General features: G+C 41.2%; 3 protein-coding genes across 5 annotated transcripts in view; all 3 read left to right on the forward strand.

Moving 5' to 3' along the window:
- The window catches only part of cep350 (centrosomal protein 350), a 34,513-nt gene extending 22,767 nt beyond the window's left edge, over positions 1-11,746 (forward strand). For all 3 annotated transcript variants that reach the window (XM_056378365.1, XM_056378367.1, XM_056378366.1), the window contains 11 exons: positions 924-1,174; positions 1,350-1,549; positions 1,874-2,024; positions 2,579-2,739; positions 2,898-3,031; positions 3,130-3,191; positions 3,310-5,180; positions 5,630-6,172; positions 7,043-7,189; positions 7,426-7,548; positions 8,061-11,746. In XM_056378365.1, coding sequence (XP_056234340.1) covers positions 924-1,174; positions 1,350-1,549; positions 1,874-2,024; positions 2,579-2,739; positions 2,898-3,031; positions 3,130-3,191; positions 3,310-5,180; positions 5,630-6,172; positions 7,043-7,189; positions 7,426-7,548; positions 8,061-8,228 — 3,811 coding nt within the window. In that variant the 3' untranslated portion in view covers positions 8,229-11,746. The remainder of the gene's footprint in view (positions 1-923; positions 1,175-1,349; positions 1,550-1,873; positions 2,025-2,578; positions 2,740-2,897; positions 3,032-3,129; positions 3,192-3,309; positions 5,181-5,629; positions 6,173-7,042; positions 7,190-7,425; positions 7,549-8,060) is intronic.
- A 977-nt stretch (positions 11,747-12,723) lies between these two features.
- qsox1 (quiescin Q6 sulfhydryl oxidase 1) lies at positions 12,724-38,734 on the forward strand. The gene is made up of 13 exons (XM_056378757.1): positions 12,724-13,308; positions 14,334-14,434; positions 15,593-15,641; positions 15,974-16,076; positions 16,735-16,825; positions 17,248-17,393; positions 20,589-20,723; positions 20,812-20,941; positions 27,755-27,877; positions 29,365-29,503; positions 31,055-31,231; positions 35,974-36,135; positions 36,735-38,734. Exons 1-13 carry the CDS (start codon positions 13,029-13,031, stop codon positions 37,547-37,549), a joined length of 2,451 nt encoding a protein of 816 aa, XP_056234732.1. The 5' UTR covers positions 12,724-13,028; the 3' UTR covers positions 37,550-38,734.
- A 9,074-nt stretch (positions 38,735-47,808) lies between these two features.
- Positions 47,809-60,498, forward strand: lhx4 (LIM homeobox 4). Its single transcript, XM_056377649.1, has 6 exons — positions 47,809-48,590; positions 52,500-52,671; positions 54,514-54,716; positions 55,377-55,531; positions 56,273-56,444; positions 57,316-60,498. Exons 1-6 carry the CDS (start codon positions 48,512-48,514, stop codon positions 57,702-57,704), a joined length of 1,170 nt encoding a protein of 389 aa, XP_056233624.1. The 5' UTR covers positions 47,809-48,511; the 3' UTR covers positions 57,705-60,498.
- Positions 60,499-60,948: the final 450 nt, after the last annotated feature.

The following is a 60,948-nucleotide window of genomic DNA, read 5'->3' on the forward strand; positions in this document are numbered from 1 at the left end:
CTTTAATACAGTTTGGGAATGCACTAAAAGAACCCCCCACTCTGACTCTTCAGTATCTGGCCTGTCATCAGTATACATTAGGTCAAGAGAAAGGCCTCTAAATTAGATTAAGGCTAAATAATACTGCACTGTAATGGCACCCATAGCTGTGGGAGACCCCATTACAACAGATATACCTGACTGCACTTTGTTTTGATAGGCATCTGCAGAGATATGTACAGTATGTATATACAAGTGACCCAGTGTAAGTTGAATTTTTTTGCCTTTGCAAAACAACAGAACCCTTGTGTTTTAGTCTCATTGTCTCAAAGAGACACTCATACAGATGTAACTGTCCATGGGTTTTTTCGATCTCCTGTAACTGCTTAATATGTTTGAGGTGTGTGTGTGCGTGTGTGTGTGGCTGCAACCAATCAATGTTGAACTGCTGGGTTCCAGTCTGCTGCATGAATCTGACATTTTCACTATAATTTTCCAACTCTTCTTTTCTCCTGGTTGACCTGTCTTTGTTTTTTGTTGTTGTTTTTTTTTTTTTGTCTTAAATTTAATGGGTGCTTGTACACTTCAATATTTGGATGATTATTCTAGGCATGGATTGGGTGTGTATGTGTGTGTTTGCTTCTCTGAGTGTTGGACAGATGTTTGAGGTGAGTTTGCTGTGAAAACTACATGTCAAGGTGATTTGGGTCTGCTTGCTTCTGCGAGGCCATGTTAACCACCCCTTATGCTAAATGTCTACTTCTCTTCTCTCCCTCATCACTGTCACCTTATCTTTTCCCTCCCCACCCATCTTCTTCCTGCCTCTCTTCATCTTCTTTTCTCCTCACCATTATCTACAATCTCTCTTTTTAATCTTTCCTCTACTCCTTTTCTCATTTCTCCTTTCTTTTTTTCCCCTTCATCTTTACCGTTACGTTCCCCAGGTTCCTGACCAAGCGGGAGCAGCAGCTGATGCAAAGGCGTCGCCATGCTGAGGAGCTGCTGCAGTGGAAACAGCGGCTGGACCAAGAGGAGGCAGAGGTCCGTAGGATGGAGAAAGAGGCCCTGGCTGTCTGGGACCGGCAGACGCCTCGGGACAAGGATGATGACGTGTCAGAGAGTCAGAAAAACGAGATCTCTGACATTAGCCCAAGTCATCATCAAAACTCAGAACCCAGAACTGACAGTGAGAAAGGTGAAGTGACCGGTTTCTTTCATTTTTTTAGGTGATTGGCAAGCTGTTGCAAGGTTTAAAATAAAATAAAATAAAATATATATATATATAACAAGGAATTGAGTTTTGAAATGCAATGTAGGATACATCCTGTGGTTTGGGGAGACAATTAATATTTATGTGTTTTAACTTTTAGAGTATGTCAGTGAGGGTGACTGCTCCTCAGCAACACCTGAGTCCAGTATACACACAGAGGGATTGGGGTCCCAGCAACCAGGAAGCCTCTCCTCAGCACAACCTGTGTCAGTCCCTGAAACACCTTTGGCCTCCGTCCAGAGCAGCCCTGCAAATTACACCCAAGACTTCGCTTCAGCTTCACCATCACCGAGCAGACAAGTATGTATAAATGTGATGATCTTTCCTTTTTGTATTTCAGTTTTTAATCCCATCTGTTTGATGGTAGATGAGTTCATTTTGAGTGTAAATATAGCTCCAAACTACAAAACTTGTAGTTTGGAGCTATATTTGTAGTCTTTCACTGATCTATTGAAAACAAACAAAGCTTTACATTGTGTGAGAGACATACAGTAGGGTAACTGCCCATTTGTTAGTTTACTGGGCTTCTAAAATATTAATCCAGACACACCTCTATCCATCCATTTGACTGTTGTCATATCCTGAAGTAATATTCCCTTCTCTTCCCCTCCTCCCCCTGTTTAGTCTGCACAGTCTTCTATATTCAAAGGCAGCCACAGCCCTGCTGCCTCTCCTTCAGATGGCAGCAGCAAAACCAAGATGCAGCTTCGCTCCTCCTCCCGGACCACTAACCAGGCCCGCACTCAGCCAACTGAACCTATGGCCACGCAGACTGGTGAGTAAGCCGATGGCTCAACACACACACTCTTAACATATCATGTTTTTGGAAGTATAATAGTTCCTGATAGTTTTCAGAGAAGATAGAGGGAGTAAAGAAGAGAGAGTTGACATAATGCAGCTATATTGCTGGCACCATGTAGTCAGACATAATGTGATGCTGCCAGGAATACATTATGCAAGCACTTCCCTGATACCGGACCTGCTTAGCTGTGTGATAGAAGGAGAGAACACTTTGCATTGCACTTAGTTATCACACAAGTAAAGGCAGTTTTGCTGGCCTAGAATTGTAGCTGAATGTTTCATTCATTTTAGGCTACTGTTTAAACCTTTAATCTTTGTAATACTATTTGTTCATTGTCTGCTAACCAAAGCTACATGCACAAAAATGAACTTCACACATTCTTGGTAAAGAATATGTACACTAATCCCCAAAGAACTGTGTTGGAACTGAGTTTGAGTGGGTACAAAGTTGGATTACCCATTGCTAATCAGAGGTCTGGCACTGGTTTCACATTCTAACTGTGATTTATCATCAAAATTTTCCTTCAGAACCCATTTCAGACCAGAGTGACATAGAGTCTCGTATCAAGGCCCTGAAGGAAGAACTCAGAAAACGAAAGTTTATGGCCTACCAGCTGAAGAAAGAACAGAGGAAGAGGCATAAGGAGCGCCTGAAGGCAAAGGAGGCCAGCCTGTTGAAGCAGCTGGAGGTAAATGTGTGTGTTTTGGCTTAGAGGTGGTTGTTTTTTTTTTTTTTTTAGATGTTTAAACTTCATTGTCTGATTGCATGTTTGTGTATTTGTGCATGTGATTATTCATCCATGTATAATAACATTTATGATTGATATTCTCCCCTTTTTATTTTCAGACCTATAACAACTTCATTGAGAAAACTAAGGCAGAACTGAACAAGGAACCAGACTCAACACTTGATACACAGTCCGAGATCAAGGATTCCACATCAGTCGCAGATCAGTCCAGTATTAAGCCACCTACTCACAGGTACCAAAATCAGCTGCTGTCCATATTCTGGTGCTCACCCATCTTTTACTGTAATATGAATTAAATAAGATCAGTTTATAAAGATCCCTCTTTCTTAGGTCTGAAACCAGTCAAGTCTATGACTCTGAAAGGACACCAATTGACGCTTCTTTGGACCTTAGTGAGTGATTCATATAAATATATCATACTATCATACTAATATATAATTATACACAAATAACTAATACATCATAACAGCATTGTTACAATAATAATGTGACTCTCTCCTATTATGTTAGATGCCCTTCCTCAAGTTGATCATAGTAGATCCACCTCGGTGCCTGAAGAATTATCTGATGAAGACCCACCAACTGTCACTCCGACCCCAGTGTATGGCAGCCCAGAGTGTCCAACCTCAGGATTGAGGAGCCAGCAGTCCACAGTGGATCTCTTAAGACCCTCCTCCAAGGAAACCAAGACACTGATTATTGAGTCTGTGGATGAGAACATTGTGTCCGATCAAAGATCTGAAATTCAGGAAGAGCTGGAGGTGGAAGTGAGCTCCAGGTTGGATCAATACACTGAACGTCTCCTCAAACTAGAAACGGAAGACAGACCAGACTCCTTGGAGAAGCTGTTTACATCTAAACATGTTTCCTCTTCTGTGAGTGAAGAACATCGATATTCTCCTTCTCAAGCAGAGGATGTGGGAAAACCTGCAACCCAGTCACATTCAGCTCCACCACATCCAAGCTACAGCTCATCAACAAGTGATCCCTCTGGCTTCCCTGACTCAGTCACCTTCCCTTCAAAGAAGGAGGCACCCACAAAGGATGCTGAAGCCCCTTCTCCCTTGGCAGATGGTTATCATGATGACTTTGAGTCATCACTTGATTCGTCACCCAGGGAGCAGCATCATAGTTCCAAGCCTGACTCTCAAATCTCAGGTTCCCCGATTGAAATCAAAGGTTCAGAAATGGACTCCCCTAGCAGAGCCTCATCATATGACAGCCAAGATGAGGAGGTAGACGAGGAAATAGCTGAGGAGCTGAGTCACCATTCTGGCACAAGTGAACCTAGCCAACAATCTGGAAGACTGCTAGATCTCCATAAGCAGACAGAAGAAGACTCCAAACATGACGATAAAAGCATTAATTTCAGCCACTCACCGCCCATCTCTCCTTTGCAGACAACTCTCTCTCCTGTTATCGATGAAATGCAAAGTTTTAACATTGGAGATCGGGTTCTTGTCGGAAGTGTTCAGCCTGGCACTCTGAGATTCAAAGGTCCAACCAGCTTTGCCAATGGCTTCTGGGCTGGTGTGGAGTTAGATAAGTCTGAAGGGAGCAACAATGGTACTTATGATGGAGTGGTATACTTTGAATGTGATGAGTGCCACGGTATCTTTGCTCCTCCAGACAAAATCACACACCTCCCAGATAAGTTTGAGATCTACACAGACACCACAGAGGATGAGGACTCATTCTTTGATGATCTGTCAGATAAAGGTGGGAATAAACATAAAACAGATGAGGACAAAAACAATCAAAAACAAGGAAATATTGAGAGTAAAAGTGAACAAACATCTCAGAAGGACATTGGGTCCGAAGATAAAAAGGTTACAGATGATACTCTTCACAAGAACCAGACCTCACTGAAGGCCAGATCCCACCTCAATTCACAGCATCACAAAGAATCTAAGCATCCCATTTCTAATGGCAACAGTCGGGACATAATATTGGAATTTGAAGATGCACCAACCACTCTCCTCATCTCTGACATGGACAACATTGGCCTGGGGAAACAGAGTGAGAAGGAGATTACAACCTTTGTTGAGAGAGAAGATATGGACTCACAACACCAGTTTCCTCCTGCAGATCTTAGCACAGATATCAGGGATGTTAATGAGGAAAAGAAGGACACAGATTTACTGGACACATTTGCAGACAAGCTCTTCAAAAACTTTGTGAAAGACACTGTGAAGCAGTTTGCTGAAATTAAAAAGGCTAAAGAGCAGAAGATAGAAGCTGCCAACCAAATGAATGGAGACTTGTTTGGTGAAAATGTTGAAGAGGAGTGGCTCTCTTCAGTGGAACAAAAAGATGGTCTACCTTTCTTCCTACCCGTAGAGAAAGAGGAGCTGTCTTCTCCAGAGCTGTGTAACCGACCGGTGAGTGTGTATTTCTGATTGTTCAGTAACGTGCCAATAAAAGAAGGTTTTACAGGAAAATAGCATTTTATCTCCATATGTTTGGTAATTTAAATTTGAATAGAAATGTCAGTAAGAAAAAATGTGACAATGTTTGACTGTTACGTGATTGAGCTGTGTTGATAATCAAGTTAGTGACAAACAGCACTCGATGATTTGACCTAGAGGACCCTTTTTTTTTTTGGGCTGTGTTCATCCAAAGTCCAACTTTATGTTGACAGACGTTATTGGATTTGGTGCTCTTTGCTGTCTGAAACATTAATAGAAAGAATATTCTTTAAGTCTAGATCAAATGTGTAAAATCATGATTTATAATGGGTCGTGGTGCAGTTAGATTAGAATTTTTTTTTTATGTTTTAATCTAAGCTTTAAAGAGAGTATGAAAATTCCCTGTATTTCGTTCGTACCAGGAGAGTCCAGTTCTGGGGGCCAGCGGTCAAGAGGAGCTCGCCAAGCGACTAGCAGAGCTGGAACTGAGCCGTGAACTGCTGGATGAGCTGGGTGACGATCAGGACTGGTTTGATGAGGACTTTGGTCTCAGCTCCCGTAGGGAACAGCAGAGGCTTAAACAGAAACAAAGAGAGGAAGAGGAAGAGGTGAGGCTGGGAGGAGGGCTGAGGAGGTCTTGCTCATTAGCTGGAGCTCCTATGGGGGGGCTGGTCTCATCACCAGGTGGAGAACAACAGGTAAAGACTCCACCTAGACCTGAGCTACCTCTTCCCCTGCCTCCTAAACTACCTGAGCAGCCCGCCATGGTTGTGCCCCACTCGGCCACAGAGGTGGAGAAGATGGTCCACGCTGCTACTCAGGAGATCTGGGAGAGTTATGGTCTGGGGAAAGAGGGAGCAGTGACGCTTGCACATTTGCCAAACCCCAAACCTTCACAAGAGTACCTGGGTAAAGAAGCCAACAGCCAGGACCAGGAGGCCCTCTCCATTTGCAGCTACAGAAAGGTGAAGAAAGAACTTGCAAAACATCCAAAAAGAAGTCTATGTAGCAAAAACAACCACACAGTTACCTAGATACATGTTTATTTTTTATTTTAAAACTGCAATCTACATACCAGAACAGGAAGACACACACTTGGCTTACTTCTCATTCCCCTACCAATCATGCTTGTAAAAATCAGCACACAACTGTCCTGCTTCAGTAGCATTAAGCCAAACGCAGCTGGACTCGCAGTATAATCTTGAAGACAGCACTTAATCTAAATGGGTCCACTGAGGTTAAATGCCAGGCGAGTTCCCATTATTCAGCAGATTCCTCTCGGATGAGCATCTTAATGTTCTTAACACTATACAGATGCTTCAGTTGCCTTTGGCTTACAACTGTGACATATCCCTGTGCTTGCACTTCAGATTCGGACATTGTCTCAGTTGGTCAGATGCTTTGCTTTGAATGCAAATAATGCAAATGCTCTTGAGCAGTAATTATTGCTGACATTTTGACATGTTATCTCATGGATTTACAGTATGTTCACCTAACATGGCATTATGAAACCTGAGAAACCTGTCCAGTTTTATTTGATATTACATGTTTTAGCAGTCAGCACAATCAGAGGGTCAGTGGTTCGATCCCCGGCTCCTCCAGTCCACACTATATTGGGCAAGATACTGAACCCCAATTTTCCCCCCGATGTACCATCTGTATATGAGCGAGTGTGATAGAGATGCACTGTGTATATAGGAAGCGCTGTATGAATGTGTATGCGAAAAGGTGAATATGACTAGTTGTGTAAAGCGCTTTGAATGGTCGTTAAGACTAGAAAAGTGCTTTGTAAATGCAGTCCATTTACCGTTTATTTGCTCTCTGTTGTTCTATAGGGTGTGTATGACCTGACATGGGAGATTATTCAGGAGATCTATGCTGAAGATCCCAACATTGATCAGCCTCAGTGGGTCAAAGCACGGCGAGTCAAGGCCTCCATCTTCCACAGAGTAAAGACACCAGGAGACATCACCAAAATCCAGGTACAGTACTCCAGGACAATCACCACCAACAAACTGTAACAGACACTCACAACAGCCAGATACCCAACTTCTTACTTAATCGTCCTATATTTTACGATATTACTGTTTTATTGTTATTGGTTGTTTTCTTTACCTGAATGACTAGCCCTGGTTAGCAGAGAGTTTTATGGAGTGCAGTTTTACAGGCGGCTATGGTCATGTGATGACTTACGTTATTTTCTTACATTGTTGACCAGGAATTCATCGCTGCAGAAGTCCTGAAATTGTACGGTCTGACAAACAATCATAGCCAGAAGACTGACTGGCAGAAGATGCTCAAGTTTGGCAGAAAGAAACGGGACAGAGTCGATCACATACTGGTAGGTCCCAAAGTTAAATGTGTGGGTTATTTTGTACATGATTTTAAAGCGCAGCAGTTTTATATGGGGGAATAAAATTTTACATCACCAGGACAGAACACTTAATAAATGGTAGGCGCTTGTAATGCACTTGTTCAAGATCACTATCATGGGTCAAGTTTAATACAGATACATTACATTTGTACTTCTCTCTTTAAATGTGAAAGTAATGTGTGACAACACATGAATACATTTCAATTGAGGATTATTTAGTTTTTCATGCTCAAATCAGTTTATATGCAGTAGAACTTTATCCAGCTTAAACACCTGTCACCAGTAGTTCACTCCAACTAGTAAGTGAGTAACAATATAAGTTACTCAGCCTCAAGACTAATTGCCTGGGGGATTTTTGAATAAAACTGAAAGTTGACATTGAAACTTTCAGTTGTGACTTGTTTCCACTTTACTCACTGCAGTGTGAACAACCGATGTTAGTAGCTGTGCTATAGAGGTGAACCCTGTTTGTCTCTCAGGTTCAGGAACTCCATGAGGAGGAGGCCCAGTGGGTCAACTACGACGAGGATGAGCTGTTTGTCAAGATGCAGCTGGCAGACAGCATCTTCGATGCGTTGCTGAAGGACACCACAAATGTGCTGACGCTAATCTATGACAAGAGGGCCAAAAGAGACACCCTCTCCTGACACTGTTCCTGCTTGGATTTTAAACTACAACCTCTAGCTCAATCCCAGTCTGTCCTCACCCCAGTGAGCTTCAGCCAACCTACCGCTGCTCGGTCTTCCACCAGCTGATGTGCCAACAGCAACCCTCAGATGCCTTCAATCCCAGCATTACCTCTCAACTCTCAACTCCTCCTAATTTCTGTGACATTATTTTGCTGAATTTGCTTCAGCTAACTGTAGTGGTTATACAATTTATTTTACACACAAAACGCCTCTTGAGCAATCCTTAAACCTTAACACCATCTAGTCTCAGTTCTCACCTCCTGGACTGGTCCTTTTGTAAATGCCAGTTGGAGAATGAGCAGATGTTTTGATAGGATGGACTGTGCCATTTGTTAGCATTTTAAGTCCATTAATGCTGCTAAGATGATTGTTTCACTAAAATATAAAATCCACCTGGAACAAAGGTAGGTTCTCATATTTTGTTTTGGATCTTAAATATATATTTGGATTCAAAAATTGTAATATAATAGCAGAAAAGAATACACAGTGTAGTCTGTGATTTGACAGTGACGCATTGTTGATTTGACTGTAATGCAGCACATTGAAATTAAATAGGGACTATGAGTTTAAATGGACAACTTTTAGCTTTAATTTGTGATTTTTTTTACATCCATATTGGGTGAAAAGTGTAGGAATTGTCGCCTTTTATACATAGACCTCCATTTTAAAGGACTGTGAGCTTGCCTTAAAATCAAAAATGTTTACAGGGACTTTTTTTGTCAGTCTGGTCTTCAGCGAGTATAACATGCTCAGTTGGACTGAGGTCAATTGGCTGTGACGGTCAAGTACATTCGACTGTGTGGCCCTAAAAACTGCTTGTATGTTTTGACTATCCTTAGCATAATTGTCCGGCCGCATTGCCTTTAATTTGGGGGAAAATGTGTATTAAAAAAATCCAACACTGTTCACACAATAAGGGATGAATACCCTCCTCTGAACTCCCTTAGAGCTGAGAGTCAGCACTTCATAATCATAGTTGAATTTAAGATCCAGTGTGCTGGAGGACATCTAAAACATTGAAATTGTGTCACTCGTAAAATACTTTCAGACCGCACTGTGTTGGAACATCACTGAGTTCAGATATTGTATGAAACATTTTGCCTCCTTAATTATATTATTTATTGTGTGAAAATGTTTAATTAGAGGAGAAAGGAACATTGAGAATTGTAAATGATCTTGTCAACATATAGATAAAAGATAATTTTTACGTTGTGTAAAGAAAATTTAATGGAATATTGTAAAAGCACAAACAGAAATGTGAATGTGAATATGGCAATACATTATGTAGGAGGAGGTTTAAAGAATGCTATTGAAACCAGAAAAAGAACCTGGGGAAATCTTTTTTAGTATTTAAAAGCTGTAGCGTTATGGATGAATTGAAACTGTATGATTTTGTTGTGGCCACAACTGTCTGTTTGGTCAACACAATCTTGTGTCCCACTTCTGCACTATACGTTAAAATTTTGAAGCACTATGTACCATTGTTTACGGATTTAAAAAAAAATCTCATACAGCTACTAAGGGAAATACAATGTTTTTTGTTTTCTCTGCCAGCAGCCCTGGGTTTGTTTTTTTTTTTTTGTTTTGTTTTGTTTTGTTAGCCACATTGTGGAACATATCCATCAGTGTCACTCTCAAAAAATCAAGATAGTTTAATGTGCACACTGGCATTTTTAAGGTTTCATTTGTTTGTGTGAACACACTACATATTCAAAACACACTTTGATATATAGTATGCAAGTGGGACACAAAAGACTGGCAGTTGGCTTGACTTGATATTTTTAGTATCACATTATAGGACAGTACTGAAATGCTGGATTTGAGCCTTACTTATTCAACAGTCCATTTACTTTCAATGACCTGAGGACACACCTTTGGCTGTCTTGTTTGGCCATCAGTTATCCTGGAGCACGTTTCTGTAGCTGAACATTGTGGAGCAACCCAAACAAAACATTTAGCCGTGTAGCAGCATGACTCGCTGCTCCAGTTGTTGCTGTGAAACATTTGGCTTTACAGTAGTCAACAAGTTCAAAGCAGCCATCAGAATGTAGCCAGACAGCAGAGGTAGTCTCCCTTAATGTTCAGTTTAAGTGCCTCTTTATGTTAGTTGTAACAAACTTTGTTGATTTCTCAGCATCCTTTGGACCTATTTTCTTTGAATGTCTCTTTTCAACTGCTGTATACTACCATTTTGTAAACGATCCTTGAATGACTGCTCTTCCTTCTAACCGGTTTACCAATACTTCAGTTTCTGCCTTATAGATCTTTCTCTATCAGCATGGTGTAGTAGACAAAGTTTTTTACACTTTGTCATTTTCCTGTGCCTCAGCCTGAGGAAATGTTTGTAATGCTAACAGAAACGCTGATTCACTCAAAAGGTTACCTGCTCCTTTACCATGTCAGCCCCATCTCTGTGCATATAGACACAGTTGAGTCATTTTATTGATAAACTGTATCAGGAACTAGTTTGTGGACACTCCACACAGACGTAACGGCTCCAGCCCACAGGCTGCACAGAGTGAGTCATTGAGCTGATGACACTCAGCACGTAGGACTGTATCCAAGGGCTTATTTTGGTCCTCTCTGTCAGCGCTGCTTTGATCCAACAAACTGTACAAACTCATTGTAGCATGTGTGACATTGTTCATCCTCACTGACTGACTGTTTGGAGCTAAAGTGACCTTAAACTGAGTACTTAATGTTTTTTTTTTTTTCTACCGTCAATGTTTTAATAGTTACTAAGGTGTAAGTTCAAGCTGCAAATTATATAATGTAGAAAAAGACCAAAAACATTTGATACCGATCTCTCCATGCTGTATGACTTGTATGTCCAGTCTGTAGGCATATGTAACTGTAATGGTGACTTGATTAGCCCCTTAGAAAGATGTTCTGCAAGGCGTTATTGTAAACCCTCTAGGATTGTCCTCTTGACTTGATTGTATGTGGGAGGAAGTTAAGTTCTCCTCTGTAACTATGCAGTACTTGGTCTTATGCATTGTTTTATATGTATGGACCAAACAGCTTAGACTTCTGCTGTTAGACTATAGAATAAATAAATCTTCAAGAAGCTTGAAGCTGTTTGGCGTAGGGTGGAGTTGCTTTCCTTCACTTGGAGACAGAGCAACTTTATCTTTTAATAACGTGTGTAATCCTATTAACCGAATTAAAACGTAGGCACAAAAGATTTGATCATCAAATTAACCCAGTCAGGCTATATTTCCCGCTTCATCTTTTGAAATGTTTATGAATATTTATAATAATGTTCTGTGAGTGTACGCTAAGTGCACTTGAAGATGTGTACAATTCTTTTATGGGTGTAAATATACTGTCTTTCCAATCTTGACCCGCTGTTACTGTAACCTGAACGATTGTTGTAAAATAAACACTGTTTACTTTGCAAATATGTACATAGTATATATTTGTTAACTAAATGAACTTTGAAATTGTAAATAAAGCTTTCATTGTTTCTAAAGGAACATGCTGTCCAGTAATGTGTTCTGGTTTTAATAGTATGCAAAAGTAATTACCATATAGTGTATTTACAGTACTGATAGCAGGTCAGAGTGTCTCCTCCTGTTGTAATTGTTAGGTATGTGACTTAAACCATGTTGAGGTGTGTCAGCTAGTTTTCTCATAATTGTAACAGCAGGGTAAAATGTTTAAATGTGGGTGGAGGACAGAGTCACACTGTGTTGGCTCACATTAAAGGCACAACACTCACTGTTCCCAAATGTTTGAAAATAGAAAACATTAGGATACATCAGGGTCATCAGATCCTTTTAATTCAAGAATAAGGGCTAAAAACACTTACGGTTCATGGTGCTGGCAACAGTTTGTTTGCATCAAAAATGTGTTGTTAGCCTTATATCTTTTAGTAGTAAGATCAACTAAGAAACAAAATGACTTATTTTTCATGTACCAGGTAAAATCTTTAATTGTATGAGGTTAACTGTAATTTACATGGCCAAAAAAGATTTGGTCATTATTTTTTTCAATGCAATGAAATGAGCTTTCATTTTGAAATAAAATCATATAAGGACCACTTAATCTTATACCTGCTGTTTCAGTGACCAAAGAAACATAACGAAAAAGGGTGATTGGGCTTTTAGAAACTTTCTACGTAATGGAAGCAGAGACTAATAGCTTTTATTTTGACGTGTGGGTGGGTGCATGCGTGCGTGCGTGCGTGCGTGCGTGTGTGTGTGTCAAAATAAAAGCTATTAGTTTCTGCTTTTATTACATAGAAAGTTTCTTTTTCAATTAAATGTATTTATCTATTTGTTTGTTTGTTGTCAATGTAGTTTCCGAGGTGAAGAATAGACTTTCACATTTAAGTCAAGGGAATATTAATATAGTCAATAATAGTGATTTCCTGTATGACAGTCGTGTAGTAAGAAAAAAAAAGAAAAAAAAAACGACCTGCCTATTCCTGGCACGTCACTTCATTTCATCATTCATATACACATCAGAGAAGTTCAAAGGGAGAAATGCATGTCGGTGAAGAAGAGGGTGTCTTACTTTGTTATGATTGGTGTTTTTTTAGGGAATTAGGTGCTCGACAGGGGGAGGACCCATGAAGCCTGCAACACACAGAGGGAGAAAAAGTTGTGTCAAGTTTTGTGACACTGAGGTGGAAACTTGCTGCGTTCAGACCAGCGGCTAACACCAGCAACACCTCCACCACCAGCAGCAGCAGCAGCAGCAGCAGCAGCGGCGGCGGCGGCAGCAGCAGCAGCAGCAGCAGCTCGGACGGGGAAGATGGCGCGCCGCTGCGGCCGTGCCACGTCTCGGTTTACTTTATATAGCAGAGAAATAGCAACACTTGCGGTTTGGTTATGTTTGTGTCTACTTTTACCCTCCGCCGTGGAGGCCGGACTGTACACCGCCTCTGACCAAATTGTCCAGCTAACCCCGGGAAATGTAGAGTCGGTTTTGTTGAACTCCACAGCAGCGACAGTTGTGGAGTTTTACGCTTCGTGGTGCGGACACTGCATCGCCTTTTCTCCGGTTTACAAAAGTCTGGCCAGAGACCTTAAAGGTTGGTACACGGGCCTTGAGCAGGGCACGTAGCTGCAGCTAGCTGGAGGTTAATTTAGAGTTTTAGTCCAGTATAATCACTCATAAACGGTAATCATATTTTATGTTGCATTGTTTGTAAACAATTTTAAGTTTTGCACCTCTGATAAGCCATTCAAAAGTCTCACAGGTCAACATTTTAGGACTAATAATAGACTATAGCTCATCGGTGTATAACTGTAATGTTACCAAAGTTACATAGCCCTGCAGTTTTTATGATACCCATGCAAACAGTGAGAGCACCAAGCTGCTGTCTGTATCTGTTAATTAGAGCATGTGATCTAATGAAAGTGTTTTTATAATGCTCAGCACTGTACCTCTCCATCACATCCGAGGTTTGTTTCTGCAACTCATCTGCCAAATGAAATATCACAGAACCATGAGAATCATTATAATTAGGATGACAGTCAAAGGCAAAGTTTCTGATGATGGCCCTCTGCCATCATCAGAGACACAGCCATGGGGTGTTTCAGTCTCACACACACAGGCAACAATGGCAACTGACAGCTTGGCATGCAAATCTAATGCCTGGCCCTGGAGCTGGGAGAGTGAGGAGAGCTGAAATTTTATGGGACTGTAAGTGAAAGAAGGTACATATGCAGATGATAACAGTGGCTATGTGTGAACCATAAGCTTGTGTATGAGAATCAGCAACAATTAACTTTTGATGGGGCGTAAAGGCTCTTCAGAAACATCTGATCAGTTGGTTACCTTCATTCACAAATAAATAGCAAAGCAAACATGGGGAAGTGACGAAGCACCTCCTGAATAATTATATAAATTAAAAAACAGTTCAATAATACACATTCAGGATTTTTCTTAACAATACTGGTGTACAGACCTCTTATGTATTGAAATACTCAAGTGTGTGTTGGCACCAGGACAACACACGACCCCATCCAGTGTTAAACTGCACAGGGTGCAGCAGACAGTACACTAAATATTTACTGTGGCTCTCTCTCCCTTTATTTGATGTCTGTTCTTCAGAGTGGAAGCCAGCTGTCGACCTGGCAGCCGTGGACTGCGCTGCAGAGGAGAACAGGAAGGTCTGCATCAGCTACAGCATCAGAGGGTATCCTACCCTAAAGGTATCGTACAGTGCAGCTATATGAACTCTATACTTTATACACATACTGTGTCAAATCATATCAAAAATCTTTATTGGCATGAATGCTGATGTTGCATTATTGCCAAAGCTCAGTTACATATTGTTCAATCTTAGACATTAACAAGAAAGCAACATGAAGTAGATAAAACCCATCCATCTTATTGTCTCATTTAGTTCCATATTTTTTAAAAACATGGATATATATATTTTGATCTGCATGTTATGCAGAGTGTTCATGTACAAGAATGTGTGGGAACAATAAGTATTTGCATGTAGGTTATAATGGTCAAGTCAGAAATTAAACTGTTCAGTCCTGGTTGGCCAGTACAAACTTAATTACACTACTTCATGTATGTGTGTTTTGCTAACTAGATGATAGGTTCTTGAATTAATTTTGCTTATCACTGAGCTTTCTAGGGCTGGTTAATTGATCAATTGATTAATTGCAAAAAAGTGTTGCATTTGAAACTTTGTTATCAGTTGAACAGAATTTTTTTGGATGTAGTTTATGTAAATTGTGCCAAAATATTCTTTTCCAGGCTTTTGTCATTCAATAAATTAAAAATCAGTAAGATCCACTTTGCAAACTAGTTATTATTAGGGCTTACTCTCTTTGTATTTGTTGTAATTTTGTGTTATTGTTATTTGTTATTGTGTTTTGTGAGTTTACGTGTCATTTTTGAATTTCCGGATTAGAATGTGACAGATACTGTCGATGCAACGGCGTGTTGTCAGTAGAGTTCACTTTTGCATGATCAGCAGTCACACTGGAAAAACGCCCACTAGTTTGCAACATGTGTATGTGTAGCTAGTCTGACTGATCAGCAGTAGTATGTGTTAAGGTCTCTGCTTTCTCTGTCATCCAGTGAAAGCCAGTGAAACAAAGAGCCCCTTCTGTTTGAACTCACAATGGAGCTTTAACATCTGCGACTCATTTTAACCAGGAAGGATTTAGAGGTCAAGGCAGGCAGAGGGGAAGGCGGTGCCCCCACCAAACATTACACAACATCACTTTGCTTCTCTCATGGTCGTGTGAGGCCCGTCTGAGCCGTTCTCACTTCCCTCTCTCTCTCTCACTCTCTCTCTCTCTCTCTGCTTCCTTCCTAACCCAAAACCTCTCTCTTCTTTCACTTCACAGTTCTTCCATGCCTACTCCAAGGCTGGCTCTACAGGAAAGCCTTTCAGAGGTACACGGAAGCAATTCAAGGAGCCGCCAGTTATTTGACTCCACCTTAAATTATGTTTCACAGAGAACGTGCACTTCCAACACGCGTCATGTCAGAGCAGGAAAGTACATACTGATCATTTTCTTATCAGACACATAGTTGAACTGCTGTTTATTATTAGGCCTGGTTCGACTCCAGCATGTAACTGTGCACCATTAATTTCACATTTATGTAACATTGCCCTAACCCTGGGAGTAGTTTGTATACATGCTCAGGCAGTCATGGATATGTTTCATTGAATGAGAATCCAAAATGAGAACAAACAGCAAAATATAATGACCTTTGACCTCCAGATTTTCCCCGTGATGTTCGAGGTTTACGTCACAAGATCATAGACCAACTAGAAACCCACTCGGAGACCTGGCCCCCTGCCTGCCCTCCACTGGAGCCCACCAGGTAAAGACACAGGCACAACTTCAGTAAGATGATAGATGATTTTTATTATTTTTATTATCATTATTATTATTATTATTATTATTATTATTATTGTTATTTTACTCAATAAATACAAGTCTGTTAGTCTGAACGTGTCTGTCTATTTTAAGTTCAAAGGAAGCCAAGTTAATTTCTCTTTTTTTAGCTTTAAAGGGAAAGTATCATTGCTTCTTTCACAATCATGAAGTTTTCTTGTTTTTTTCCTCTGTATATAATGGAAAAAGGTTGACCGCTTATTGATCCCTTGTTTCACAACAGAGATTCCTAACTGCAACTTCTCCTCTCTTTTCTCAACCAAAATAACAATTGTGAAGTAGAAAAAAAACATAGGTGAAAGCAGATTTCAGGCTGGAGAACATCTTGTTTTCAGTGTTTTTAAGTGTAAAGATAGAGGACAGAGCCAGAGTGACTTAAAAAATCTAAATGAAATAATCCCATCCCAATTTTTAAGAAGTATGTCCATAAAATTCTGCACTAACTTAATTCTTCCTTTGGATCTCTACTGGACCAACAGGTGATCCACTTAAGCTCTAGTGGTGATGTTTGGATGTTTGTGTGTGGGATTCAAGTTAGAGTATGTGTTACTCATTTAATGTGTTTTGTCTGCTCCTCTCTCCAGTGAAGCAGAGCTTGACAGCTTCTTTGAGACAAACAATGTTCAACACCTGGCCCTGATCTTTGAAGAAGCTAAATCCTACGTTGGCCGAGAGGTAACAGCTTGAGTTTCCATGAGCCTGAGCTGTGTGTGTCAGACGTCTCTAGAATATTATGTCTTTTTGGGCAGCACAAGATATGTGATTTTTTTTTTTTTAACAGAAAAAAGTTGCCAGTCATCTGTGTATCACTATGTAACTATTACAAAACGCTGTTGTGACTGACCTTGCAACATAATCCGGAGGGAGGTGGTGAAATCTGCTGGGACAGTGTTTGATTGGAAAGAAAACCTTTTTGATTGCAAATAATTGGACATTACTAACACAAATAATATACAACATCAGAATATTGAAATATATAAATATAAAAAATATAAATATCAAATGTGTGTGTGTGTGTGTGTGTGTGTGTGTGTGTGTGTGTGTGTGTGTGTGTGTGTGTGTGTGTGTGTGTGTGTGTGTGTGTGTGTGTTCCTCAGCTAACCCTGGACCTGTTACAGTTTGAGAACATTGCAGTACGGAGGGTACTGAAAACTGAGGAGGGTCTGGTGACCAAACTGGGAGTGACAGAGTTCCCATCCTGTTACCTTTATTATCCTGGAGGCAACTTCACCAGACTCAAAGTGTGAGTATGGTGATACATTTTCATTGCAGGTATCAGTTGTTACAGCAGTTAATACAAGTAACAGTTGTTCATATGGACAAACTACAAAAATTAGATAGGATAGTTCTCACTAACTCTTCACTACAGAATATAAAGTCACACAGGTGTAGAGGGCTCTCTACATTAAGGAGGAGTGTATAAAATAACTGCTAAACTGTGGGAAGTACTCACCATGGATATGTCTTGCTTGTTCAGCCTTATTATTATTATTAATATGACACACTTTTTCTTGCAAATGTATAACGTCCCCCAAAAAATCATATAAAAATTGTGGTAATTTGTCTTTATTTATCAAAATTAGTTTGCAACAAAGTGATGGTTCCTTTTATTTTGAAGGACCTATATACTAATGGTGCACCCGCACAGGTGTTGTCAATTTGACTTATTAGACGTCCTCTGAATTGTCTGGGTGTGTACAGACTGCGCTTGATTGACATCTTGTTTTACCTGTTATCGCTGTACCTGGCGCTAGCAGTTTGGGGATGTCACCTGATTTCAAAGTAGCGCTCTACAACATCGACCTGGAAGGGGGCCTAATCAGCCAGAAGGGGAAAACACCTGCGAGGGCGTGCAGGGCTTTTAGTGCTACAGTGTTCTGTGTTTTTAAACACAACCATGAAAAGGAAGTTTAAGGCCGTTGTTGCAGAGAATTATGCTATGTGCTCCTCCAAAATAACATTCGTGAATGGCAAGACAGAATTTGAAAAGTTTTTCCCTTGTTCTTTGGCATTGCACTACCAATGAGGGCTATGTCAGCACCAGGTGCAGACTCATTGTCCAAAGGCTTTGTTGTGTACTTCCTTTCCTCACCAACTGGTGTGGAACAGCCCTTAAAACGGCCAACCTACTTTATAAACACACAAATGAGAGGAGGCCAGATAGGAGCCAAACTGTGATAATGATATTAATATTAGTGCATCATAATTAATCTTTACTTAAGAATCTCAAGTATTGGCTATTGTTATCTGTGGTGTACATGACAGTGCACTGGTACAAGTGTCAAGAAAAACAGTGTGGTTACTGTTCTGCTCTTCGCTGCAAACACCAGTTGACACACAATTGTTCATTGTCTGCAATGCTGCATTTGCAAATTCCACACAAAGCTTTAACTACTGACCTAAAGATAAGACAACACCTGATATTGAACTGAACTAATTCACCTGAACAAATATTTCCCGAGTCTTATTGGAAACATTTACAATAGACAGTCGTGCAGGTTAAATCAGGAAGCTAAAGAGAGTTTCAATTTAGATTGAGGAACTAACATTTTTAAAAGCAAGTGGGTGGGTGAGATTAGGACGTGTGAGGGGAACATGAGCTGAGCTGCTTTTATATATATATATATTTTTTTTTTTTTTAATGTTCTGTACCAGGTATCTCAAACTTTTTACAGTAAATTCAGCTTAGCTTGATGTGAGACACACAAACACCAAGTTTACTCCCCTTCGGTTCCTATTGTTCCACACACAACAACTTTGCTTCTTCCTGAAAAGCTTCGTCGTGTGCTCATTATCTGAACCCTATTCATGAGAATACTTTTAAACATCTGGCCTCTTAATGGGATCAGAGCATCAAAATTGCTCCCATTATTCACTATCATAAAGCGGCGCTGATCATTCCTCACCCTGCAAATTCATCTGCTGTTTCTGCCTCTTTGTTTGGCTGTTTCAATAACTTGGCATGCAAAGAAGACTCTTTTTAGTTGACAAATGCAAAAAGGAAATGATTTATTGCCGATTTATTTATTCACCCTCCATCTCTCCCCTTCCAACCCCCCTCATCTCCATCACTGTACAGAGGGGAGGTTTTTTAATTTCTTGCATGAAAACAATGCCATTGCTTTTCTGGCTTCACCTGCCAAACAAGCCCCAGCCGCACACGGCGACAGATGGCCTCCCATCATCACTGAATGTCTGATTGATCCTGGGAGAGCAGAGTGTGCAGTGCGTACGTGTGCGTGTGTGTGTGTGTGTGTGTGCGCGCGTGTACGTGTGTGTGTGAGAGAGAGAGAGAGAGAGAGCATGCAGGGGCGTCTCACATCCGTCATGCATGTAATGTGTGCTGGTCCCAGGTGAATGCATTCCCTCCCAGCCCACCCTGATGCCTGCCTGCCTGCCCGCCGGCCCTGGGGATTGCTGGATGAATGGCTCTCCCTTCACATCTGTACACTCCCACCAGACACGCAGGTGTAATTGAGTCCCGGGCTGGTGTGAGTGAGCGTGGGCGCGGAGTATCCATCGTCCTTATTACCATCCTGTTGCAGTTTTACAATGCTCTCTCTCTCTCTCTGTCTGTGACGAGGGGAGAAAGCAAATGAGAGGAGGATGTGAGGGGTGGAGAGAGAGAGAGAGAGAGAGAGAGAAAGCACATTAATGGCTGTGGTTCTAGTTGCAGGGGTTATCACATGGCTAAATGATCAGCGATCTCTCTCTCTCTCTCTCTCTCTCTCTCAATTCCATGCTGCCCTGGCACCATCTGCTCAGTATTTAAAATGCATTCCCGTAAGTGTGTAAAATATATGGCCACAAAAAATACAGGTCATAAAACACTTTTTATGGAAGTGGACTGCTGAAACAAAAGGTTGAAAATAAATAAAAAACTGTGCATTTTGTTTGAGGTTCCCTGCAGGATTTGAACCTTCCACACTTAATATTGCCACAAGTGTATGGACACCTGAACATTACACCCACGTGTGATCGCTGAATATCTCATTCCAAAACCATGAGCATTGCTATGCTGCTGTAACAGTCTCCACTCCTCTGGGAAGGTTTTCTGCAAGATTTTGGAATCTGGCTGCAGGAGTTTTCTCCCATTCAGCCACAAGTGCATTACTGATGTCGGTCACTGATGTCGGGCTTCATCCTTAAGGTGTTGGATGGGCTTAAGGTCAGGGCTCTGTGCAAGGTCTTCCACTTCAAACTCGACAAACCGATTTTCAATGGACCTTGTTTTGTTCATGAATTGTCACGTTGAAACAGGAAAGGGTTTCCCAAACAGTTGCACACTAGTGTCTGAATATAAGTTTAATGCTTTAACATTCAGACTTTCCTCAGCTGAAACCAAGGAGTCTGGCCTCAATGAGGAATACAAAAAAAGTATATCCACGTACTTTTGGCCATATATTACATGGGTCTCACCTGTACCTCTCTCCCACAGGAAGGTTGAAGCTCGTATGTTCTACTCTTACGCCCTCCAGAGGCTGCAGGGGGTGGTGCGGTCAGGAAAGCCTCCACCAGTCACCACAGATGGCCTCACCAACAGCACAGAGGACCCCTGGAGACCCTTCAACAGGTATGAACAAGACACGCCACGCTGAACCATCTCTGTTTGCTCATTGTTATGTTTATATATATGTAATTGTGTGTGATTGTGTCTCCAGATCCAGGGTGTATATGGCAGACCTGGAGTCAACACTGCACTACTCCCTACGTATGGAGGTGGCCGCTCACACCATCATCAAAGGAGAAGCCCTGATTGCTCTGACGAAGTACATCGCTGTCCTGGCTGAGGTGACGTTAGCAGCGAGAGCACTGCACACACACGTACAGTACACACAAAATGTGTAAACCAAATGATTATAAAGCTCATTGTTTTGGTTATGAGTATAAAAACAGGTGGAAAACAAATTCATTAATACAGCATGGGTGAGAAATCGCATCTGCAGAGAAAACGTCAAACATTAACAATAATTTTTAGTCTCATATGGAGGCACTCCGGTGCATAACAAGCAGCTCGTTTACATTTCTTCCCCATTTCTCTCTTCACTGTCTGTCATTAGAAACACTGCCCTCGTCACCAAAGGATAGTGTTTACTGTGGTGGTCAAGAAAGACAACAGCTTTTGGATGCATAGGAAACTAAAGAGAAAATAAATTTAAACCAATCTGCACACAAAACAACAGGGTTAAGCCTTGAAGTTGATGCAACTGTGTTCATATTGAAATGTTCACATACAACAGAAGTGTAGTTACAGCAGGTTGCCACTAGGTGGAGAGTGAGCTAGCAGGATATTTGTTCATACTGTAGGTAGTTGATATTCAGCCAAGGCTCCCTCTTCATAACATGTTGTTTTATTCCTTTAGTATCCATTAGATTGTTCTGCAAATTTAAACAAATTCATTGTTTTGTCAAGTGCACTGTTGTTTTAAACCACACACACTCACATTTAGACACATTACTGAAAGCAGAAGTGGATGCCATTGACTGGGGCAGCGGCACAAAGACTCTCCTGGGTATTGTTGACCCTCTTGATGTGGGCTCCCAGTGGGATTGAAGCGTGGCTGCCACCCACTCGCCGCCCACAAAGATGAATTCAGTTTACTTAGCAAACCTCGCTGGGATACCCCAACCACTACTCCACCTCCTCCTTCTTCCCTCTCCTCATGCTGTATCCCCGCTTTTGATTGCACACAAGCATTTCTGTAAATACTTGTGGCCGTGCCAATCCTCAGTGGTTCACCGAAACACCCTCCCTCCCCCTGGTTTCTTGCCTCCTCCATCTCTTCTGCCTTTTTCCCATTCTCATTTCAATATCGTCCTCCCTTACTTTATTTGCCAATTTGTTTCTCCCTGCTTTCTCCACCCCCTAGTTTCCACTTACAAAGATGCAATTGATTTTCACATTTTTCTAGGATTCAATATTTGTTTGATTATTCACCCTTTATCAACATCTAATAATGTCTTTCTCTCTTATTTCTCACTTTCCTCCATCTTTTTTTGTTACTGAAAACATTGTCTCCCTCTTTTCCTCCTTTCTCACTGAAGTGTGCCACCCAGGCAAACATGTTGTGATGATGAGGCCTGACCTGCTAGCCCTGTCCCTATTGGCTACGCACCAGGCTGTCTCACTGCCCTGGTCTGCCACCAATCTCTCTGATTATATCTCACTCTCTAGGGAGGCGTTGTATCAAGCTAGTGTGTATCCAAGCATGTGTGTGTATGAGGGGCGCGTGTGTGCGACACAGCACTGTGGCCTCCCATTAGCTTCAGTTTGTTTAGTCAATAGCGGCAGGTCCCAGTGGTATTTTTAGCCTGTCCCCCTACCAGAATGGACCAGCCTGGCTCAGCAGGGCTTTGTGTAGCTGAGGAGGCCGTCATTTTGTTGCAGCTGACTGCGACTTGTGACAGTCCTTATTGATGTTTGACTGAGCACACAAAGAGCAACAAAGCGGCTCAATCCTTTCTGTCAGTCAGCTTGTTAGGAGCAGTTAATGTAAGATGAGCAAGTGGTTTGTGAAACAGGGTGGAAAAAATTTGGCTGATACTTGTTAGGAAATGCTTATGAGTCCAGTTTCATATACAATTTGGTGTAATATAAATTATTCTTTATGACACATTTTTACATTTAGCTTTTACATGATGCAATTTATGGGCTAGATATCAGAAAATGAAATGTATTTTTAGGTGAATGCTCAACTTCTTTGGCTCTTTTTTTTTCATTTATTTTTAAATGAGTGTTGATTGGTTGTGGAAATTACCTCACTGCTAAACTTTCCTGTCTTGTTAATTACTAACACAATATGTTAAAATGTGACACCTGAACTCCCTGCATGAGTCATGTGATTAGATTAGAGTGAAAGTGACTCACGATGTTTTGACCACAGTGTGGGTGTCACCGCTCACACATTCACTCAACCATGACATACTTTTTAATATTAACCAAACAGAACAATTAGTGGAAAGTGCATTTGCATGCATTAGGGTGTGTCTTTGCTATGGTGATGCATGCTTACAGGGCTGCAGCTAATGAGTATTCTCACTAGAGATTAATCTGACAATTATTTTCTTGATTAATTGTTTTGTCTATAAAAAAAAAAAATTCTGAAAGAACCCATCACAATTTCTTGGAATCCAATATGACGTATTCAAATTTTTGTCTATCAGTCTGAAAACCAAAGATATTCAGTTTACTGTGATGGAAGCCAGGAAAAAGCCAAATACCCAAATTTGACAAGCTAAATCCTTTTTAATGTTTGACATTTTTTCTTTAAAATGACTTTAATATCAAAATAGCTGCCTGTCAATTTCTGATCAATTGTTAAATTATTTAAGCTCTACATATATGTTTAGTGCATCTTGAGGACATGCAAATTCTCTGTAAATTAATATTTATTTGTCCCCATTGTGTATTCATCTTCGTACCCTGGCCTAAAAAATTAATCCCTGTTCTGTCCAAGAATTTTAATTCCAAGATTTGCTTGTGTCTTTGCCTTCCATAATCATCCCACCGTTGCATCTCCTTATGTGTCTCAATCCAAACACGTAAACATGAGGGTTGTTTTTTTTTTTATCCCCACCCTGTCACAATATTACTAGATTTACTGTCTTGTCAGGCTGAAGCCGGATTTATGAATTCTCGACATGTATATGAGGATTAAAAAAGTGGATCTTGGGAAGCATGAGAGCATTACAGAGAGGTTTTTAAGGATTACACCTCTATCCTGCTTTTCTTAAAAGAAGCCCTTCAGCCCAGAGGGGACAGAGGGGCAGGGGAATAAGACAAAGAATTAAAGGATGGGGGGGTTGGTCTAAAGGGACAATCTCATGCCAAGGCTCAGGACTTGATTTACAAAAAGGCCTTTTATAACAAAGATGAAACTAGATCAAATCAGCTGTCTGTTTAATTATGGATCATAAAACTGCTTTAATAAGCAATTCTCAAAGAATGAGTTGAGTCATTTGGCTGTTCAGTTGCACTTTCCCCTCAGAGACAGTTGAAAACAAGTAAATATGTGCTGGTAAATATGAGGTTTTCCTGGTTTCCACTCTGTGGCACGTGTTTGCAGCATCCCCCTCACGCCTCCCTGGGTGGATTGAAGTTGGATTATTATCAAGGGGCTTCACCCCTGTCTTCGTCCCCAAGCCTGGCCTGGTCTGCCCTGTTGCGGCCAACAGATGCGTCCCTCTCGGGACCCTCACCACAAGGAGCTTGTGGTTTCTCAAGTGCTGCTGATACTAATCGGATCATGGATGACATATTGCCGGGGTGAAGGGGATTGTCATGGTCCAACTGGGATTGGGGGCAGGAGGGGTACAGGGTTAGTGTGTGTGTGTGTGTGTGTGTGTGTGTGTGTGTGTGTGTGTGTGTGTGTGTGTGTGTGTGTGTGTGTGTGTGTGTGTGTGTGTGTGTGTGTGTGTGTGTGTGTGTGTGTGTGTGTGTGTGTGTGTGTGTGTGTGTGTGTGTGTGTGTGTGTGTGTGTGTGTGTGTGTGTGTGTGTGTTGTGTGTGTGTGTGTGTGTGTGTGTGTGTGTGTGTGTGTGTGTGTGTGTGTGTGTGTGTGTGTGTGTGTGTGTGTGTGTGTGTGTGTGTGTGTGTGTGTGTGTGTGTGGTGTGTGTGTGTGTGTGTGTGTGTGAGAAGTGGATATATAGTAGAAGAGGTAAAATGTATTTTTTCTCAAATAAATTCTAGTCGATCATTAGTGATCAGTGGAGTTTCGTTTTTAATTTTTAGCCAATAATGAGTGTCATTTTGTTGACTGTGTCAGCTGACATGCGTTTGAATACCACAAAGTTTTATGTTTCAATAGGTTTGCACTTGGTCTTATACCGTAACTGTGATGGCTGATGCAGATGGAGAGGTCTAACAAAAACACTGCATCATTAGTGCCTTCCTTGATTATTACTAAACCCTATTGATTCTGTGCCAGTTTTTAGAGACAAGAACAAATTACTTCATCTTAGATATAGATAACATGCAATAATTATTTCACATTAAATTTTCATGCATTATTTCCTCGGAAAATCTGTTAAATTACATTCTGATTGTAATACTGTTGCTTGAAAGGATTCAGTGCTGTCATGGTTTTTGGCACATAAGGCAACATTCTGTCATTTTTCTAACATCTAATACCTGATGTAGATATGGTGACTAATGTATTGTGTACCACGGATAGTCACGACCGGGGAAGTGGAGAGGGAGGTTAAAAAAACAGGAACAGGAATCAGTGTAAAAGAAAACAGATGGTGTGCCAATGATAATACATTTTAAAAGTTGAACCTGTTTGAGTTTTTAGGTGATCACCAGACCCAGAGAGCTCATGAATAGTGTTGCTTTGGTGATGCTGGGCTAAGTCCATTAGCGGGAAACACCTGTGTTTTCTCTTCTGGTTAAATTCATATGACTCCTTAATGAGCTTTTCTGACTGGTTGGTGCTCAGACCCCAGATCCAAACCTAAACCTATTATATCACTCTCCCAGCAGTGAGCAGCAGACATCACAAGCCTTTGCACAAGCTTTTGTCTGCTCTTTACATCCCACCTTTAAGTATTGTGTGTGTGTGTGTGTGTGTGTGTGTGTGTGTGTGTGTGTGTGTGCGCGTGTGTGTGTGTGTGTGTGTGTGTGTGTGTGTGTGTGTGTGTGGTGGAAAAGTAGTTTTCATCTCTTTTCGTATTCATTTGTAATGACCAGTACGCTTGTGATTGATTGTGATTCTTAGTTAAGTAAGGCAGCTGCTTATTGTCACTTTAAAAACCATGCATCTCAAAACCGTCAACTTCTCATGAGATAAGGAATCGTTTTTTTAATTATTTATGTAGGTTGGAAAGTATATCAATTTTCTAAATCCAGAAAAAAAAAAACGACAAAATCTTTGTGTTTTTCTGAAGAATACAAAATCTCCAAATTTGGAGGTGTATAGTATTCACTGGACAGCAATGATATGTAACCTCTGAACACACAAAACATATTTAAGTTTTCTACAGAGAAAAACACACAAGACAGTTTTCTGCAGGTTGAGTAGATAAAAGGTAAAAGCTGCTGCAAGGAGTCAAGAGCGGACACAGGACAGAGCAGTACTATCTTGGCCTTGGACAAGAAGGTTTAAGCAAATCACTGGGGGTCTAGCTAAGTGGTCAGGGTGTAACACGCAGATCCTGTTAGGGGGCGATGAATAGACGGCTGAGCTGTGGACTAAGAGGCATATGTGTCAGTGTCTGCAGGTGTTTTTAGTTGAACAGATGGAGGAGGCCAAATGTTAGATGACACTCGCTCTCTGTGTCTTCTGCTTTTTCTGTTTTCCTCAGAAAGTTATCATTTTCCTCATTCTGTCCTGAAAGGGAGTTAAAGATTAGGAGCAAGAAAACTAAAGTTACCATGGAAGTGGGCCTGTTGTTTAAGTTTTGGAAAACGCTTGATCCTTTTATTGTGTCTATTTCTTGGAAACAGGACCATTATCATAAACTGTTCCACACAGAGGCTTAGTGTAAAGATAGGTAGCACATTTAGCTGAAATTTATCAAAGTGCTCCTCTCTCTTAATGTCAGTGCACTCAAGACATCATCTGTGTCTTTTGTCAGTGTTGTATGTGTAAAGACACGTTTGTCTTTGTCTGTCTTCACTCTGTCATCACTGGTCTCAAACACACATCAGCTGGATTTCCTCTGCAAGTTACAGTATCAAGTTTCCTCCCAGCTGTGGTTGTTACCATGGTAATGCTGGTTTGAAAAGAAGCAAATACACAACAGGACAAAGCTCGAGTAGAGGGTGGCTAAGTGGTTGTTAGTGGTTTAGGAAATGGATCTTAATGAAGGAAAAAGCTTAAGGCAAACTTTTGTCACATTTAGTGAGATTCTCTAAATGTGCTGAGAAGGAAAAACACTCCCAAGCACAACTTTTGTGCAGCACATAGACTCTGTGCACAACATTTTTGAAGGTTGAACTGGTATTTTATGTGTATTAAGATCTTGGTATGCAATTGCCCCTTAAATGGCAAAGTGAGCAATTTAAAGGGCTTTAGCCTTGATATTAGCACATGGAACACAACACGGTCATTTGTAAAAGCTATTAGACAAACTTTTTGTTAGATTTTATAAACTATACATACCAGGAAATGTTCAACAAAGCTCTTGGCAACCATAAAATGGTAATGTAAAGTGTGTAAGGATGAAAACTATATTTATATTTCAGTCAATAGCACTTCATCAGTGACAGTGCACAGGACTTCTGGTTCCTCCTTATTAAACTACACATACACCTACAGCTAAATGATTAGTAGATTAATCAATTCCTCAATCAGCAGACTTGAACCTTCAACAATTTTGGTAATTCATTAATCATTTGTGTATTTTATTTTCTTCTGTTATGTGACTATATGCTGTTTTTTCTAGTCTTCTACAATAGTATGTTAAGCTCATTTGGGTTTTGGATTGTTGGTTGGACAGGTGGATATTTTATAGACCAAAGGACTAATCTGATACTCATGAGACTAACTGTAAAATGAATTGATAATGAAAACAATTGTTAGTTGCAGCTCTTCATACACATTTTTTGCACCATAATCAAGTTAACATTTGTTTCCGTTGTGCTCTGCTGTTCCACATCTGCAGTACTTTCCGGGCCGTCCTGTGGTGATGAACTTGTTGAAGTCTGTAAACTCTTGGCTTCAGAACCACATTGGCGGTGAGATTTCCTATGATGCGTTTAAAGAGATACTGGATAACTCAGCACAGGTAAGTGAAGACAGAGCTGTATAGACAACTATCAGATATTTTGACAATATACATCCTTGTTGCAATGAACTTGGGGCTTCTTGTTTGTTCTTGTCAAAATTATTCATAGTACCCTTTTTTTGTCTGTGCCCTGTTTGGTATTCATTGGTTTCAGAAGAGGTCTGTCCATTATGTACTGCATTGAGGAAGTAAGTGCATTCAAATCGAGAAAGAGAACAGACTTTTGTAAGCCTGAGCAGGCAGTCATCTAAGGAAGAGAGACAAGAGAGTTCTAGACAGATAAGCAGCTGCAGGGAGAACAGAGGACAGGTGATCACAAAATGCGCCCAGACTGACGTGAGGACGTCTGTCTGAGAGTAACCTCGTCGAGCTACAAGGTCACTTGTCAGTCTGGTCACTATATCAGTTCAAAACCACCTCAGAGGCGTCAAAGAAATGTCAAAAACACACAATACGAGTACATAAGGACATATTTTTCAGAAGATAAATATCTAGGTATTTCAATATGTACTTTGTCCTTGTGGCAGTGCCAGCACATACAGCTGAAAATCTATGTGCTGTTGTCTTTGGAATGAAGCCTGCATGCCTCCAGTACGCAGCCCCTTGCAAATTGAAAGAGTCACTTACTTACATCATTAGCTTTTAGCAGGCAAATCAATGGATCAATGAATCAATGGGAAGGTATGAATAGACTTCACCTCAGAGGAAATGGACTCTGTATGCACACACGCACACACACACACCAAATCTTTACTATTGACATGTGAGTAACCCTGTCAATCACACCAGCAATGGCAACACAGTGCGGTGAGAGAAACGACTTTATGTCAGAGAAAATATGTCGTTGGATTCAACTGAGGCTCATGGTTAGAGATCTGGATAGCTTCTGTTCATTAGTGAGGGCTGAGCCATTAACCTGAGATTGACTTCTCATTGATCAAGAAAACTACACTGAACAGCTTTCATTAAGTTGAACAGGTTAAGAGATGCAGGGGAGGCTCTACTTTTTAGAGGATCTCCGGAATTGTGTCTCATTCAAAACATCAAGCTTTTCTTACTGTGAACAAATCCCATGAAAAGACCAAAACCAACGATGCATTGGCCTGTCTCTCAGTACTTTCCAACGTATTTAAAATTTACTGGACAATGTATATATATGACAAACAGCTGAAATAGTTAGATGAATATAATGGATTAATAGTAAAAGTAACATTAAATAGCTAAAGGTAATGGACAAAGCAACCAAACCAACATAAACACTGACAGTAATAATGTCCGCTTTTATATAGTTAGTAGAGTTAAATGACATTCTGTTTAAAGACTATTCAAATGAACAGATCTGGAACATTGTTCTTTTTGTGGGATTTGTTGACAGTAAGAAAAATATAAAATATCACCAGCTTTATGCTTTTAAGCTTTTTCCGCCGTTTGTTTCTTCCCACTCATCCATAGTTTGTGTTTGTCTGTTTGTTTGAACTCTCTCTCAGTCTCCAGACACCGCTTTGCCTGAAGGAGTGAGGTGGGTGGGCTGTCAGGGTTCACAACCCCACTTCAGACGTTACCCTTGTGGGGTGTGGACTCTCTTCCATGTTCTCACTGTCCAGGCCACGAATGCTGAAGACTCAGGTACGTGCACGCACGCGCACACACACACACACACACACACACACACACACACACACACACACACACACACACACACACACACACTGAGTTTGTAATGGTGCTGTGAATGAAAAGGCCATTGAGAGTTCACAAAGACTGGGGTCAACTGAGGATGAGGGGCTTTGTCAGGTTTTGTAAACAAATTAGCCCAAGAATGTTTGGTGGGCTTCACACTGACCTGATTTAACATCACACAGAGAAAAGACTGATTCACACACACGCACAGAAACACAGACATGTATCTTGATCATGTTTTGACCAGAATTTACTGAGTTTTTTCTCTGTGTTTTGTCATTTGGTCGGAGCTAAAATTGAGCCTAATTGTGACTGTGTGAAAAGAGATTATGTTAGATTAGTGGAATGTGAGTGGTTAATAAAACAGGCAGATGACCGGAGGCTCCACTCCTGGCAGGGTTGTTAATCTCCCTTCAATGGACACACACACACACACCCACACATACACAGATTAATCCCATGGTTTACGTACGGTCATGTGACCTGCAGATGGACTGGCCAAAAGGGGTGTCCATCTGGCCCCCCACAGACCACCATCTTAGTGGGTGGGTACACACACATACAGGACAGTACTGACCATAACATAGAACTCAATTCATCCATGTACAAACGCTGCCTAGATTATTAAAGGAGTAAACACATTAGTAAAGGTTTGAACACGCCCAACACAAGATCATCCTTATATTCATAAGCAACACACACATAGACATACACACACACACACATACACACACACTCACTTCCAGACACACTCCCAGACACACTTCCACTGTTCATCTGAAGGTCCTACTAAGCCAAGAACAAAAGCAAACGGCTCTTGGAAAATATGTTTGTGGACTGTTGAGGTCCTGAGACAACAGTCTGCCCACCATTCACACAGAGGGTTAACTGTATTTAATCTCCAGATTGGGTTATCCCATTGGAATAGATTATTCATCTCAATATGGGGTTAACCCAGCTCTCTGTGACTCCTGGCCCATATAACCGTGGGAATCCAGGAGGCTGTGGACCCACACTGCCATTAGTGAGCTTTCAGACTGTAGTACAGGTTTACAGTACGTTTTAATGTCTGACAACAAGCTTTACAAGGGCAGGTGATTGTGCTTTACATACATGACTGATTGTTGCAATGAGGTAATCTGTGAGTTCGTATATTTGGATTTACTTGTTTGTTTCTGGACAAGAATCATCAGCTTGCAACAGCTTTTTGTTTGGAATAAACAATAACTGTCTGTAGCAATAACCTCAGTATTTTTATTGCACATTACCCAAGACACTGCCTCCTAAAAGAGGGATTTTGTGTATATTTGAGTCTATGTTTATTTATTTATTCAATTGTTTATATTAGTAACAAAACTAGGACAAGGAACAAAGTTTGTCCTTGAAGTAGTTTTAGGAAGGCACTTGTGATATTGTTTAATTGCAACACACACTGCATATTTCTCATTTTAATGAGACATCCAGTAGCTGTTATTATGTCTTGTTATTCCCCTCCAGATCCTCAGGAGGTGCTGTATGCAATGAGAAAGTACGTCCAGAGCTTCTTCGGCTGCAGGCTGTGTGCCGAGCACTTTGAGAACATGGCGAGGGAAAGTATGACGGATGTGGACACGCTGTCGGCAGCTGTCTTTTGGCTGTGGTCCTCACACAATCGCGTCAACAACAGACTAGCAGGTAAGGGTCAGCAAGGTCATGTCACATGCAGTAGTATGCAAAATTCTTCTTTACATTATTTAAATTACAGCCGTGCTACATGTTTTTTGAAGAAGTTTTCTTAAAATGAAATGAAAGTTGCATCACATCCTTCCCATTTTCCACATTCCTCTCGTGTGTCTACCCCTCCACACCATGGGACCATAAACATTACCTTACTCAATTGTAGGGAAGATTTTAACTTCCAGTTTCTCCTCATGGTCAGTTAGTCCTCCTAATACGACTAAGAGGGTGAGGGGAGGAGGAAGGATGGATCCTCAGATCAGACACCAGCTGTCACCCCGTCTTAGCCCTTCAAGTATCATCTGTTCCTACTTCACCCATTTTCTCCTTCCCCACCCCCCAGCCCCCACACCCCCTCTGCCATCTTCCATCCTTCTATCACCCTTACTTTGATTTTCTCCCACACTCTGCTGCACCTCCACTATCGCCTTGGAGCTTCCCTGCAGTCCTGTAGCCCTAACTCCACCCCTCTGCTCCGCGGCAGGATTCGCATCTTCAAGAAATCTGAGGCTTTCTCTCCAGGTCATGTGATTCAAACTCAGCGTAATCAACCAATTTAGTAACTTTTGATAGGCCATGAGAGAGACTGAGATTACTGTCCCTGCATTTCTGATTCTTTCTCTCATCCTCATTCCAGACATCTGTCTTTTCTCACTCTGTGTAGAAGTTTGCAAAGTTTTCTTTCGTCTCGTCTTTGACCATGCTGTATCAGCATTTCACACTTCTTCACATCAGTCTTGAGAGTGCTAAACGGCCCCTGAGCGTCCCTCCTCCCTTGTTTGTATTCATATGATTTTATTAGGCGCAGGGCTGTCATTAACAGCCCACTTTGTTAAATCACTGTCTTTTGTTTGTGTTGACTGCCCCCTCTTCTCTCTCAGGGACAGCTTGTGTCCTGAACAGCAGGGACCAGGAGGGCACCCGTCCCTGCGTGTGTCTGCTCCCCAGACACTTAAACACTATTCAGCTTTCCCCCCTTCATCCATCCGTCTTCTCTCCCTTCCTCTATCCCTGTGTCCGTCTTTCTCTCTTTCCACTCACTATCCCCTGGGACTCATATCCTCCGCTTGACAAGTAATAGCACAGCATCCTCACAGGATGGGTCCCCCAGGAGCCACCCCTCTTTGCCCACACACACACAAACACTCACGCACAATTCCCAAGGTATTGTGTGACAGCAGGTGGCAAACACCATGACACAAGGCACACACGCTCCCCTCCTCTTTTCCTGCCCCTCCCCAAACACACGCAGCCTTTCCAAGCCTGGGTCAAGTTGTGGCGTGTGGCAGGGGGAGTTAGTGATGGTGGAGGGCGAGCTGGGGTCCACAGGGGATAAGTCGGGTGAATCAGAGGGAGAGGGAGGAGCTGAGGGTTTGGCTGTGTTTGTAGCAATGAGTGGCAGCATCTCCCTGAGGAGAGCACACTCCATCCTTCCATCCACTCAACCCCTCCTCTCCCTTTTGCCTAAAGTGGAGCTCTTTAGCAGGCCTCCCCGCCCCTCCTTTCAGGAGCAGCCATGCATGAAAGAGCAGCTATTTGTAAAGCGGCTGAACAATTAATTTAGTTGGCAACAAAGAGGCCTCAGGGCCCTCGGCCTCCTTGCAGCGGCAGAATTAAGACTGGTGGCAGCTCAGTCCTGTTGCTGCTTGTCAACAGGCTGAGACTGATTCACATTTCTACAGACAGAACAGCACTGGCTGCCTCTAGACCCTGTGTTCATGTGCAGCACTGCCTACAGATTTTGAGATTTTTTTTTTATGGAGAATAGACACACCATATTGGTATTAATTAGGGCTGAATATTTCCTATACTAGTGCTTGTAGAGTATCTAAGTCAAAGTACCAATACCATAAGTGTATTTTTTTTAATCAACCTTACTTCTTTTCTGTTAGAAACTGTTAGAAGTTCTACAAACACAAATATCTGTTCCTTTATGTTCTGTTGTGCTACGGCTATGAAATAGATCATCCTTAAAAGGAGAGAAAAAGGTTGGTTAGGCAAATGTTGCATCCTTAAAAAGAATATTTTGGTAGCTTGCAAATTTCAGTATGTGGACAGCCTCTCCTTTTTTTCTTTGTGTCTTTGTTTTTGTCCTGCCCCTGTACAGCTGGGGTTGGACGTTGTTTGCTTTAGATAAGTTACCATCGCACATTAAAATAATAGGTAACCGCCACATTTTTAAAAAGAAGGTGAAATTTTGGCATATTTATTTTTGTGTTTTTGACTTTGAGTTTGATTGTATAGGTATTTATTGTTATAGTCTGTTGGTAGTATGATGTCACCTAGTGATCTTGACTCCATCATCTTTGCCATATTTACATCAAGGAGCATAATGGAATTGAGTGCTGGACTTAACTGTGTCATCCATGAAATTTTAAAAAGACTAACTAAAAGTAAACACAATCAGTAGTCTGACCAGGATTTTAATACCAGTTTCCATCACTTGGCAGTTTTAGATTATATGGAATGGTTTTGTATTGGTTATTCAAATGAGCGTAAAATGTCTGACATCAGCTGCAGTCCCCAGCAGACATGATGGCTCTATGTGCTGCACAGTGTAGGTGATCCTCTCTTACAGAATTAGTGCTGAGGAAGCTAGTTTGATGTGCTGAACAATACATATTTATACTTGATGAATATGTATGTGCGGCGGTGATGACATCTCTGTGACAGGCCATTGTGGCAATCTCAATATGGCTGGTATGGCTAAAGTCACCCTGGCCGCAAACGTGGCAAGCTGATTAGAATAAGGAAAGGGATGTGAGGCATCTGGGGTGGGTGTATGTGTGTGGGTGGGTGGATGTGTGCGCTCACCTGCTGAAATGTATAAAAGCCCACGCACACACCCACAGGCAGCAGCCCATCCAGGACACAGTAAAATTGATGTATCCTTTATGTAAAGTACTGTATGCAGAGTACATACACACATGCATATGACTGAGATTAATCTTGAGCGACGGAGAGAAGGAGAAGGAGAAGGAGGAGGAGGGAGCCGGGATGGAGGTGGTGGAGGATGTAAATTGACAGTGCTGTAAAGTGACAGACCTGCTGCTGCTCTCCTTTTTTCTCTCTCTCTCTCTCTCTCTCTTTACACACATACAAACACACACATACACACAATGGCCTGTTGGTGACAACAAGCAATTTATTACCAGATGCTGCTGCTGTGTGTGTGTGTGGGGGGGTGGGGGGTGGGGGGGGGTTTGTACAGTGTGGGTCTATCTAAGCTTGCATATGAGCCTGTAAATATTTTTTGTCGCGTGTGTGTGTGTGTGTGTGTGTGTGTGCGCGCGCGTGTGTGTGTGTGATGAGGGGAGTTGGTGGGCAGCAGCTACATAAAAGAAAACATGTTAAAGGAGAAAGTTTCTAATTCATTAGAAGGGCAGATGCCCTCTGAGGTTTCTGTTGCTCTCATGTTCAATTTGGAGATTGGACTTTGCTTTCAAAGGGGTGTGAAGGGACAAGACAGGTGGTCCAGACCACTGGAGTCTGCTGCCTGAAAATAGTGTGTGTGCATGTGTGTGTGTGTAGGGAAGCTGTCCACTTTGGCCACATCTATTATCTCAGCACCCCTCCCACTGGGACATCCCAGAAGCCCATTGATCATTATTAGACCCTGTCATACATTCACACACACACACACACACACACACACACACACACACAAATATCAATCCCTAGATTACATGCACACAAACACAGACAGATGATTTACATATACACACTTAAACACATACGTACACATATGCATATGGGCACTTAGTTTTTACGAGCTCTGTGACAAGATCAAATGGGTTCAACACAGATTGCATCCAGTCTTCAAAGCACTTAAATATCCTCAAGTCAGCGCAGCAGCAAGGAGAATAAAAGAAACAACAACAATAGATGAAGCAGCTGACTGGACGCTTGGAGCTGTGAGGTCACTGCATCTGGACTGAATCCTGATCTATCCAACATTTTCTGACCTTGTGTATCATCTAATACAAGTTAGTGAAGTGCTCGTTAGTTTGTTACTGTGAGAAAGACTCTGACAAAGCTGTAGTAGTGAAACAATAGGCCTGTTTTGATCCTCTACCATGTAAAAAAAAGTTCAAGTCTAACTTCTGCGTTCAAAAACGATCTCTATAAGACTAGTATCAATTGCTTACAGGTATAATTCAAATGTTGTATTGAGTCCATATGGTGTTGCAACTCGATCTATTTAATATCAGGAGTGTTATATACAGTAAACAGTATATTCAGGAAGTTTCATGTAAAGCAATGCATCATATTGTCTGAATTTATCGTATGTTTAACATTCGGTAACAGAATGAAAATATATATAGAAATATTTTCCTCGGTGTAGTAGAATAGAGGTATATTGTGTCACAAAATGGAATAGTAATTAATACTGCCTGTATAATTCATTTGTACTTAGTTGTTTGTTCATCTCTGCAGATCTGTGCAACACCTTTTTAAGGAAGAGGATTAAAAAGGCATGAGCCAGTAATACATGCCAGTAGGTTTAATTCTGTGGCTCTCACAATACTGGATTTTTAAATTTCAATGACCCAGCAACCCTTCCATGGTCACAATTGATCCTTTTTTTTCCCACCTATATTGCCATCTTCTGCCAGCACAGAAGCGGTCACAACTCTGCAGTACAGTACAGTACAGTACAGTACAGTACAGTAGCCCTGTTTCTGTGTTTATCTCTCCAGGTGCTTTGAGTGAAGACCCCAACTTCCCGAAGATCCAGTGGCCTTCACCAGAAATGTGTCCGGCCTGCCACATGGTGAAGGACAACGGGGATCACCAGTGGAACAAGGACCAGGCTCTCTCCTTCCTCCTGTCCTACTTCTCCTCCAGCAGCATCCTCAAAGGTATTGGGCTCATGCCACAGCTTTCTGAAAAGCTCATATCTCATAAATTCAAGGATTTTAACTACAAACTTTCCTTCTGCCTCCCTGTTAACAGTCTAGAGCTCACTAGCAAACGGGATTGATCATGAACTCCACCTGTGTCATTCCTCTTCAGACATTTTTTATCAAGTAGCTTGCTTCATATACAGATGACAATGATTCAGTTGTTGCTTAGTTAACAATTATAATGCCAAAGGAAATATGTGTTTTTAAAAAAGAGCATAAAGTAAAATATTGTAAGATATTGTGTGGGTGTAAAAATAATCTAATTTCATGCTCTAATGTACTGTAATGATGTAATATAACGAGTTCTATAAAATTTATTATCTAAATCGTATTGAATCTTCTCTAAATGTGAGTTATTAATATATTGGCTTGCCACTGTTTAATGGTGGGGACAGTAGTTTTTCTTCTACATTCTTTGCTGTGATGAGTGAATACCAAAGATTCACTGTTGATTCAGATGACCTCAGGGTGATTATTAAAGTATCCGATTCTAGATGAGCTGTGATGGCTTTAGAAATAATATGTCTGTATTGTTCTTTATTCTCACTGTCAAGACTATCTCGAAGATGAAGTCCAGATCCTGGCAAAGCAGAGGGAAAAACACACCAGCCAGCAGCTAGCATTAGAAGCTCAGAAACATATAGAAAGGAAAGCCAGGGAGGCCTTGGACTTAATGACTCATCCTCTAACATCACAACCCACTGTGGAAGAAGAGGAGGAAGAAGAAGAGGAGGAGGGTGAGGAGCCACAGGATGAAGCAATGGCAGATGAAGAAGAGGAAGGTGGGGAGGGAGCAGCAGCAGCAGATGAGATTGGCGGTAAGACATCTGAGCCGAGTCCCTGGGTCAAACCTGAGATGGAGGTCGGCCGAAGTCGGCGGCAGGCCCACAGAAAGCCGAGCATCGTGGGAATGAGGATGCGAGACGTGCAGGAGGACATCGTGGACTTGGACTCATTTGTCAACCAGCACTACAAGGCCAAGGCACTGCAGGTGGCTGCCTCCAGCCGGGTCAGACCACGCACCCTGCAGAGGAAGGTGGAGCAGGAGTCCGGGCCTGTGTTCGGGCTCGGCATGGAGCTGGACGGGGGGCTTGGGATGGTGGGCCTGCAGCCTATGGAGGCAGACTTAGAGCTGGACGTGGCGCAGCAGACGAAGCGGCTGCAAAAGCGAGAACTGACAAGCCAGAACTTCGGTGAGGAGTTGAGCCGCAGGGGACGCTGGATGTCTATGCTGAACATCGGATTCTCCAAAGTGGACATCAGCCTGTGTGTCATTCTTTATTTCATGTCCACTATGTGTCTTCTCGCCATGTACGTGTTCTTTAAAAACCGTCTCAAGCTGCGGCGGGTTAAAATATCCTTGCCCTGAACCAAAGAGTATTCAAATTTGACCTGAGTCAGAGCAACGATTAACATTCATTAAGTTCATGTAGGCTGAGGTTGGGGTTAGAGTAAGGGGATGTGCCAAGATTATCACCATCTTAAGTGGTCCACTTAACTTTTGCCTACAGCTGAAGGAGGCGAGAACATGTTTTATTCCGAACATTGTGGATGGTGTGATGTCTAACTGGAAAGAATGAGAAGAGGAAATTTGCAGATAAACTTCAAAATCTTACAATCAGGGCAGTTGTGTAACTTTGCACTTAATCCGGCCTCCAGAGCTGCTCAGGCAGCACCTCCACTGTGGAAAATACAAGTGGGTTTCTGTTTGGGGTTTGTGCTTGAGTTAAGTATAAACAATTGTGCTTTTGATTCTGTTTGACCACTTATGAAGGATAGAATTAAACCCAATATGAGATTAATTAGGTTTTTTTTTTTCTATTATTTGTATGACATTAATGCAACTAATTTTTTTGTTGCTTTACTGAAGTTATGAAAACCTCCTACTACTTCCCTGTGTACTACGACCAAAAAATTAAGTTTCAGTATCAATTTGTATATATTAACATGTACATAATATTTGAATCAATTCAACTAAATAACTGAATAGGTGATTCTTCAGTGATTTCAAAAATAATGAGTTCGGTTGTATCTTAAATTAATTAATAACTGTCTTTTCCCTCCAATCTGTCACTGGGATTTTTGTGTTATTTGTTCATTTCTTTTAATTTTTTTTAAATGATAAGATGGCAAAAAGGAAACAGCCCAATTCCTTAAATTTTTTGTGGGATCTTTAAGAACTGTTGCGGGACTGCAGCTCATCTCTGAATACTGTGACTGGACCAGCAGCTCCACAGTAACTTTCTCCAGAGAAGAGCTGATTCGCCTGTTGTTCTGCAGATCCTTTGAGTTGGTCTACATTACACTGAGCGTTATATCACATCTCTGAATATTACATCACACTGCTGAGCCCACATAACAGCTACTCTGGTTGCTTATGAAGTGCTGTGGAGCGAGACATATGTTCACACTGGACAAGGTTTTAGAATAAGCAGGATTTGTTTTTGGCCGCTGTCCGCGATGTAAAGCTTCTGCTGGTCATCTCAAAAACACTGTGTTTTTCTGTTTGCTTCTTCGCTTCTGTCTGAATCAATAAAATTATTTTTGATAAGGACTCGCTTTTTCAATTCTCTGATCAGTCATTGAAAACTTGAATTTGGTGATGTATGCCATCACTTTAAATGCATTTTTACCAATTAACTGGAATTTACAAAGAGGGGTTAAACCTCTGTAACATCTGTATTGTCTCAAGATGTCAAAATATTTTTACAGAACCTTGCAGAATTGGGAATAACAAGTTCCTGCTTGTTTTTTGTTTTGACCAAGACCGCCAGGATATGAGACAAGCAGGAGCGGGTGTTGCATGTATAATGGGGGGTTAAAGCATCCAAGGTTGAAGGAAAAAGCCTGTTGCCATCTGCTGTGCAGCGCAAGCTAAATCCTAACAATTTCATTGGGATTACAGCAAGTGAGTAATCCAGCTTTCCTTTAGGACTAGAGGGGAGAGATTACCCTTGAGGATTAGCTCCCTGCAGATAATAAACTTTATTAAAACGCAATCTGCTTTCGTGGGGCTTCTTCCCTCCTCACACACTTGGAGGTGGGCTCCGCTGGGGGTGGCGCAGCAGTGGACCCTCAGAGAGGGAGCAGTGTGTGTGAGGGATAAATGGATGGATGGATGGAGGATGCGGGTTTGATGTCGCCCGGATTACAGCAGGCCCATCTGAAAGACAACCGATGCTTGATCTTGAGCTTTGTGTTTTCTGGAACATTGGCTTGAATCCCCTTGAATCCTGCCCCTTTAACCTCACCCCCATCCCGTCTCACACACCCAGACACACACTCACACACTAACACACACACATGCGTGTATATACTTTCATCCCAAACCCCACTCCATATCTTTATCCAAACCACGTTTTCAACATCAGCAGTATGACAGCGTTTGATGGTGGACTAGTTGAGTTAAGGCAGTCAGTTCCCCCAACAACAGACACACACACACACACACACACACACACACACACACACACACACACACACACACACACACACACACACACACACACACACACACACACACACACACAGAAAGTTGATTAATAGCCTTACATTAAAGCAGAGGAGCATCAAGGCTGAGCAGCTGTGGTTGTGTGACTTAATCAAACTCTCACATACTTTGAATGAGACCCTCAATGACACATTATGATTGCCAGAATGGATTGAGAAAAGCACAGTTTGTCACACACAGAAGTCTTCTGCATGTTATTTATTCCTTTTTCAAACATTATCCAATACATCATAAGACAAATTTTAATATCAGGGTGGGTTTTTTTTTTTTTTAGTTTGGAAAGTGCCACACTAAAGGAGGAATTATGTGCCTTTCTCAAACTTTTTGTGTGGTTGTTGGCTATTTGTTTTGTCACATCTGGCATCTGCTGTTCTTTGTTTACCTTCGCTGAAATTCATATTTCTTTCTTAAATCCATATTGTCTTATGTTTTAAGTACTTTTCTCCCACACATCTGATCTGTTAATCTGTTTAAATGTTTACCTGTGTTTGTTATTGGATTGGAGTCAGCAATGCTCCGTGCTCCTTACTCGACAGAAGCCCTTCATCAGGTGCCTTGAGCCTCAGAGAGCTGCAAGTGTTTTGCTGGTTCAGACTAATGATGGTTAATGAGGAAGTTGGCAGCAATGTAGTATCTGTGTGCGGCTTTGCCAAGGCCGAGGTGAGCGGTTCACACTGAGGACAGAGGCTTCGAATCTAAATCAGGAGACATTCGCAGGTGTTTGTGCTCTTAATGTGTCTGAATTCAGAGGCAGAATCAATCAGTTTTATTTTTATCAGGTTTACAAGCACAAGAGATTTAATTTGAGGGGTGTTCCTGCAGATTATTGAAATGTAGAGCAGCAGAAAGCCAGTTAAGAAGTTATCAGTGAAACTCGTCAGATCGGGGACTAAAGCAAAAAAACTTATCATGATGTGATTTAGTAAGGTTTTGAATCACTCCTCTGCCCTCAGGATACACATGGGTGCACAGCTATGCATCAAGCTAAACACACTACCAGTAAAGTTTGATGACAGAGTTGGCTTATAAAGTTTTCATTGGATATTGACAGTAATTGCAAATTATAAAAATTTAAAATACTATAAACAAGAGTAAGACCAGCAGTACTGTAAAACTGTCAAACTACTCACATGGCCTCTCACGCCGGGAGCAAACAGAAGGAAGAGACAGACTGAAGAAAAAACGATGCCACTGCCCGACAGTAACTTAAAGGTGGTAAATGTTAAAAATAGAGTAGAGTATGTCTGTAGAGTATCTACAGATAATGCTCCAACAAGGGCATTTGTCGAGTAGATAAAAGACGTTTGTCAATGTTTGCTCGGTCACAGATCTGACAAAATGTTGGATATTCCTGCAGGAAATCACCACAGCTTTTCCCCTTTTCACTTATTTGTTTTTGTACAAATTAAACAAGCAAAATATTACTAATGTGTTAATTAGTGAGCTTTAGAAGTGTATATAGGATATTTTTTTGTGGACAGTAACCTTTGGATAGTACCAGATTATCTGTTTATCAGTGTCCTGTCTTTATGCTAAGCTACGCTAAGCTAATTGCCCCCTGGCTGCAGCTTGATATTTAACAGACAGACATGACGGTGATATCTGTCCTCTTATCTAACTCACAGTGGGAAAGTAAACAGGCATATTTCTCATATTGTTAAATGCAACCTAGCAAAAGAACACTGACTATAAACAACTTAACAGCTTCACTGCTCCTAAATGTAGATTTTACAAGCCTCTGCACTCTCCTGGAGGATGGACGTCTCTTTTCCAAAACATGTCCCACCATTTGGTGTCTCGGCGGTGGAGATCGTTGTTTAACAGGTCACTCCAAAATCTCTCATGTGTGTTCAGCTGTAATAAGACTCGCATCACTTTCATCCTCATCAAACCATTCAGTGACTCAGTGTCTGGTGGTTATTTTGGATCCCCATTAGTTGTTGCCTTGACAACAAGTACTCTTCCAAAATAAATGTTTGAAATGTTTGTACTTCATACAATAAATACACAATTTACAGATAACCCAATGAAAGGACATCATTACAAAAGTACAACATACAAGCAGATACAAATATTGTAAGTACAACAAAAACAAACAAAACACTTCATTCATCTCAACTCAGCTGCACATTGACACTGCAAAGAAACTCTAAGAATGTCACTTGTCTGTCTGTGACAAAGAGGGTTTCAGGTTTCTGCTCTTGTTTCAGTTGTCTGCATTATTGGAGCTGCAGATTGCAGTCTTACAGTTAGTGTTTACAGCTCATGCTTTTGTCAGTTGGTAGTCAGTAACAATGAGGTTTGAAGCTAAGCTTTTATGGTTAAGAGGTCATTAAAGTGCTCAGACAAGTCATGACAACTGCAGTGCAAACTCTATTTGCTGATGAGGATCAAATGATATGATGGAAAGCTCAGGAACAGCTAATAAATGGACTATAAGGGATTGTTTTGTTTCCCTGATAAGTATGTGTTTCCCTCTGCTTAACTGCCTTCAGCACGAAACATTGCCTGTTTACAGAAGCCGTCCGGTTTGTCATCACTCCTCCAGATATGAGCCATTTCTGCTGCTGATTACTTCTTTCAAAACTTTTTTTTTTTTTTTTTGTACGTGTTGATTGTTGTTGAAAATAAATGTTGTGCACTGAGACGCTGTTGTGTTATGAAAGCACAGACTGAAGGGTAAAAACCTCACCTTGCTGCCCTGTTGTTGTCTTCCATAAATTAGACAATGTAGGGTTTTATAGTCGCTCCTCTCCTGTATGCTCTCTGCCTCGATGTTTATTACCCCTCTGGTATTGATATTAAAATGCAGGAGGGCCTTGATGCATTTTTCTGTCATCTCTCTTTCTGACTTTAATAATACTATAAAGCTTCCTGCTGTGGACAGAGGGAGGGGGAAAGGGGGGGTGAATAAATTATGAAAAAAAGGTTAATATACGGTATTGGAATATATCACATCCAAACTAAGCCAGGTCCCCTTTCGGTTTTAAACATTCAGCCTTTTAGAGGCAGGAGTCAAGTAGGGTCAGCTCCATCTCATTTTACTGCTGCGGCCCCTCCCCCTCGCATGTGGACGCTCATCTGCTGACCTCCCAAACATCTCGTCTCACATTCAGCGTGTTGGGCTGCTGTTGTTACCAAGAGGAACAGGCGGACATTGTGGCCGACTGTAAGTCCTCGCAGTTCATCTGTGTCCAGTGGAGAGCAAGGCAGGAGTGTGAACAGCAGGGGGGTCAATCGATAACCTCCTTCTATCCACTGCATTTAGGCCTTGATACAGATGCTCAACTGCACTATTTTAATTTCAACACAACGCTGACCTTTCCTTCTTCTTTCCTGTCGTGTTCTGTTCTACTTTGTTCTGCTCTGTTCTATTCTGTTGTGTCTTGTACTATTCTGTTCTGTTCTGGTTCTGTTCTGTTGTGCTCTGTTTTGTTCTATCGTTCTGTTCTACTCTGTTCTATTCTGTTGTGTTGTGTTCTGTTCTATTCTGTTCTACTTTGCTCTGTTCTGTTCTGCTCTGTTCTGGTTCTGTTCTGTTGTGCTCTGTTTTGTTCTATCGTTCTGTTCTACTCTGTTCTATTCTGTTGTGTTGTGTTCTGTTCTATTCTGTTCTACTTTGCTCTGTTCTGTTCTGCTCTGTTCTGGTTCTGTGCTGTTGTGTTCTGGTTCTGTGCTGTTTTGCTCTGCTCTGTTCTCTTCTGTTCTGGTGTCACTCCCCCTCCTCCTCTTGAGTTAGTGTATATGGCTTACAGGAAGTGTTTGGGTAATGAAGCTGGAGAAGATCCAACACTTGTCAGTCACATTGTTTTAATTCACTCAGCTGACACTGCTCCTGTCACTGAACTGGGAAGATTCACTCCTCGCTTTAGATGGAAATCCTGAGGCAATGAAAAGGGCTTTGAAAAGCTTTTATTTAATGCCATTTGTTTATAATTAAATAGGTTTTGGGTCATTTGATTTGAATCCTTATCTGAAATGGAAATAGCAAAATATAGAGCGCCTAAACACATTTTAACAACAGTTTATTTTCATTTAATTTCACATTAAAAAATTAAAAGGCAGCCAAGTTTTAATTGAACGTAACCCAAACTCTGACAATTGTGATAAACTGAATTAGCTGGGCTACACTTTAAAAATCAATCTTTCCTTTGGGAGATTGTCAGGCCCTAAAGTAATTTTGCTTAAGGGCTGAATAAATCACATGTTTTGTTTTCACAGGCAATTTTATCATGGGTCATGGTGGGTGAGGTTCCACACAAATAAACACCATAACATTTGAACTGGTTCCTATAAGTCTGACCCATTACTTCTCATTAAAACTTTGCGTCCTGTTGCTTATTCAGTCATTCATTAATCTGATCTCCAGGTGTATCAAGGTCAAGTTCATGAGGGTCTGGAGTGTATCCCAGCATGCACTGTGTAACATGCAGACAGGGCAACACCTTGAGCAGGTGCCAGTGAATCTCTGCCAGTTCACAGAATCCTGCAAAAATACTCCCAGAAATTGTCAGTGCACAGCTTCATTTTAGTTTCCTTGCAGCTAAAAATGATAGTTGACAATAAAATAATAATAATAATGATAATATATATATACATATATATATATATATATACACATATCATATATATATTATATTATAAGCATGGGCAGTGTGTCTTGAAATACAAACACCTCTATCAGGTTATTTGTAAATACAAATCGAAGTCATTTATTAGGAACTCTTGGCTGAACTGTGGTACTAGTTATTTGAGTCAAATGAGCCTATTACCGCCTCGTCCTAGCTCGACAGGGTCAGGTTCAATCAGGGAATTGGAAAATATCATTTCTGACAGGAATAGCTTTCGTTTGTTCAACCAATCTCTTCTACTAATTACCTAAATGGACAGGAGCTGTCAGGAGACAATAACTATTCCCTAATAGAATTTGCCCCCCAAGTGCAATTTAATTTTCTCCTCCGTGCTCTCTCCTAAGGTTTCCCCATTCGCTTTCTGCCTCTCTCCCTCTCTCTGCTCCTGCTCTCGGACCAAATGCTTTGGGACACGGTGCCACTGCTACCTAATGTTGTTGTGTCGGTGGGAAGTGTGGACTGACTGCTGCTGTTTCTCTGCAACCTCTGGTTCATCCTGCTGAAACACACCTCAGCGGCATGGAGGAGAAGAAGAAGAAGAGGAGGAGGAGGAGGAGGAGGAGGAGGAGGAAGAGGAGAGGAGACGGTCTGCCTCAAAATCACCGGCGAGCTGCGGTGATTAGGTAGGTCTGCACGGTGATGTTATATATCCATCTTTCAAAGACAGAGAGAATTTGCAGTTTTCTAAAACACGCATCTCCTCTAAACTTAGTTTGTTTGTCTTTGTTTTTATTTGTCACTTCATTTTTCAGTGCTGTTTTCCAGCCAGTTGCACACAAAAATAACGTGGGATTCACGTCAGTCTTGCAGCGTAATTAACGTGTATAAGGTTCATTTTGCTCCTGTGCTTGTGTGATATTTTATTTTGTTTGTAAAACTGGAAACAATGTGCAAAAGATCAATGCATAAATCCTGTATTTACACACATAAAACTTCGTTCTTTTTTAAAAAAAATAAATCTGATAATTTCAGTGTTTGATGTTTTGACTCATTAACCGCAGTGTTACAGTGTGTGTGACTGTGTGTAAGTGTGTGCATGGGTGACACACACACCTGTATTTATACTTCATACCATCCTGCTCTCCTGTGTGGATGGATGTGATTCTGTGTTTTTTTCCTGCTCAGTAAGATGGATCTGTGAATCGCAGATGTCAATGAACTCGTCCACTGAAATATTAGATCTAATTAGAGGTGGCTGGGTCAACGGCGGTGGCAGAGGAGTCGCCCTCTGCTTGAGTTATTGCTCGAGCTGCTTCCTCCTCCTCTCATCCCTTTTTTCTTTTTTTTTTCTTACAGTGGCACCTTAGACAAATATCAGTCATCTCGCCTCTCTCAGTGCGTTATTATCATTTTCTGATCATTCATTTCAAGTGCATTGTTTCATAATCAAAAACAATTGTGTCACTGTTCAATTCTATCTCTACCCCGAGAGCAGGCCTGGCTGTAAACACTTGGATTCCCATTGTGTTAATATTAAAATATATATATACATATTTTTGCATTTTTTAAAAATCATTTATCAATTATTTCATCCTTCAGATATTTCCTGGCATCGTCCGCCGTAGGAATATTTCCTGAAAATATCAGAGTTGATCCAGATGCGGATTATTCTGCCTTTCATTCATGTCATCCCAGCATTTCTGTGCCATCTCATTTAACGTTGAAACCACATCATTTAGTGTCCCACTAAACCAGATGTGCGCGCTCACATCATTTCTCTTCCTGCATTTTGCATCCGTCAATTATTCTAATTGTGTTGCCCTTTGCTGACAAGTTAAGAGCATTTTTATCTGCTGTGTTTTCCAGGGCAGCTAAAGGGTCCCGATACCAACAATCAGAGTAATTGAATAGCTGAATAAATTCAATGATCTTGAGGGGAAAAGTGTATAATGAAAATAAAGTAAGACCAGATGATTCCCTTGCCACACGTGCAAGGCATGGATGGATGAATGGATGGCTGGATTGATGGACGGATGGATGGACGGATGGACGGGACACCTGGCCTGGAGATTGGAGCTTTGAATGGGTTGGATAAAATTCCTGTAATATCCCTGCCTGTTTTTTTTTTTTTTTTAATCTGCTTGATGTGTGTTTTCATTTTACCAAATTACATTTGAAACATTAACCACACAGGCGAACGGCTTACGGGATTGTGGGTCCATATACCGTATGTAAAGGGTGAGCGACAATAGAATAGGCAGTCGATGGTTTGAAATAGACAATACGGGGAAAAGGAACGAGGTAAACCAGCATAATGTACCACAGAAGATGTGGCTGTGTTGCCTAAAATTAATCTGACACACGCAATCTTTTTAATTTAATTTCCCAAAGCAGAGTAAAGCTTAATAACCGAGTTTCCAGCCAAGTTCATTTTCCCAATTTTCGTCTGATTTGCTGTTATTTTTTTTAATTGCTAATTAAATTACACATACACACGTATTTATTTTTTATTTTTATTTGGTGAGAATTTTCTCCAATGCAAATGTTTTTTTCCCTTCAATTTTCTGCTATTTGCCAGAAAAGTCTCTGCTATTATATCATTAATATCATTATTATTATTATTTATATTATTAGCCTATTATTATAGCATTTAATTCATACACTGACAATTAGAACATTTAAACAGCTAAAAAAAATTATATCATGATTAACTGGAATACAATTAAATATGTTTGAAATAAACTACTTTTTTTTTTGCTTGAATTGAAGTCAGTGTCCTGTAGTTAACCGCGTATCCAGATGTGTGTAAGCAGATGTGGTATGTGTTGTGGGCTGGAGACATTCACCTGGGACCTGCACACGGACTCGCTATTGATGGAAACAACCTGCGTTGGTTTGGTTTGGAGGCGGACCGGCGGGAAAGCGCCACTGTGTGCTGCTTTTCTTTCCACGCTTGAAGTAAATTGAAAGCGAAGATTGAGTTCATCTAGCTTGAACTAGCAGTCCTCCGGGGGGAATATCTTATCCGGGAGAGCAGTGTCAGACGATGGGGTTTGAAATGAACAGTGTCAGGAGGACTGCGCCCAGACTCCTAATCCTACCTGTCACTGAGCAGCATCCAGCTGCATGGGCGCTGCCACGCTGCCGGGCTGAGGTGCATGCAGCTCGTACAGGTGAAGGTGTTGTGCATTTGACTCTGACATGTGTCCAGCCATATCTCCTCACTGGTGTGGTTTCACTTTTGCTCTTTTAGCTGTTTGTGACAAAGCAGTTGGCATCTTTCTGGGTAAACAGATGTCTAAACTGATATAGGAGATGTTTTCAGGGGGAAACTATATGAATGAATACTGAATGAAAAGTTTTCTTTCATGTTGACAGCTTCCCTATATAGAGGCTACATGCACCTTCTACATTTACCAGGCAGCCTACACCATCCTGTACAGCCTTCTAGCCCCAGTGGGAAAAAAACGAAGAAAGATGCATTTAATTCAGTGAAATAGTTCAGTAGCACCATCCCACCTGCCGAGCATCCATTAAGCTCCCATCTACAGTCGCTTTTTGTCTGGTGTGTGTGTTGAAGAGGAATTTGAGGATATAAACTGAGAAGCAGTGAAGTCTGCTCATCCCTTCCCTGGTGCCTTAATTTCTAAGAAGATAAATAAAAGTGAAATGAAACTGTTCCTTATTTTCCTGGCTGCATGGGACCCCTCTTCCTCTCCAGAGGGACCCCTGCTGGCCCGGGGCCCCTCCGGAGAGCCACTGCAGTGAGCTATTTATGGTCTCCACAGGAACAAGGTCCCGCCTCTCCGGAGACATTTTCATATACCGTGTTAGACGCCTCTCCTCCTCTCCTTTCTCCTCCTCGCTCGTACACCTATAGGAGGATGCTTTCCGTCCTGGGGGGCCTCCTCTTCCTGCGCTCCGATTGGCCCCCTGGTGAGCCTCTGCCGCGGTGACGTCAGGCCCCGCCGCCCCTGCAGCGCTGAATGGACCCAGCAGCCTTTCTGATCCACTCCAAAACAGCTCGGCACGGCGCGGCACGGACATCTTCCCGGGAATAGAGAAATAACAGGGATAGAGGCTTGACGGGACAGCGAGGGAGATCGCCCTGCAGAGCGGAGAGAGGCCTCAACACCATCATCATCAACATCATAGCCTACTTTTTTTTTCTCCACAAGACAGGACGGGGGAGTGCGCCCACCGTGTTGCGGGTGTATGTGCGTGCATTTGTCTCCCGGTTTGGATCACGATGATGCAAAGTGCGGCGGTCCTACAGACAGAGAGTCCTGTAAAGAGTTTACCGGAGATCCTCGGAGTGCCACTGCAACGTAAGACATTTTTTTTTTGTTTTTAAACCGTCCTGTTTCTGTCGATGATTAGTCTGGAGAGCGGTTTGGCGAGTGCAGCCTGTGCTGCTGCAGGAGCAGGGTTTAGTTAACTCGGCCGAGGATGAGGAGAGGAGAGGAGACTGAACCTCTCAGCCGTAGATTGTCACGTACAGGCCAATGATGTGTCATGCTGTTATGTCTCCGCGTGCCAAAAAGACGATACTTGCAAAGAGATGATACTTGTCTCCTCATGACCACAAAGCCCGCATGTCCAATTAATCTGTGCAGCCTCACAGGTCTGGGCTGTATTCTGCAAAAGGCTGCAACATCTCACTATAGTGCCAAGGATGGCTCTTTGGTGATTCACTATATCCTGAGAAAAAAAAACAACAACAAACTATTAGATTATTATAGTTATGATTTAATTCTCTAGTTCGGCCTCAAACTTTGCTGCATCCTCCGTCAGGTTGTTGGTTTCACAGCGAGCTTCCCAGGCAGCTGTTAATTTGTAAAGGAGCCTGCATGGTCAAGGGGATCAGACGCAGTTGTCATCACCCATCAGACAAATACACCCTGACTTTGACTGACACTCATCACTGAGTCAAACAATATCTGGCGCACTTTATTATTCGTTTTTGTCTCTGAGGTAAGGCCTCGGCATGACTTAGTGTTTAATGTTAATTACAAGCAGAACATTGGTTTGTGCCATTATTTATTGGGACTAAATATTTATAGCAATTATTTCAGTTATTTATCAGCATCTTCAGCTGTTTTTATTTTTTATTTTTTACCTTCCAGCATCAAAGGCGAGAATTATCTTACATCTGTTCGTCCCGGCGTGTTAATCTGTGCCAGGCCTTTTATAATCTGATCGAGCAACCAAGAGAGAAGTGCAATCAGATACATTTCTGCTCTGACCTAATTATTTATAGGCGAGTTAGCGAAATGTACAGATGGACCGAGTGTAACAGGCTGCACCTCCCCAAAAAATAATCCACAACAAAATGGGATAATACTATGAGATAATTACTCCGCTGCTTCTTGGTTTCAAAACACTGATAATGAAAGAGTTCCTTCATGTAGCTCTTAATATTGAGGGTCAATTCTGACATAATTGGCCTCCAAATAATGATAATGATAATGATAATGATAATAATAATAATGATAATGATAATGATAATGATAATGATAATAATAATAATAATAATAATAATAATGATTTCTTCTTGTAACCCATCTGAAAACAAAAATGCAGGTGAAACAGGATGACCTTTTGATGTGATATGTGTTATTTCAGAGTCCCAGGCTGCTCAGCAAAGTGTTTAAACCTGACTAAAGGAAAATAGCCTATATGTGGTCGGCTTATGCTCTTTAATTTTATAAATCGAAGCAGATTAAAAGATTGGATAAAGATCCTGCCACTCAACTCCCTGCAGCGCCAGCATTCACCCTGGACTTAAACCTGGATTATTCCATGAATAAAAGCAACAGAGAATTTATTTAAACATTTTTTTAATATCATGGACAGAGTGCTCTGCTGACTCAGGGCAATTACACCCAAACCTTAACCTGCAGGCTATTAGTCTGGGATATAAAGTGTTTACTTCACGTTTAATTAACACAAATCATTTGACAATTAAAAATAGGAGAGGCTGCCAAACTGCACCTCTGAAAAAAACCCTGTTAAAGCAGTTTGGCTTGATCTTTGAAAATGTGCTTTGAAGTTTCACTTCCTGTGTGAAATGACGGAGGTGATGAGACTGAGTGGAGAGTGGTGGCAACAGATACCGAGATATGAAGAAGAGCTCTTGAATACACGAGGTTTACCCTCTCTCTCTCTCTCTCTCTCTCTCTCTCTCTCTCTCTCTCTCTCTCTCTCTCTCTCTCTCACACACACACACACACACAAACACACACACACACACACACACACACACACACACACACACACACACACACACAAACACACACACACACACACTCCGGAGCTGGACTGTGGACCCGCTGTCGTTGCCAAGAATCGTGCTGCTTTCCTTTCAGCACTACTTGTCTCTATAAACCGGTTTCCCGTTCAGCTTCATCCATCGCTTTATGTCCAGATACCCTACTTTAAAAAAAAGGCCCAGTCACAGATAAATCCAGATCGCCTAAATAATTTCTCCACTTTCTTTTATCATCTCAGTAAGAATTGACTCAGTGTTGAGGGGAAACAGAGCCAGTGCAGCCTGTGTCTGTTTATTGTGTGCATCGCTTTTCTTTGGTGGTTTCATGCTGCCAACTAAAGTCAACATGCACTGAATATTTTCTGCAAGTTCTTTTTTATTCCTCTGTTTTTTCCTACAAGCTGATCAAAATATTAATCAGTTATCACTGAGCTAACTGACCCGTTAAAATGTGTTTCCTTTTAGTTACATCGGTCCCAAATTGAAACCAATGTAATGCAAAAATTATCCAAAAATAATATCCATAATCTATATTTTCAAGGGTTGAACATGCATTTTTAAAAACTATAAAACGTCCGTGTCCACGTGTGTGTGCGTGCGTGCTGCTGTGAGGTCCATGTTGCAAAAGCTGGTAGCTTTGTTTTGCAGACTGTTTCCTCAGATGAGACCAAGCATGAGGCTTCTTCAGCTTTACTGTAGGATGATTTCACGGCCGAGATGTTTTCTCTGGACAGTATATGTGTGTGTGTGTGTGTGTGTGTGTGTGTGTGTGTGTGTGTGTGTGTGTGTGTGTGTGTGTGTGTGTGTGTGTGTGTTTATAGCGGTGTTTTCTGACGTTTGCTCTGGCCACTTTACATCGATATTGATTTTTAATTATAGGATATCATGTGGACATTTAACCAAAAAAAATTGTAAAAATGGAAGATTAAAGGCGAAAGAGATCGCCAGTGTTGTTAATTTTTAGATGATTGGACGAAGCTTTTTCTCACACCATCAATCACGCATTGGTTGTCTGGAAAGGAGACATTTAATTATGACAAAAATACAAACCTCGGTGCCGATAAAATAAACCAGCTGCTGTACAGGGGTAACATATGTAATCATTATTTAAATGGACTAAATGGAGGAATTTGGTGGTTTATTAAAGTTGAAGCTGTGACAGGAAATGTGTATTTTGTTACGGATGATTCATACATTTGATTTCATTTTTTGAAGTCTGCAGTTTAACTGTGGTGTTGGGTTAGATTGTTGTTGCCGCTCCACAATTTGGTAATATGATGTTTTTGCATGTGCACATGTGATCCGCTGCTGCTGCTGTGTTTTTTTAACAACCAAAAAAAAAGACATTTAATCTCGTTTTGATCCTGATTCAACTGCTAACACTGGTTCCCACATCTCCTGTGAAACCAAGAGGAGAAGCAGAAAAGTATCTGTATGGAAACATGTTCAGCACCTTGGACAGTGACCAACATGTTCACAAAGCGCCTTAAATACAAAAGCAAATAAACATGTTTTTACTGTTTAACAAAGAGAAATTATTTCGTAATTTAAAATAGCCTGATTGAAAAAAAGCAACGTAAAAGCGGGTCAAAAATAAAAACAACCTTTAATAAATAGAACTGTGGTAAAATATTTCAAAACTTTCTTTATCGTGCATCTCTAAATTTTATTATAAACATAGTAGCTACAATAACACGAATATAAAACTATGACTTGTCCAGTAATGTAGAGAAAATGTGTTATAACCATCAGTGTATCTGATTTGATATGTTATTATTATTATTATTATTTGCGGAACACACTTCAGAAACATTTTGAGCGAGGTAAAAATTCACCATCTTCACCGCTGTGATTTCACTGGTTAACAAAAACGGAACGCTCTCGTGCACATGTGTCTCTCCGTGAATATTAAGGGTCAGAGCTGTACCTGTGAGTGTGACCTTGTGCTGCTGTCTGTCCCTCGCAGAGATCCCTCAGTGTGCGGGCTGTAGTCAGCACATCCTGGACAAGTTCATCCTGAAGGTGCTGGACAGACACTGGCACTCCAAGTGCCTCAAGTGCGCCGACTGCCAGACTCCGCTGGCGGACAAGTGTTTCTCCCGGGCAGGAGGCGTCTACTGCAAGGAGGATTTCTTCAAGTCAGTACCTTCTCTTCTGCTTTGCTTTCCTATTGCTTTACTGTCCGTGACGAGCTGTAGATACATTTCTTTTTCTCAATTGACCTGGCTTTCTGAAAAAAAAAAGAAAAAAAGAAAATACACACTAATTGATTTCTTTTCCTGAACTGCGAGATCAAACATGGACTGACGTCACTTTTTACTTCATAAAATCCGAACAAGCGAGTTGAACCAAAATAAACAAGCGAACATTTTTGATATTTGGGTCACTTTCACCAACTGGGCTGCTAAGAGATTAAAAGTGGCTGTTCTTGGCAAAAATATGGCAAAAAATATAAATAATTCGTCTATTAAATATTCCCAAAGTAATAGCTTCAGCTTTATAGTCTATTTGGTATTAAAAAAAAAGATGCTAGCAACAGTAAATTGTTAGCTTGTTTTGAAACTGCTAATAACGCACGCAAGTTAAATCTAGTGTTATTCGTTTATATCTTATTGTCTGGGAATTTTTGCATTTGCCTTTTTATGCTTTGAAAAGTCATGTCGTGTTGTAAGGAAACTAAGCAGAAAATAACCGGTTATGGCGATTTGAAGTTTGAGTTTGACGCAGTAAAATATTTTGCCAACTCTATCTAATTTCTGCCTCAAAGCACCAAAACAGCAGGGAAATTTACAATTTTATGGCAAATAATATTTAGGATTCATTACCTGGGTTAAATGAATTCATCCTTTTTCCTAATTGTCGTGATTTTGTGTCTGCTGCTTAGTTATAAAGGGATGCCATTATGTAGGCCTATCTCAGTTTAATAAGGCACCATGCTATGCTAATTTATTTTAAATTTATTTTAAGGTTTCTGCACTGACAAATTTGTCTTCAGAATAGTCACTGTTTTCTCCTGCTGACATAAGTAGAGAAAGCAAAATTTCAAAACAAGTGCTCTTTCTTTCTTTCTTTCTTTCTTTCTTTCTTTCTCTCTTTCAACGATTGGATTTCTGAGACATTACAGAAGAAAACTGAGTTTGACTTTTATCCAGAACAGGATCAGCAGATCCGGCTTTTTACTAAATCGTGTTTGAAAGGTTTTAATGCTCAAAGCTTGAATGAGACCTAAAGAGCTCTGGAGTCTCACAGAGAGGTAACTGTGTTAGCTGACCCAGGGGACAGCACAGGGGCGTTCGCATGTTCAGACTGTGGCGAGGGACACGTGGGAGCGGAGAGCGCGCACACACGTATATACACACATAGACACACAGATTCACTGGTGCATACTTCCCAGGAGTGATTTGGAGGCTTCACCTTGCTCTTTTTATTTCTGTGGGTTGGTTGTGTGATTTAAAGCCTCTCCTGAGTCAGTGTTTTATTGGTCCTCCACAGGGTGTGTTTACTGTGAGCACCCCTCCTCCTACCTCTTCCTCTTCTCTTCTTCCTCTCCCCCCCCCCCCCCTCTTTAGCTCTCAATACTTCATCTGCAAACACATAAACATGCAAACACACACACACACACACACACACACACACACACACACACACACACACACACACACACACACTCCACACACAGTGCATTGATCCTCTCCATCCATCAACCTGCGGACAGGTCTATCGTTAACAGAAATGCATTCCAGTGCTGATTTCTCCCTCCACAACAGCTGCAGCTTCTATTAATACAGACACTTTGCCATCATTCTTGGCTGCAGTTGAAGAAATACCTGTCCAGCATGTGAAATTTTAATCTCAGCTGGTCTCACTATCTCAGTCAGCTTGTAAATTGGATATAAATAGGAGAAGGATGTCAGTCTACCCTGCTGGTGTTTTGCATCTAATTTCCTAATGGCAGCTCTCTTCTTCATGTTTTCCTGCAGGCGTTTTGGAACAAAATGTGCATCATGCCAACAGGGGATCCCGCCGACGCAGGTTGTGCGGAAGGCGCAGGACTTTGTGTATCACCTGCACTGCTTCGCCTGCATCATGTGCAGCCGACAGCTGGCCACTGGGGACGAGTTTTACCTCATGGAGGATGGGAGGCTGGTGTGCAAGGTGGATTACGAGACTGCAAAACAAAACGGTGGGTCTGCAGGGATCCCAAATATGAAGCAAAAACAAAAGAAGTTAATATTCAGCAAGTCCTAGCAGTTGACAAGAATTCGGAGAAATGAAAACAGGTGTAAACCTTTGTTTATAATAAAACACACAACATATAAAAAGAAGGAAAAAAGATGTGTTTGAGTAAATACGACTCACTATTTATCCATTAACATCACAGTCAGAGAAAGGTGACTTGATGTTGAAATTACTTAAGTACATCAGATAGCTGTGGAATCACAGTAGAGGACATGACAGATAAAGCCACAGTATATGCTGCAGTGAGTGAAATGACTACCGACTGTAGATCTATGTTGTTTATCGTCTGGGTGTGTGTGCCGTCTCTCTCCCTCCCTCTCTTCTTAGATTTCCATGCATCTCTGATTGATTATGTAAAGTTAAGCAATGCTCTTCTACGGTGCAGCCCCAATAACTCTGTTCCTCTGGCACTGAGTAGATTTATGTCCTCTGCTGTGGGAGTGGGACAGATGCACAAGGACAATAATACACTTCAATACATGACCATTCACTCCATTTAACACACATATACTAAACACAAAGGCCGAGGGGCACTGCCTGTTATGGTGACGTGACTAATGTAAGAAGGAGTCGCTCACCATGGTCTTGGTAATGGTGTTTTTAGATGATTCGGAGGCTGGGACCAAGCGACCAAGGACCACCATCACTGCCAAGCAGTTGGAGACCCTCAAAAGTGCCTACAAAAACTCGCCGAAGCCTGCACGCCACGTCAGAGAGCAGCTTTCCTCGGAGACGGGGCTGGACATGAGAGTAGTGCAGGTAGAGGTTTTGTTCTTATTCACACTGATGCAGAAATATCTGAAACATCTCTGGCTTTGATAAAAATAAGTACAACATTGTATCCACCTGATATGTGCATGTTTAAATTAGCTACTTTTTTAAGAATTAAGTTTTAAAACAAACATAAGTCTTCGTCCAGACTTTTGACTTGCCGCCCAAATCTCTGATTTGTCTAGTGAGTCATCAAACATTAAAAGAATAAAGAGAAACAAAATGCCAGTTCAGTCCAGTCTTTAGGCTGTTTTAAATATAAATATAGATTATATAAAACAAGCATTCAGGCCTTTGATATTGGGGCTTTTTGAGTTTGAAACACCAAAGAACTAAAGAGATTAAATTTTATTTAAAAGATGATAGAAATACACAATAGAAACACCTTTTACAGCTGTTTCACAGATTTACTTTAAGGTGATAATCTCGTTCAATTGTTTTTCAGCCTCTTTAAATGACCTTTCCTCTGCTTGAATATTTCTTATCATGATTTTGTTGCCTTTTCTGTTGAATTAATTTTGGGTTTATGTTGAGAATCAGTTCATTTAGACTGTTTGGTAAAAATGAATGTTATTTTGCTTAAAAAAAGATTTGAAATTTTATTAAAACAAATAAAGTCAGATTTAACTGAAACTGATGATTATTATTAGTTGGAGTAGTATTTGTTTTGAATTATCACAATGTTTGTCATTATTATCAATTAATAACAACTATTATGATCTGTGTCAGGTTTGGTTCCAGAACCGACGAGCAAAGGAAAAGCGCCTGAAGAAAGACGCCGGTCGACATCGCTGGACTCAGTTTTATAAAAGTGTCAAACGCAGCAGAGGAGGAGCTAAAGTGGAGAAGGAAAGCTCGGCTGACGACGCAGGACTCAGTGACAGCGAACTGAGCTTCAGAGGTACCTGCTGTGTGGATAACTTCAACCCAGTACATATCTGTTATTGGTAAAGAGCGAGATTCCTGAAAGGGAATTGTCAGTCATGCTGTCGTTCTAATGGGATTAAGGAAGCCTACAAGCTGCTAAATGACAAGAGTGCAGCAGCAATTTAATGCATCTTGGTGGCATTTAATTTGTTTCCTTGTGTTACTAAATGCATGGTGTCATTCTCAGGCAAATCCAAAATGGCATTCTCATTTCACATTCCCCTCATACCTCCCCGTGGCCGCTGACGCATCCTCCTGCCTCCGTTTGTCGCCATGATGGAGCTTATTGGAAAAGAGACAGGGTCCTTAGTGGGATGCAAACGACATTTTAGACATCCCAATGTTATTTAATGTTCGCAAACCCCGTTTTGGGTAGTCATAAAAGTCTTCAAGCCACTTTTAAAAAGAAGGCCATTTTTATGAGAAATGAAAACATGGTGACAGAAACTCTATAAAGCATGTGAGGCTTTTAGTCAATTAGAAAGAAAGTGCTCTGGGGCTTTGTTGTTATTGAAGCCACCCATGGGAGTGAGAGGGGAGAGATGGAAACAAATATTTTGTACTGCGGTAATTGCTCACATATAGACCTCCTTTGTTAGCAAAGAACATAAAGCATATCCTTTCTCACCAACAAAAACTGAAACGCTTATGAAATACCTCATTGCCCGGTCCACTTACTGTACCTCCATGAAATCCACATAACATTGCCACAATAAATCTCACTCATAAAAGCACTTAACTGTATTGAAAGATAACAACTATATAATGTTCACGCAGTTGACAGCACTGCTCATGTGTCAAAGTTTTTACACACCTCATCCTAAGTGTTGGTGTCTCCTCCACAGATGACCAGGTCCTGTCAGATCTCGGCCACACCAACGGGCTTTATGGGAGCGTCGGTGACGTGACCAACAGTGCGGTGCTGAACGGTGGCTTCTCTGTCGATGCGACAGGCCAGACCTACCACGACATCCGAGCAGGGAGCCCCTACGGTCTCCCTCAGTCGCCGTCCTCCATCACCTCTCTGCCCGGCCACACCCCTCTCCTCAACAACCTTGGCTTCAACATGGACAGTCTGGTGGCGCAGGGCGGGCCGGGCGGGGTGGGGCAGGCTCTGAGGGCCATGGCAGGTGGACCCACCTCAGACCTCTCTACGGGCAGCAGTACGGGATACCCCGACTTCCCCACCAGCCCCGCCTCATGGCTGGACGAGATGGACCATTCCCAGTTTTGAGTCTCGAACACGTTAGAAGATCTCTGTGGGGATACAACAAAACAGACTCACAAGGCTTTTTACATTTCTTTCTATCACCCTCCAAGACTGATATGTTTTGTGATGTTGGGTGAAGAGCAGAAGGAAGAGAAGAAGTTTGATTCTCAGTCTCTCAGCAGTCGTAACAGTGAGGTAACGGCCGGGTCGAGATGTGTAGTCCGGAGAAAAGCAGTGAAGAACACCTCCACACCACTGAATGTTCAGTCTCAACACTGTGTCATACAACTTTTCTTATCACCTGACTTTATTTTGTTCTTTCACTCTCTGAAAATGAGACTGGATTTCCAATATGTCGGTGGATTACGCTCACAGGAGAGGTAATATTGTCTCGTCCCCCAAAATAAACCATCCCTGTCTAACAGCTACATTAGGGCTACAATCTAGATCAAAGTCCCTATGAGACCCAGGAGGCACCTGCATGCTTCTGATTCATAAGTAGAAATGAGTAGGACTGCTGTCTGGCCATATTGAAGCCTTTACATTGGCAATGCACTTTACTCTCCTCCTCTTTTTCTACACATATGGACAGGAATGCAGAGGAAAAAGAGAGAAAAAGGTGAGAGACATATGCACAAGGCAAAAACACAGTGTTTCATTGGGAGAGAGATTTACAAGAACAGTGGCACAAGTGTGAATTTTGAACCATGCTGATGTTTTTTAATGTATTGCTGAAGCTTACAAGTTATTAGGAAGTAGATGGTCTGTCCGTCCATTCGTCCGTCTGTCCGTAGAAAAAGTCAATGTCTCCTCTGTTTGACTGAGGGTGAACACTGTTTGCTACACAGCAGGTCTCTCTTCTATATTTATAGGTGCTTGACTTGTTCTTGTCTGTGTAAAAGCTGTCTGAGAGCGGACGTCTGTCAGTATTAAATTATCTGTTTCCAGACTCAACAGGATTCAAAGCTTAAGTGTTGGATGACAGTCAAGACATTCTAGTAATATATCACACATCTAAATTATTAATTTATTCTTTTGAATGCACAGATGTATGACAAGGAGATTTACATTTATAAGACATGCAGAATCCTTTGCAGATATAATTGAGCAAATTAAATGGTTACACAAATATAAAACATCTATTTGACTTTCAAAACCGACACCGACAAGTATTAGCAGAAACAATGAGAAAAAGTCTCTGTGTGTCAGCTCTTCTGTTTTGTCAGTCTGATCCAAGCTCTTGGTAATCTACTCAGTCCCGCAGAGCTCTAGCTTTGCCTGCTATCATCCTACTTACTGACCCCAGATGTGTTGTCAGCCTGTTCTCCCACTGCCTGGCCTCCATGTCAGAGGATTACCACAGAGCCCCCACAGCCCCCCACCCCCCACCCCCCACCCCCAACATACAGGGCTGATACTCCACTGAAGCATCAGTGTTGGCATGTCTGCTGGGCTGATCTGTTTCTTCCAGTTCAGGCCACATCAGCTGCATCTTGACCGACAAAATAGGACACAGGAGATGACTAGAGCCCCTGCGTCTGATTCTGTTGAAATTTAAATTTTCTTTGAGCTATAAGAGGAAACAGGTTGATTTGACCTGTTGACCATATAAAAGCCAGTGTCTATTTTGATCTGAGGGAAGGTTTACTTAAAAACACATCACCAGAATCGTATCTTCACTGCTGTTTCTGTTTGTCTGTTGATGAAAAGAAATCAAAATCTTATCTATTTGGTCACCTTTTCCCAGGAAATTGCCAAGTCTTTTTCTACCAGAGCATCATATTTCAGAGCCAGAAAGCAAATCAACAAACAGAAAGCGAAACCATTAAGACAATTTTAAAAACTGTGGAGTACAGCCCATATTTTACAGTGCAATTATTTACTGAATATATGCTATCAATGAAATACTTATACTTACTGTGTAACTACACTGGGATTAATATGTAGGTACAGGGAAAGAAGATAAGAGAGGGAATAAAGGGGCGACAACTTTGTGCTTAGGAGGGACTTATGATTTAAATTGCCCACTTAAATTACACTTTTTTGAATTACTAGTATCTGTTTTACAGAGTACAATCATTTTATTATTAGATAACAATGCAGGACAACTTGGAAAACAGTGTTGATATTTCACATATTTGACATTGGTTGTGGTATCATTTATTTTAAAATAACAATAAACGTATAACTTTGGGAGATAACAGTGTAAAAGGATTTAAAAGTTGAAGTGCAGTGACCATTATTGTTGTTGCTGGAGATTAAAAGATTCGTTTTACATAACTAAGCTGTTGTAAAATGTCATACAGGCCAAGCCTTTTGGTCTGCTGTATGTACTCTGTGATTATTAAACATGTACCAGGTAATTTAAATCATATTTATAGTATAATTCACTTTTACGCCCCCCCCCCTAAATGCAAGTTGGTTACCCCTTTATTCTCTGTATTCTGCCCTTGTACATAAAGTTAGATACCCAGTAAGTGTTTCATTGGTACCTTATATGTCCAAATAATTACAGTGTAAATTGCAGGCTGTAATTTATAGTGTTGAGTGAAAATCCTGTACAAATGCATTACCACTACAGTTTTGTTAAATCTGTGTTGCCTCAGAAGTTTGCATCTTAATTGTTGTAAATTTTGTACAGTTTGAAAAACGTGTTGATCGTCTTGTTTCATGAGCGCTATTTATTATTGCCATGTGTCTTTGAAAAAGATGTAAAAGAGAGCACTGAATTTATTCATTTATGCCTTCTGTGTAATGGTATGAACTGTGTACAGTCAAATCTATATGAGGAAAATAAAGCTGAATTGTCTTTGGGTTACTCTGGGTGCTTTTCTCTTTAATCCAGCTGGCCTGCAGTGATGAATGTGAGAGTTAAGATTTTCATCTGAACTTTGTTTTCAATATATCAAAAGAAAAATATCTGCTTTAGGTGTTTTTATTATTTTGCCTTATCTAAACGCTCTTAGAACGAGTTAACCCGCAAATTCATTTACCCATTGAGAGCATTTACCACACACTTAGGCCTCTATTCAATTGTGGAGATCCATTTAGTACCACCAACAGACAGTGGTCAGTCAGTTAACTGTGATTGATGCTGCTTTCCTCTCTCGCTCTGGGGTGGGGGTGACAAGAAAGATACATGAAGAGAGAGAAGAAAGAGAAAAATAAAAATAAAAAATAAAAAGTGGGGAAACAGATGCGTTGCTGCCTGTTTCTCCGATCCTCTCAGAGACTCAGCAGCAGATTGCAGCACTGCACTGTCAAATCT

This window comes from Seriola aureovittata, chromosome 6 (genome assembly GCF_021018895.1).
Source record: "Seriola aureovittata isolate HTS-2021-v1 ecotype China chromosome 6, ASM2101889v1, whole genome shotgun sequence".
Taxonomy (NCBI): Eukaryota; Metazoa; Chordata; class Actinopteri; order Carangiformes; family Carangidae; genus Seriola; species Seriola aureovittata.

Coding starts and splice junctions, on each gene's coding strand:
- qsox1 (XM_056378757.1), top strand. CDS start 13,029: ATGGCGCGCCGCTGCGGCCGTGCCACGTCTCGGTTTACTTTATATAGC. Junction 14,435..15,592: donor GAGGGTATCCTACCCTAAAG/GTATCGTACAGT, acceptor TTCACTTCACAG/TTCTTCCATGCCTACTCCAA. Junction 16,826..17,247: donor AATCCTACGTTGGCCGAGAG/GTAACAGCTTGA, acceptor TGTGTTCCTCAG/CTAACCCTGGACCTGTTACA.
- lhx4 (XM_056377649.1), top strand. CDS start 48,512: ATGATGCAAAGTGCGGCGGTCCTACAGACAGAGAGTCCTGTAAAGAGT. Junction 48,591..52,499: donor CCTCGGAGTGCCACTGCAAC/GTAAGACATTTT, acceptor TGTCCCTCGCAG/AGATCCCTCAGTGTGCGGGC. Junction 55,532..56,272: donor TGGACATGAGAGTAGTGCAG/GTAGAGGTTTTG, acceptor GATCTGTGTCAG/GTTTGGTTCCAGAACCGACG.